We start from the raw sequence: 72,089 nt of genomic DNA on the forward strand, positions 1-72,089 counted from the left end.
TCGTACTTTTTAACTTTTTGACTGATATTAAAAATGGATTCGAAAAAGAATTTTTTTTTTTTAAAAAAAAGACAATGATTGAAAAAACGGACATGGATTTTGGGCTTCAATGTCGGTTTAAAACCGACATTAAAGGGCTTTAACGTCAGTTGACAAATGACATTAAAGGACTTTAATTTCAGTTGCAACCGACATTAAAGACAGTATTATTAAAGCCCTTTAATGCCGGTTGTCTTTAATGTCGGTTTTAAACCGGCATTAAACACCCTTAAACCGACATAGACAACTGACATTAAAGGGCTTTAATAACACTATCTTTAATATCGGTTTAAAACCGACATTAAAGCCTAGAATTCTTGTAGTGATTCTGTGGTGCCTTGGTCTAGCTGACTTTGGTTTTGAGATAATATTCCCAAATGCTTTTTCATTACCTAGTTTGTTGTTTTGACACATGATTGTATTAGTAAGTGGATGTCTTGGATCCTTAGTGTCTGTGATCTTTTGCACCCGTAGAGTTGAGTCTCGAGATCATTTTTTCTTTGTCTTCCCTCTTAGCTAGACAATCTAGGGGATATACTCTTGTGGGGAGGTGTAATTTTTTCTAATTGTAACTAAATCTTCAATTTTTTCTTTGTATAAGGGAGATCGAAGCAAAACAAAATAGCTATTGAACAATGTCTTTGGTTTACTAAAGATGCCGACATCGTTTTTAGCTTGGTGGAAACAAAATACTTTTCCTAAAGATTAGAAATATGGAACGAAATAAATATTGGAAAGCTTGTTATAATCTTCTCTTGTATAGGGATCATCTATAAAGCGAGTCAATTTGAATGCATTTAGATGGAAAGGCTGACATATATGTTATGGGTGGCATTTTTTTTTGTTTACATCTTACATTTAGGAATTTATCCATCTTCCATAAAGAATTTGAATGAAACTAAAGCTTCACGTTCGGTTTTGAATTAGAGACGTTCAAAATGATGAATCAGTATCGACTTAGCTCAACTAGATTTGTCATATTGATGTAGCTAATTCTTTACATTGTCGCTTTTCTTATCATATTGGGTGAGAGAACATCATTTATGTCCATGGTCCATCGGGCTACCATACGACCTTCCTAGATGGTTAGTCAAATTATAAGTTCTAATGTTTTTCTATATTGTTCTAAGTGGCTTGAGGCTTCTATTCAAGAGTTTCATGATTGGTGGTTCTTCTCCTTGGGACCTATTTCTTTGAATTTTGTTGTGTAAGTTTTCCTTTTATGTATTTCGTTATTTTCTTTGGCCTTATTTTTTAACCCTTTTAGGTGTTATGATTGTGCCTTGATCTAAAGTTGTGAGGTCACTTTATCTTTATTGTAATTTCATACCTTAAAAATATTTGAAAATATCAATTCTTATAACCAACCTATCCTTTCTTTTAAAATTCAATAAACATTATCTTAAAAAAGGAACAGAAGAGTATGAATATTCAATCTCTCTCCCATATTAATTCAACAATGTCGGATGTAGGAAATTCTGTCACATAATTTTTCTTTTTCTTTTTCTTTTTTTTTTGAAAAAACAACAATAATTAATTTTTTTTTTTTTAAAAAACAAAAGTTAAAATCAACTACAACCTCATAAGTGTTCAAGGGAATCGATAAAAAATAGGTGTGTTCAAATGACCCAACGACTAAAAAATTTAGACTACCCAATTCAAACTGCAAGGATTAGATTGAGTTAGTTTTATTATTGAGTTGGATTGCAATATTTTTATTTTTGTCAAATTGAGTTTGGGTCTGAGATTGAATAATTTTTTTTTTCATATGACTCAACCTAACTCGAATTACATTTATATTTATATTTATCTTTGTTTAATGTTTTTCTTTTAGGATTTTTGTAATGTTTGTCTTAATGTTTAAACCTCGTAATAGATATCTTAAATATTTGATATTTAACATTTGAATTCTATAAAATTTTAGTTATTAATCATGTGCGCTAGATAAACTTAGTATTTTAATTAACAAAGTAATAATAATAATAAACCAACAACCAATATCCCAACCCAATAAGAATTTTAATGTTTGGATTAGGTTAGATTGGAAATTTTATTCGAATCTTTTGGATAGCAGTAGTCAAACCGACCTATCCAAAAATTCCATGGATCCAATCTAACCTATAAACACCCGAATAAAAATCTGCCATTAAACATAGCATTTAACCTAAAATGGAAAATACAATTAAGACGGCCGAGAAAGTTAATCATATCCAAGTTTTAAGGAATATTGAATAATTAAAGATTACTGCAGTCGTAGTAGGGGAAGAGGTCAATGGGAGTTGTATTTATGAATGATTATGTTTGTACTACATTTTGGAGACACTAATTTAAAGCTCCCACTATCTTTTTTCTTCCAAGAAACAAGACACATCCCCTCATCGTTGGATTTTATTTATTTTTCTAAGGTTAAGTTACGAGTTATTTTTCCCTCTCCTACAATAATAAAAGGTTAAGATTCCAATTTAGATGGAGAGATAACATCTATAATCTGTATTTAAACTTTGAACTAGAAAAAAATATTTAGTACATGTTTAAATTTTAATTTTTTTTTTTTGTCAAATAGAACTTTGCATTTTCGTCCACATATCGATATTGTTGGAGTTGTTGCCCTAAATTTCGTGGTCTTGCAGTTTGTAAATTGTATTTGTACAAACATATTATTTATTTAATAAAATAAATGTTATTTTATTTGACATTTAGTTGCATTAACACAAAATCAATAAACTAAGATCCAAGGTTATTTGATATAGTTTAAGCATGTATGTGGAGACATACAGGTGAATCATGTTTAAGTAATAATCTAAGCAGTAGTAGATGGATAATGCTACGTACCTTATGCTAGCATTATTCATGGATAATGCTTTGTATAAATATATTATTTATTTAATAAAATAAGTGTTATTTTATTTGACATTTAGTTGCATTAACCCAAAATCAATAAACTAAGGTCGAAGATTATTTGATATAGTTTAAGCATGTATGTGAAGATATACAGGTGGACCATGTTTAAGTAATAACCTGAGCAATCTGTAGTAGATGGATAATGCTGGGTATCTTATCCTAGTGACACTACGGATACGACTCGTTTTGTAATTCTTACAATTGTTGTAAAGTGTTACAAATGATATGATCCTGATCACTTCATGTAGAGATATGTGAACGGGGGTATCCTATACAAAGAGTTTGTATAAGATCAGACCACAAAATGAATAGTCTCTCTTTATAACATCATTGCTAGAAGAGACTTACATTTCACCAGGATGACCGTAAGTGACTTGACCTTAATCTTAAGTGAGTTGCAAACTTCTATCTATGAGAGTGATCCTTTGATCTGCATGGGTGAGAGTTGCCAGATTCGCCGACTCAATATGCACACCATTTTGAGGATTCGTCTGATTAGGGACTGGGAACACAGGTACACAAGAAGGAATTCACTATTTCCTGATTCTTAGGATAAGTAGATAAATTACTCCCTTAAGGACTAATTTTGGGTCTTGAACAATGTTACACCACACCCTCTTCTGGCCTAAGAGGGGTTCAATTATAGTTGGACTAATACTAATTGTTCATTAAAGGGATCAGTGGTATTTAAGAAATTAGATGTAACTACAGGGGTAAAACGATAAATTTTGACCCAATTGTACTTAGGAGAAATTTGTGAAGGGTCAATGTACTATTAATTGTGTTGGGATTGGTGTCCTAATTCTCCTGGTGGTCTCGTAGATTGTAAATATTTTGTACACACATTGTTATTAATAAAATAAGTGTTATTTACTCAAATCCAATAAACTAAGATCCTTGGTTATTTCATGTAACTTAAGCATGTATGTGAGACATACAAGTGGATCATGCCTTAAGTAATAACCTAAATGGTCTGTAGTATAAGGATAAATGAGGGATACCTTATCCTGGTGACACTACGGATATGACCCGCTTTGTAGATGATACAAGTGTTGTAAAATGCTATAAATGGTCTGATTCTTACCATTCATGTGGAGTCATACGAGTGAGGGTATCCTATACAAAGAGTTTGTATAAGACCGGACCACGAAATGATTAGTTTCTTTATATAACGCCGTTGATAATTGAGACTTACATTTCACTAAAATGACCTTAGGTGACGTGACCTTAATCCTGAGTGAGTTGGGAACTCCTGCCTATGAGGGTGGTCCTTTGATTAGTATGAGTGAGAGTGGCCAGATTGCCAACTTAACAAGCCTACCTTTTTGGGGATTCGTCTGATTGGGGAGTTAGGAACTCAACTACGCAAGACGAAATTCACTCCTTCCCTGAAGTAGGGGTAAGTAGATAAATTGCTCCCTTAAAGGCCGATTTCGGGTTTTGAACATAGTAGCCACACCCTCTCTTTGGAAGAGAGGACTTAGTCATAGTAGGACTATGACTTATTGTTCATTAATGGAATCAGTGTTACTTAAGGAGTTAAATGTAACTAAAGCGGCAAAACGGTAAATTGGCCTAGGTGTACTTACGAGCGATTTGTGAAGGATTAACGCACTATTGAATGGTTATATGGACACAGAAATATATCTGTAGTGAGAAGAGTGCAGCTGTCAGTCTTTAGTAGAGTGTTTGACAGTTAACGGATGGTGGATCTCATGACTAAAAAGTCTAGTTAGTTATTCACGTACCGTTGGAGCTTCAAGCTACAGGTCCATAAGGTCCCTTTGGTAGCTCAATGGATTCAAGTTGAGAATTAGTTTTTGGGTTAATTTGAGGTGTTCAGATTAACAAGAGAGAATTTGATTATATATGATATAATTAAATTGGTTCAATTATATGTATAATTGATTTGATGTATTAGATACATTAATTGGAGGAATTGATATAAATATGATTTACATTAAATAAAGGAGAAAAAACTATAGTTTAAATATTACATATGATGTGATATTAAAACTATAGGTTATAAATATAATATGATAAGTTAATTATTATATTTATTTATAATAAAAACAATTATGAGATAATTGTTTAGTTGGTTATTTTCTCCATTAACCGTACAAGTGGGAGGTTAATTTCAATTTTGAATAACTGAAGGATAAAATGAAAAGAGTTCTCATTTAATGGACGATCACTTCATTATTTTCATTACTAATCGTTTACTCACGAGATACTACGATAGCCCTCAGCAAGAGACTAAACGACCGTGTAAGCGAGATTTGCTAAACGATCGTGTAAGTGAGATACTAAGTGATCAAGCGAGATTTGCTAAACGATCGTGTAAATGATTTAGCAAAAGACTAAATGATCGGCTAGACAATTTCTCACGTGAGCGAGATTTACTAAACGATCAAGTACTCTAAGTCTATGCAATATACATAACCTTTCTCCCACTTACTTGATCGTGTAATTCGATCGTTGTCTTCCTCATTCCCTCTACCAAATTCACATAGAGCCCACACCTCTTGGATTCTCAATTCGAGAATACCAAGGTTGCTAAGTGGTAGTGTCAAATGGTTCTTGTTCGAGGAGCAAACTGTTCATGATCTGAACAACAACGGGAGATTGGCTAGACGATGTGACAACAATGAGAGGTTGCAGTTCAAATGAGAGCGAGATATTGTTGTGTAATTGTTCATGAGAGCGAGATATTTTCAGAAGAAGAGTTCTTCAAAGGTATGTCTCTCAATCCCTTTTGTATTTTATTAAGAAAGCATGCTGTAATTTTCTTGAATATGCATAACTGTTTTGTATGTTTTGTGAATGCATTTATTCTTGCACAATGGGCTTGGAAAGATCTTGCTTCCGCTCATGGAGATCTCTGTTTAGATTTCCTTCAAATTGGTTATACCCAATGGATACAGAAATATATCTACAATGCGAAGAGCGCAATTGTGGGTCTTTAGTGGAGTAACCAAAAGGTTGATTAATTTAATTAAAGGGTTTAATTAATTAATCTCGTATCATTGGAGCATCAATTTGTAGGTCCACAAGGTTCCTTTTTTAGTTCAATAAGGATTAATGAGAATCAAATTAATTTTTAATTAATTTGAATTGTTCAAATTAATTAAAGAGAATTAATTGTATGTGATACAATTAATATAATGTATGTAATACATTATAATATAAAATTTTAATGAGAGAAAAAAATATTTTATTAGGATTCAAATATTAATTACATGAATATTATTTATATAAAAACTATAAGTTAAAATTAATATTAATATGATTCATATTAATACTATAGTTTATGAGAGAATAATAATCTATAGGTTATATTATATGTGATATAATAAAGTATAGGTTATATATTATATGAAATATAATATATGGTTACATTTAATTATATTAATGTTATATAATTAAATAAACAATTTTGAATTTTGAAAGGTGGTTATTTTATTAAGTGGGAAATTATTTCCCCATCTCTCTCATATACGTAATGTGGCAGAGGAAGAAGGAAGGAAGAAGGATGATTTTATTTTTAACGTGAAAAATTGGTTTCACTGATTACTCTCCCTCTCAACTCAATCTTCTTTATCTTCTCTGCAATTTTCTCTCAAAGAAAACACAACTCTCCCTTCACCAAAATTAATGCACAGAAACCTACAACTCTCTTTGATTCTCACCTTGAGAATAACAAGGAAGACATTGTGTGGTGTCCCTGTTACTGTGTTGTTATGTTCGTGGTGCTGAGAATGGGAGAAATGTCAGATCTATTCGTGTTTCTCAGAGGGGAGGCGAGAAGATGGCTCTTCAAGGGTATGTGTATCATGATCCCTTCTCCTCTCTGTAATTACAGTAGAAGTATACTTAGGGACTATTTTATTGTTTATCCTATTTTCGTCCTCTGTAATTTTAAGTTTCTGTAAAATGAAATCGAGACATAAGGCCTTCGATTACTTCTGCTTCAAGATTTCCATCCCTTCAATTGATATCAGAGTCAAGTCGTGTCTCTGATTTTTGTTTTCTTACTTGAATTTAGAGTCTTGGTGGATTTTTATTCTGCATTGTGAATATATAATGGTTTTGCACTTGGATGTTTAAAAAATTGGCATAGATTTACTACTTTAAATGAGTTTAAAGTTGCAGGGGCCTGGTGTTTTGGGCATTTAAATTTTGCTTTCGAGTTTATAATTCCGTGTCAATCAATTTGCAAGTGTTGCAGAAGCGTTTGATGGCATTTGAAGCAAATTCGGGCTAAGACTGAAGCAGAAAATTGCTTTTGTGTTAGAACGTAATGGGCAATGTAATTATGTTGCCATTTACGCTGGAACACAGAAGGCTAAGTGTAGTTACGCTCCCTCAAGGGTAATGTTACACTGCGACAACTATTAGCCTAGTGTAATTATTCTCCCGATAGCATAACGTTACGCTCCGAGGACATACACGCGTGCCAGGCAACTCAAGATTGTACGTTCAAGCGACAATTGAAGCAATTTTTGCTTGTTTTCTGAAACTTTGTAATATTAATGATTTTATTATGTATTTTAATTAAATGAATTAATATAAGGGTTATATTAATTTAATTAATTTTTTAGGATGCCAATCTTTTGGTCTAATATTACTGTTTATTATTTATACATATGATGTATGATTTAATTTATTATAATGTATAATTTATGTCATATATTATAAAAATCACACCATAGGATAAACATGAATTCATCCATTATTTTTAATATAAGTGTTATATTATATGGTTGCATCTTTTTATTAAGCATACTCATGCGTCATATTTAATACAATTGTCATATTATATGATTGCATGCATATATAACATGTCCATGCATTATTTTATATTATAATTGTTATAAAATATAGTTTGGATAATGGATAAATGTTATAGTTTTCATTACCTTATAATATATATATGTTATGTACTTATGTAATGAAAATGGAGATGCATGAAGCATGACATTACTTTAGAAACATAATTGTGATTTTTTATTAAGTATGTCATTAGATGCATGACATAGGTTTCAATTGTTTCATTAACTTTATAATTGTTATGAGTCTAATGAAATTAGAATTAAAATCTTTAATCAAGAGTTGCATGCAAACATAGGTTCAATTAATTTTAAATGGTTTAGAATTCACCTAGACCTATGTTAATAATATTTCTAATATGATTAGAAATAGGTTTAATCGTTAACTTCCTTTTAAGATGATTAAATTGGATTAAATAAAAGATTAAATTTATAACATACTTGTTTATAAGGGACCTTTGTCTAAGGAAATTTTTATCTAAGGTTGGGGTATTCAAATTGACAGAAATGGAACACCTTTACCTGGGAGTTGACCTGGAAGGTGAATTAAATAAATATGTTATAAGCATGCAATAAATGATTAGTTTTATTAAAGTATTTAATAAACAAGAATCATTATTGTTAAACTATCCAATATAAGAGTTATATTGGGCAAATTTAACAATCACTTTGTTAAATTATTAGCCGGATTTTTCTAAGTTAATAAACCCTAAGTTTAAAATACTCAGTGGGAGGAAAATGATGTATATGATATATCAATTTCCTTTCACATTTCTTCCTAAAAATTTCACACCATGAGATTTATGCTCGGCCTTGAGACACCTTTGCTTGTGTCCCCCAATGGATGGTGTTTGCATAGATTAATACCAAGGTGAATGAAGGGAGTGTTTATAGTAAGTAGGAGAAGGATGAGTGTCAACACATCCCACGATCTCCTTCATTGCTTTGTTGTAAAGTTTCATGCTCGGTGTCGAGGCATCTTTGCTTGTGTCCCCCTACGGATGACATTTGCATGAAATTTTATAAAAAAAATCCAAAAATGGATAGGATTACTTTAATTTTTACCTCAATCAATTTTTCCCTACGGTTGGCTCATTGGGTGGAACTCTATAGTCTAAAATGAAGGGTTACACATACAAGAAATTGTTAAGTAAGTTAATGATTTCTGGACCGAATAATGGCGATTAATCATTATAGAGATAAGAATTATTCTGGTATAATGGTTGGATGAAATTTTCTCAATTTAGTGAAGGGGTTACTCACCACCCTACGGTGATATTTATCCTGACTCACTGAAACATCATTGCAAAATAGATGTCACATAGGGTATATTAGATTTTTACTAAAATTTGATTGGTTTTTCATGGGCAATGCTTTAATTGAAGGATCTCATATCTAAGAGTTCCATGAGCACGTTCGGATCACTCTGATCTCACCATGATCGAAATACACATGATACATTCATACGAACAGTTATACAAACAAACACTAATTATCAGCATGCTAAGAATAAGATAAATAACAAGGGAGAGAGTTCCATATTAGTTTAAGACAGTCTTCACACTTCAGAACTCCAACGCAGTAGAAACCTCCACGTGATCTACCAACGCCCAGCAGAAGCGTCGACTGCAGCAGCGCGAACAACCGCGAACTCACGACCGCAACGAGGACGACACCGCCACTAAAGAGCCCTGGGTATTCTCGGAGTGAAAACCCAAAGGGTGGTCTTTGATGAATTTGGTAGAGGAAGGAGGAATCACGAATCGTGTAGGCGATAAGCAAGTGGGAAGGAAAAAGGCGCTATCGCATAGCACGCTGCTTATCGTTTAGGAGAACCTACACGATCTTGTAGGATTTACTGAACGATCGTTTAGGAAAAGGTATACGATCCTTTAGTAAAATCGGCACACTATACGATCGTTTAGAGAAGTTATGCAATCGTGTAGGCGACAGTATGTGATCGTTTAGGCGTGAGGTAGACGATCGTTTTGGCGCGAGATGAGCTATCGTATAGTCTCTCGATTATCTTAATCAATCGTTTACGAAACACCAGTGCACTATCTTTTTTTCTCTTCGAGCGATTGACGAATGGGGCAAAAATGAAAACATTTTTTATTTTAATTCATTGGTTACAATAACCGACTTAGCCTTACTAACCCACGTCCAAACGTGAATTTTGGATTAATTACCATATAATTAACCAACTAATTAATTAATAAATATAATCATATTATATTTTTATCCTATAGTTTGATATCACATATCTACTATAGTATTTTCTCCTCTACTTGATATAAATCATATTTATATCTAATTTCCTCCAAAATAATGTATCTCATACATTTAGCCAATTATATCATATATAATTAACCGGTCCAATTATATCATATATAATCAAACTTCTTCTTTTCAATTTGAACATTTCAAATTAACCCAAACACTGATTCTTGACTTTATCCAAGCTACCCAGGGACCTAATGGACCTGTGGCTCGAAGCTCCAACGGTTCGTGAATAGCTGACTAAACTCTTTAGCCACGAGATCCACCATCTGTTAACTGTCAGGCATTCCACTAAAGACCAACAGTTGAACTCTTCTTACCACAGATATATTTTTGTGTCCATTGAATATAACCAATCATGAGTACGATGACCCTTCACATATGCTCGTAAGTACAACTAGGCCAAATTACCGTTATGCCCCTGTAGTTACATCTCACTCCTTAAGTACCATTGATTCCTCTAATGAACAATACAACATAGTCCAACTATGTGTGAGCACCTCTCAGGCCAAGAGAAGATATGTGGCGCCACATCCTTCAAGCCCCAGAATCAGCCCTTAAGGGAGCTATCTATCTACTTACCCCTGCCTTGGGGAAGGAGTGAATTCCATCTTTTGTAGTTGAGTTCCTAACTCCCAAATCAGACGAATCCCCAAAGTGGTAGGTTTGAATTGGCGAACTGGCCACTCGCACCCATACAAATCAAAGGACCGCCCTCAATGGCAGGAGTTCCCAACTCACTCAGGATTGAGATCATGTTACTTATGGTCATCCTAGTGAAGTGAAGTTTCTGTCATGAACAGTGTTATATAACGAGACGTCAACACTTCGTGGTCAGGTCTTATACAAACTCTTTGTATAGGACGCCCCCGCTCACATATCCCCAACATGAATGATCAGGATCAGACCATCTGTGACAAGTCACAACACTTATGACCATTCCATAAAGCGGGCCTCATCTATAGCATTACCAGGATAAGGTTTTCCTCCTATATCCATATACTACAGACCATTTTAGTTATCACTCAAGACATGATCCACTTGTATGTCATCACATACATGCTTGAGTCACATACAGATAACTAGGGATTTTATGTTTATTGGTTTGTGGTAAAGCAAATAAAATAAGTAACTGAGCAAAATACAAGATGTGAAGTAAATATCATATATTAACAACACAAGCATTTGTACAAACTGTTTACAAACTACAGGACACGAGACTTTAGGGCATCAACCCCAACAATAATAACTAATATAAGTAATTTGTATGTTTTTAGCAATCTTCAATTATGACTACCACTATATTAAACTTGTTAAGTGTATACAAACTGAATGGTGACAATTACACGAGTTGGAAAAATACTATAAATACTATGCTGATAATCGATGACCTAATGTTCGTTCTTGTTGAGGAATATTCTCAAGTACCCACTACCAGAGCATCTCAAAATTTTCGAGATGCATATGATAGTTGGGTCAAGGAAAACGAAAAAGCCCAAGCGTACATTTTGGCTAGCTTATCTGAAGTAATGACCAAGAAGCAAGAAACCATGGTCACTGCATATGAGATCATGGATTCGTTGAAAGAGATGTTTGGACAACCATCCACACAACTCCAACATAACGCTCTAAAATACATCTTCAATGCCCGTATGAAAGAAGGAGCCTCTATTCGAGAACATATCCTCAACATAATGGACCATTTTAACGTGGCTGAGATGAGTAGGTCTGTCATCGACGAAGCCAGTTAGGTTAGCTTCATTTTGGAGACTCTAACTGAGAGTTTCCTCTAGTTTCATAGTAACGTTGTTATGAACAAGCTAGACTACAACTTGACCACCCTCTTTAATGAATTACAAGCTTATCAGTCCTTGATGAAAGTCAACGAGTAGAAGGGAGAGGCAAATGTTTAACAAATAGAGTACGAGGACATATAGTATAAAAATAAAAGCTAAATGACAAGGTTGGTCTCTAAACTTTTAATGACAAATTTGAGAGTTATTATAAAATAGTTAAAATCACTTTTGTTATTTTCAAAATTACTAATAAATTATTTTTAATCATTATAATAAATTTTAATACTACGAAACATCCGATTAAAAGTGTAAAATTAAGTATATATTGAATTGATTTTGAGTGACTAAAAATGTGTTTTATACTGATTTTAAACATTAGAAAAGTGATTTTAACCATTTTAAAACCATTTCCAAGTCCTAAACCATGCATTAAGTTTATGTATAATATAGATTCATGAACTTTTAAAAGTTTATAATCGGTACCGTCTTGTGTTAAATAGGCCTTTGAGTATTTAAAATATCTCTAAACTTTCAATTGTCTAATAATAAGTCATTCAACTTTAATTTTTGTGTTTAGTAAATTGTTGGTTGATTGACTTTTTTTTTCAAAAAAAAAAAAGAAGGAAGGAAGAAAGAAAGAAAAAGTACAAATCTATTCTATATAAAATTGAATATTTAGATACCTATTAGACATAAAATTCAATCTCATTTTCAATATATTCAAAAAATGTTAAACATGTCAGAGATCTATCAAAACCAAAATTTAAAGTCTATGAATCTAACATTTAAGGTTTAAAATGTCGCTATCGATGTAAATATCGATGTCTTGATTTTACAAAAATTTTGATGGAAATATAAGTAAAATATCAATCTATGAACAATTATCATCTTCTTTTTCCCCTGCTTTTTTCAATTTGATTGTTTTGCGTAAAGCTATTGTTGATTCCAATCCATTTCTAATGAGTTCACATTAGAGACGAATGTTATGTTAACCTTGGGAGCAACCGACTTACAAAATCCCTATTGAAGTCATGTCGAGAATTTACTTTCAAGACAGTGGTTGATAAATGTCAAAAATTGTTAATTTTCACTATTTATTTTACTACGTTTCTCTTGCAAAAGCACCACTTCCTATATTATTTTGACCGTGAAATGGCTTAAAATGAGTAGAATGAGTAAACGGATGTCATTTAACTACTTTAAGTGAGTTTTGACTGCTTTAAACCTAATTCATAAACATGTACAGAGGTTTTGATTGTTTTTGCAAAAACAACATGTTGCATCGCATCGTGCCCTAGGTTTGGTCAAATTGTGCCCATTCATTCAAACTTGTTGGTTTTTCTGTCTTTAGCTAATTTCAGCTCCGAAACTACTCGAGAACATTCAAGACATTAATTTCGGCCATTCCTCGTCTACCTTAGCCTATATAAAGAGATAGATGCTTTATAATTCAACAATCTCCACTCCTAAGAAGAAATCTCACAACTTATATTTAGAAAATTTTCAAGAATGAGAGTTCTTTTGAAGAAGATTAGCCTTTAGGTCCTGAAATTTTAGGATGTGGTTCCTCACACAAGACACAGATGTCACACAAGACGTCCTAGTAAAGGCAAGAAAACAACAAAGTAACAGAGCGTGAATCAAGAATAAGCACACAGGAATTGATAATCCAGTTCAGTGATAAATATCTACATTTGGGGGTCGGTGTGCCTAGGAAAGATAATGTACTAATATATAAAAGTTAAATAATTACAATGTTGTACTTATCTGTAAATAATGATGATTATAGCGACACACGTAGAACCTAACTTAGCTAATCACCTATGTTCCTCCTAGATATGAGACTCCCTCTCATTCAGACTTAGGCTCCTCCTAAGTATGTGAATATTAGTGATGTAATACTTGGGATCCCCTTAACTGTGTGAGACTCTTCACTACAAGAAATTATGCTTTCGCCGACGGAAAAAAGTGTCGAAAAAAATTCCAAAAAAGCGTCGAAAAAGCCTTTCCTAATGCTTTTTTGACTATTGGTAAAGTTGTTGGGAAAGCCTCGTCTAGAAAACCCTATCCTGTTGGAAAAAAGTTCCTTTGTCAGGAAAAATTGATCTCACAATGCTTGAAATTAGGAGGAGATATGTCGATCCAAAATGGGAGCGTTGGAAAAGGTCACCTTTCTCGATGCCAAAAATTGGTTTATTGGTGATAGATAAATACCCTATGCCGACGCCATTTCTTTGGCATCAGCAAAGGATTGGATATGTTTTGCAGGCACACTAGTTATGCCTCATTTTTTTTTTTAGAAGAGAAAAGCAACTAGTATAATTCTCTTTTCTTTTTTTTCCCACACACAAGGCTGCTATTTTCTCACTATCTAGTTTTACTCGTAGGCATTTAAAGTTGCTCCAAGCCAATAGGGGCCCTTTCGAGATGACAACAAAAATACGAGATGGATAATCCATTTTTAAGACTTTAAAGGATTTAAAACAGAAAAATTTTCAACCTAGGTTCATTTTACATGGTTTTCATGAATTGTTTTTTTATAAAAAAAACTCAAAATTGTGAAAATTACTACTTTTTAAGAACAAATAACCCATTGAGTTCTTCCTCAAATTGTCATTGAAAGGAAACGTCAAATAGAACAAACAAACATTTAAGCATTCATCATGACGGAATCAAGACAACAATTCATATTTTCAATCAAATATCAAATCACACGAAGCATGCTTCGCCCACCCCCAACTTAAGAGATGCAATGTCCTCAATGTATATTCAGGTTTTAACTCATGCTAAGGATAAAAAGAAAGGGGGTAAAAGGGAACATAAAAACTTCCCTGAATTTTTGGGCACAAGCATGATCAATTGAAAGCATTCCTCCACGAGCAAGATTTGTGATTCTACTAAGAAGAAAAGTAAATGAAAGAAAAAGGAAAATGAAAGAAACAAAACAAAACAAAAAAAAAAAAAAAAAAAGAAAAAAAAGGAAATGAAATTCAAACTCTTGGTTGCCTCCAGATAGCACAACATATAACGTCTTTTGCTCGACACCTAGTGATGTGGGCTCAAGTGATAGAGGGTGGAGTCAACATGAAGCTTGAGCAAACATTGTTGACTTTTCCTTCATTGAAAATTTTAAAGCGGTGCCTGTTCACTTTAAATTCCTTCTCCGTCTCCAAATTCCTAATCTCTACTGCACCATAAGGAAACAAGTTAATAACCTCAAAGGGACCAAGCAATTTAAATTTCAATTTACTGGGCATAAGTGATAGTTTTGAATTGTAGAGAAGCACTTTCCGTCCAACTCGAAATTCCTTCCTCAAAAGACCTTTATCATGTATTAATTTAGACTTTTCCTTCTACACTCTTGAGTTCTCATAGGCTTCCAAGTGTAGTTCCTCCAATTCTTGTAGTTCCAATAGTCTCTCCTTACCGGCTTGAGCTAGGTTCATATTACATTGCTTGATAGCCCAATATGCTCTATGCTCAATTTCGATTGGTAGATGACACGCCTTGCCGTAGACAAGCTTAAAGGTGTTGTTCCAATAGAAGTTTTAAATGTAATTCTTTAGGCCCAAAGAGCATCGTCAAGGTGCGTGCTCCAATATTTTCTGGTTGGATTGACAGTCTTTTCCAGGATACTTTTGACCTCACGATTCGATATTTCAGCATGTTCGTTCGTTTGAGGGTGGTATGGAGTGGTAACCCGATGGTAAACTTCATAATTCCTCATGAGCGCCTCGATGGTCCGATTGCAAAAATGAGTACTCTGATCACTAATTATAGCTTGTGGTATGCCAAACCGAGAAGAGTTGTCAACTCTTAAGAAACTTGAAACCACGACAACATTGTTAGTCCTTGTGGGGATTCCTTCAACCCACTTCAAATCATAATCAACTGCCAAAAGAATATATAGGAAACCATATGAAGAAAGAAAGGGGCCCATGGAATCCATACCCCACACATAAAAAATTTCACACACAAGGATAGAATTTAATGGCAACTCATTCCTCCTAGACAAAGATCCATCTCTCACAGGATGCGAACAGAGAATTCCAAATCAACCCACTATCCAAAACTTTCCCAGCAGTTCTCCGAGGACTAAAATGCCCGCCACAATCCATCTCATGACAGAATGTAAGCACAGATCCAAACTTTTCATTTGGGACACATCTCCTAATGATTTAGTCAGAACAAATCTTCCAAAGGTGTGGTGGGTCCCAAACAAAATACTTTGAATCACTCCTTAATTTGGCCTTCCTAGAACTAGGCATGTCGTAAAGGAAATTACCAGTAACCACGAAATTCACCATGTCAGCATACCATGGAGTGGGTGTGGCAATCTGGAATAAGAACTCATCTGGAAAATCCTCTCGTAAGGGCACAGGGTCCTCTTCTTGTACTATCCTGCTCAAATGGTTAGCTACCAAGTTTTTTGCTCTCTTCCTGTCCTTGATAGTCAAATTGAATTCCTGAAGGAAGAGCATCTAACGCACAAGTCGGAACTTTAACTCTTTCTTGGTCATTAGGTACCTGAGAGCAGAGTGATCAATAAAGATAGTAACAAGAAAACTAAGAATGTAATAATGGAATTTATCTAAAGCAAAAAAGATAGCTAGAAATTCTTTCTCAATCGTGGTGTAATTAATCTGGATACGATTTAGGGTCCTTGATGCAAAGCATATGACGTGACTCTTCTTGTCGGCCCTTTGTCCTAGTACTGCTCCCACTGCTAAATTGCTAGCATCGCACATGATCTCGAACAGTACGTCCCATCTAAGAGGTTGCAAAATTTGGGTGGTGCTCAGCTTCTCCTTTAAAGTGTCAAAGGCCTCCTGACACTTCTCGTCAAAATCAAATGGAACATCCTTCTGAAGTAATGTTGATAGCGATATTGTCAACTTCGAAAAATCGTTGATGAAACGTCTGTAGAAACCTGTGCTACCAAGAAAAGAATGAATCTCCCAAACACATGTAGGATATGGGAGGTTAGCAATAATATCTATCTTACCTTTGTCTACCTCAATTCCCCTTGCAGAAACTAGATATCCTAAAACAATCCCATGAGAAGCCATAAAATGACATTTTTCATAATTCAATACCAGGTTAACCTCAATGCATCGTCTCAATACTAAGCTAAGATTATGCAAGCAATCTTCAAAAGACTATTCGTAAACTGTAAAATCATCCATAAACACCTCTATGCACTTTTCTATAAAATTGAAAAATCTACTCATCATACACCTTTGGAACGTACGTGGGATGTTGCAAAGCCCAAATGGCATCCTCCTGAAGGCATATGTACCGTAAGAAAACAGAAAAATAGTTTCCCGATGAGCCGTTCCACCATTTGATCCATAAAAGGTATAGGAAAGTGGTCTTTCTTGGTTACCTCGTTGAGCTTTCGGAAATCGATGCACACTCTTCACTTGTTTTATACACACATCGGTATCATCTCACCCTTATCATTCTCCACAATTGTCATGCTAGTCTTTTTGGGGACAACATGGATAGGACTTACCCATTTACTATTAGGAACTGGGTAAAAAATTCTAGCTTCATTGAGCTTGATAATTTCTTTGAGAACGACATCTTTCAAGTTGGGGTTGAGCCTTCTGAGGGGTTGGACTGTGGGCTTGGCTTCATCTGCTAGAGTTATCCTATGCATGCAAAGGGAAGTGTTCACTCCCTTGAGATCATTTAGAGTCCACCCAATAGCCTCCTTGTAAGTTTTCAAAGTTTCAACTAAGGATTTCTCTTGGGCAGACGTCAACTCCCTAGAGATTATGACTGGAAGGGTGTTCCCTTCTCCCAGGTATACATATTTCAAATGGCCAGGGAGAGCCTTTAGCTCAGTCCCTTATACCTGCAGATCAAGAATATCGAAGTCAGAAGAAGGTTCCTCTAAATTACTAACATCAACAACAGAAAGAAATAAATCATGGGAATCATGTGAATCCAGATCAATGCATGGAGCAATCAACATATCAGAATTATTGTGACACCCCACCCCAGATTACCCTCTTAACCTGGATGGAATGGTGATTGCAGCAATAATTAACCTTTTTACTGGCAGTTACTGCCTAACTAACCTCTTAACTTTTACTCAAACCCTGAATACATGCATATCATCACTATACCAACATATTAACTCGGAACTTAACACATTTACATTACAGGGTTTCGCAACATTGTTCATACATGAATATTACAACTTATGAGCCCCATCTAGTATACTAGTCACTAGACAGACACATGTGTACTAACTAACATAGGTCTTTAATTACGCTTCTTTCAACTTGTTTCTTTGAGTGGTAGAACAGCAGCAGAATAGTCTTTTGGGAACTGACCACTACCTGAAAGAAAAATTGAAAACGTGAGCTAGAAGCCCAGTGAGTGACTTAATAAAACATAAATCTCATGCTTAAACTGAAAGCTTGAAAACATATTACTCGAACTAAAATATACCAAGCAAACGTGTACATAAAACCTTTACAACCATTGTATCTGAAACCTAAATCTTAATTGAGACCCCTAGTTCGATCTCTTCATACTGAACTATGGCTAGGAGGGACCCCTACGTCAATCTCTTTAAAAATATATCGATGGGCATCTCAAGCAACCTCCTCTAAACACTAACATTGAGAATGTCACACCCCGCCCTAGATCACCCTCTTAGTCTAGAGAAGGGCATGACTGCAGTAGTTATCAATCCTTAGGCTGACACTTACTGCCTAAAAACTCTTGCGGAATAACTCTGATACCAAATACAAATTATATACAACGGGATGGCTGTAGGCCTACAATTTATTAACTTAGAAACTTAATATGTTTAGAGTATTTTAACATTATATTTACAAGTCCCAAAACCCACAAACCCTAGTCCCTATATGAACAATAGTAACATGTGTACAATATTAACAGTAACCACTTAGCAAACGGTTACAAGTCTTTTGGTCCTTTAGTGGCAGATCAGATACTGAGCTGTCTTCAGAGGATTTGACCGCTACTTGTGGGGGGAAAAATAAAAACATTTGAAAACGGGGTGTGCTTATGCCCAGTGAGTGACCGAGAAAACATAGTAAATTCTCATGCATGATTTCAGTAATGAGTTTTTAACTAAAACATAAACTTTTACAGTACTTGTACTGCAACATAAACGTTTTCCAAGCGTAAAACATGTAAAGCTATTTTAAACATAAAACAATAAAAGCATTTCTCAAATCAAAGTACTTTATAACTGGTAAAATAATCCCAACACCATCTGCTAGTCCAGAGAGAACCCTTTTGCTCAATCTCTGACTTTATTCACCTGTGGCCACATTAGGTACTACTGCTCAGATACCTTCTCCTTGTACTTCAGTATCGAGCTACTAGGATACCTTCTTCAATGTACTCCAGTATCCCATTGGCTTGGTACCTTCTCAAACGTACTTCAGTACCAATAGATACCTTCTCTTTGTACTTCAGTATCTAGTTGGGTGGATGCTTTCTCCTTGTACTTTGGCATCGCATTTTACCAAAATTATTTATAAACAACTTTTCTCTTTAAAGCATGTACAATATAACACATATACAACATGACTTTAAAGATGATAACGCATGATGGATAAAATCAATACATATACATATGTAAATGGTTTTTCAACAATATGCTTGCGTTTAAATCACAATTCAAACTTGCTTGGAAATCATTTTATAAAACTAGTAGGCTGACTTCACCTTGGTTCAATGTGTTCTTCCCAAACGCATCCAAATACATCGCCCAGAAGCTTGCTCGGCCGTTCAATGCATAGGCAAGGCATGGGCGTGACATTCGAATCGGACAAAGCAAGGCTAACGCATAGGCGCTCTTGCTCTTTCTGCTCTCGACGTGTCGCTCTTTCCACTCTTGGCAGTGTCGCTCTCTCCCACTTTTTTGCTAGTCACGCTCTCTCCACTCTCGCTCTCTCCCCCCTTCTCGCTCAAAATCTCGCTCTCTTCACTCAAGCTCTCTCCAGCAATCTCGCTGGTCTTGCTCTCTCCAATCTCGCTCTCTCTTGCTCTCTCCAGCTTTCTCGCTGGTCTTGCTCTCTCCAATCTCACTCTTTCTCTCGCTCAAAATCTTGCTCTCAATGATCTCGCTCTCAACGATCTCGCTGATCTCACTCTCACTGATCTCACTCTTAGCTACTGTGAACATTGTTTGTCTCTGTGCAATTTCTACACGATTGTGCCACTAGTCATTTGCCTTCCAGTGCTTTGTGCACAACACGCATTTCACATAAATTTTCCATACTTAGCCAATTTTTCCCAAATTTTCCAAACTTAATTTTCATATTTTTCTTTTTCAAATCCCCATTCCTTATCACCATTCCACACTAACTTTCTCATCAACCTACTTATTATTCAAATTTCATTACAATTTTACCAATTAAAGCTCAACTTAAATTATTCAAGGAAAATCTACTTAACACTTAGAAATTTCCCTCCCCTTAACTTAGGATTTAACTTTCACTTAGTTAATTCCTTTTATCACTTGCTTAAGTAAGGAAAATAGAAATTCGGATTTCACAGAGAACTACTCTTAAACGCCATTAAACATCATTATTCCTTAGTTGAGAATGAGCATGCCTCGCTCTAGCTCCCAATGTCTGTTATTAGCCATGAGACCCACGTTTCGGCCTCTCTTTGCTGGTTTATGGCCTAGGAGACCCATACTTCGGCCTCTCCTTCAAAACTACCCACGTGTACGTTGGAGGTTTCTATGTACCGTCAACATCTTAGGTACATTTATTCAGATACATTTCTTACCTTTAGTACTCCTCTTCATTATGTTTAGGAATATCAACGCATGTACTTTAGCAGTCTTAGGTATATAAAAATAGCACATCAAGCTTAGTTTTTACCCTAACGCATGCTTCATACTTTATAAAATAAGTTGGCTTAAATTGTGTTGAACTAGCTTATAAAAACTATTAGCATGCGTTAGATATGGAAAACATACTTGGAAAAGTCATACATTAGTAACATCATGCGTTGATAAACATTCATAAACATTAGCAATTCCAAACTATCCTTCTAACCTGGGAGAAGATATGAATGCCTTTATCCCTAGTTGAGAGTGAACTATTAGATCTAACCCTCAATGTCAACCTTAGTTGGGGAGAACCCTTTTGCTCAATCCCTCGACGTCGTATCACCTACGTGCACGTGGTTATAACTGAGTACCGTCATACCTTAGGTACTTGACTAGGATACCTTCTCATTGTTCTTCAGTATCCGTCATATTACTAGCCATAAACATTTAGTTGAAAGGATACCTTCTCATTGTCTTTCAGTATCCATCATATAACTAGTCATAAACATTTAATATATCTTCTTACTTCCATTTTCTACCCTTCCTAAGACATGGCTTTATTTAGCTCATTAGAAGACATCACATTACTTACTCTTACTTGAAGTAATTAGGGTTCGGATTTTACAATTATTATCATCATCATGCAACAAAATATCATCTATAACATCATCCGCCTCAATCAAACACAAGGACAAATATTCTTTAGGGAATTTCATGGCATCGTATATGTTAAAAGAAACAACTTCCCCCATCAAATTCTACAGATAGACAGCCTTTGTTTACATCTATTTTTGTTTTGGCAATTCTCATGAAGGGCCTACCTAACAGAATTATAGAAGATGAAGGTGCAAAGTTTTATCCACTTTTAATATATAAATCAACTAGGAAAATCAAGTCCTTAACTTGCAACAGTACATCCTCAACAATCTTTAAGGGTTAGATATAAGATCTATCAGCTAGTTGGATGCATACAGTATTTTTTTGTAAATCATTCAATTTTAAACCCTTATAAACATGATAGGGCATGACACTAAAAGAGGCTCCTAGATCTAGCATGGCATGACGGAAGACTCTATTACCAATAATGCAGGGCGAAGTGAACGTACCTGGATCTCGACATTTTTCAGGAACATTATGTTTTAGGAGAACATACCTGGATCTCGACATTTTTCAGGAACATTACTTACAACAGTACATCCTCTCGATCAACTCTTCATCCCTATGTTCTTGTTTTTTCTTGCTAGCCTACTAGGAAACATAGCTTTAGGAATATAAGGTTCAACAGAAGGTGAAGAAAGAGTACTTACCTTGGGGGTAGATGGTTGTGCTTCAGATTCACCCTCATTGTTCTCAGCTTTTTTGTTGGACTTACCAGATGGAGATAGGTTGTCTGATGGAGGCTCCTTACCACTTCTTAGTGTGATGGCACTAACGTTGGCGTGGTCTAGTTGGGCAGGTAACTTCCCCGAACCCTTGTTCTCTATTCGACTCACTACAGTAGCTAACTGTGTGACTTGAGTCCCTAGATTAGCCATGCTCGCCCTGGTTTCTTGCGGATAAGCCTTTGTGTTCTGGGATAGCTAAAGAGAGTCCTTTTGCAACTGTTGAATTGTAGAAGATTTGACAATGTCTTTTAAGGATATACCTAAGGAAGATGACGATGGTTGATTGGAATGATTAGAATTGTCATGCCCGTATTCTTTGCCTCGACCATCCCATTTAAGGTTACGGTGATCACGCCAGCTTGAATTGTATACTGGACTATAAGGGTTGTAGTTCCTTTGGTAATCCCCAACCGTGTTCACTTATGCTTGAGGACATGCTTCATAGGTGTGTCCTACTATTCTGGAGGCTCTACAAGCCTTGCCTTGAGTGACTCCTCCTTGGGTCAACTTTTTCACAAGAGAAGTTAAGTTAGAAATTTGAGCCTTTAATTCTTTAACCTCAAAATTACCAGTTAAATCAAATTCAGTGGATCTGGTGCCAGAATTCTGGTTGTTCTCAGCCATGTGTGATACCAATTCTTGGGTCTCCTTAGGTGTCTTGTCTGCAAGAGCACTTCCGGCTGCTGAGTCAATTGAGTTCCTGTCATGGGTAAGCAAACCACTATCTGGTTAGAAATCTGGTGGTGGGAGAAATTAGCACATAAGCTTTTATATCGTTCCCAATATTCAGAAAAAGACTTACCCACAAACTGTTTTTGTCACACCTCACCCCAGGTCACCCTCTTAGCCTAGAGAAGGGCGTGACTGTAGCAGTTATCAACCCTTAGGCTGACACTTACTGCCTAAAAACACTTGCGGAATAACTCATTAATATAACTAATACCTTTAATTCCCTTAAATAATTTGAATCATTCAAATTATTCCAAAAAAGAATTATTCCTTATTTTATCCTTAATGAGCTAGCAAGGAGACTTTATGGACCTACAAATTAGATGCTCCAATGATACGAGATTAATTAATTAAACTCTTTAATCAAATTTAAAAATATTCAACAACCGTTGGTGACCCCAATAAAGACCAAAAGCTGCACTCTTTGCACTGTAGATATATTTCTTTGTCCATGGATATAACCAATCAACAGTAAGTTGACCCTTCACAAATTGCTCGTAGCTACAGTTGAATCGAATTACCGTTTTACCCCTGTAGGTACATCTAACTCCTTAAGTACCACTGATCCCTCTAATGAACAATTTGTTATAGTCCAACTATTAACTAGACCTCTCTCAGGCCAATGAGAGGTGAGGCGACTCATTGTTCAAGACTTGGAATCAACCCTTAAAGGAACAATTCATTTACTTACCTTAATATAGGAAATGAGTAAATTTCATCTTATGTAGTTGAGTAGACTCCCTACTCAGACATATCCCAAAATGATAGGCTTATTGAGTAGGCAAATTTGGCAACTCTCACCCATATAGATCAAAGGATTGCCCTTATAGCCTCATAGACAGAAGTTCACAACTCATTCAAAATTAAGGTCAAGTTACCTATGGTCATCTCATGGTAGCGCAAGCACACGCGCCAAAATATAATATTGTATAACGGTCAAGAGACGGAGTATCATCCTCTGAGAAATTGGTTTGACTCTTTTAGCTATTCGAAGATTATTCTAATTTTATTTAGGGGACTGGCTTGTGATGAGAACCTAACTAATCTAATCCTAAAAAGCAAGAAAAAATAAAACTGGGGTGAAACTAGACAAAGACACATTCTAGGGTATGATTTCGTTAAACGGATTAAGTAAATTAATTATTTTGACCTTAGATTTATTCATATCAATTATAGATCTAGGAGTCTTTTATCTAGGTATCCTCTCTCGAGCTCAACCCTTTTTAATGACTAACCATCAATTCAAATCTCTTCTATAGCTTGACTAGACACAACATTAAGTTCCTCCATCAACAATCTCTATTAATCTTCTATCACTCTCGTGCATACTAGATTAACAGTTTAACATGCTAGATCCAACTTAACACCTTCTCTCTCGAGACAGAAATTAAGTAAAGAACATTCAATTAGTGATCAGTTAATTAAAAGCATTAAGAAAAAACATACTAAATTAATTATGCATAAATTCAATTCAAGAAGCAAAAAATTCAGTTTTCACAATCCATAAAACTAAATCAACACCCTAGAAATAAAAATCAGTCACTCATGGTTACAACACAAACATAGACCATTCATGACTCTCGTGCTCGAATCCGAAATTGCAACCCAACGATCTCTTCAAATCTCTGATCCTTGAAAGCACTACAATACCGCTTCTGTCTAGAATTATACTCCCCAGGGAGGCCTCACCAAAATATTGCTTTATGCTATCAAAATAGCCTTTAAAGTGCCTTCATTGGCCTCCTTGAATCAATTCGACCACAAACTGCTTATATAGACAGTAGTCGCAGCGTTGCAACACTCCAATGTAGCATTACAACACTGACGGTAATTTCATCTGTAGCATGGATCACTAGTCGTAGCGTCGCAACGTTGCAGTCGTAGCATCATAACGTTGCAAATAGCGTTGCGATGCTGCCCTGTTTCCAGATTGTCTTTGCCTTGCAACGTTGCGAGGCAATGTTGCAATGCTTGTTCAACGCTACCCTGCCTCCGATTTTCGCATTTTCTTTCCTTTTTCTCCATGGATCAATACTCTAGGTAAAAAATTTGACCTTCTTGGGGGTATTTTGATCATTAATCTTTCAAAATTGCTTGTTCTCATCCAATTGCTTGATTTCCTACGATTAAACAATAAAAGCATTAAAGATCTCAAATTAAGCATAAAACTAACTAAATTCTTAGCCCAGAAAATGTACTTTTGGGATGCGTTTCACCACCCCAAACTTAGAACTTTGCTAGTCCCGACCAAAGAAAGAATAATACTATAATTAAATTTATACAAGCATGCAAATGACTCAAAACTTCATCATTCAGAATAAGCATATTAGATCCATTTGTAGAAACTTTCATGCACATTCCAACATTAAAAGATTTCAAGGCCAAATCTCATCATTTCCCACGTATGTGTGTGCAAGTCCCATTAATTCAAAATACAAGAACTAAAGTTAGGTTCAAGAGATCTTCTCTAGTTTTCCCTCTACTCTGGCTCATGCACCAATCATCAAGCATCCACACATCTAAGAAAGTAATATGTCCACTAAGGTGCCTTGTTTTTATATTTTTTTAACAACCAAAAGGGCCCTAAACTTGCATCATTTTACCTAGGGGCACTAACTTTCATACATCCACTGTAGGGAACCATACCTAGTAAATTCCCAGCTGTCCTAACTGATCACAGCAATGACAACTCTTTTTACCCATCCATGCATACACATTACAAATTTAAAATAATAAAAAGATATTTCTTTTAAGCACATGAGTATATATTCTCTTTTTTTTTTCTCAAAGGCAACAATAATATTCTTTTGTTTTCCTCTTATTCTAACATTACAAACCATCACGCACATTAACCCTCTAACCGGTGGGACCTTTCGAGTTGACAACCAAATACACTACACTTAATCCTCCTTTTAGTTAAAGTTTCTAAATTAAAGTGACTACGTGCTCATGCTATGGGAGACTCAAAGAGGGACTTAAAGATAATTTAATTCAAGAGTATGTCATCCTATTTCCACAACAGCTCATCTAACATGCAAATTTAGAATAACTCATAGGTAATAATAATCACTACATCCTCAGCAAATTTCACAATTTAAGCACCAGATCCTCTTTTTAATTCAAATTTTTTTTTTTAAAATTTTCCTTAAAGTTCAGCCACTCAAAACAATCAATCAATAATCATGCATAAGAAATTTTTTCTAAATAACATGCATAGCAGGATAAAAACACAAGACAAGCAACAGTATGCAGTATGTCCCCAACCCCAAACTTAGAAACATGCATTGTCCTTAATGCAATAAAATAAACATAGGGAATGAGCGAAACTGGCCTAATTAATGAAGTAATCTACGTGTGTTAGGTTTGCAAACCATTCTTTAATTTGAGGGCTCCTGTAAAACCTGGACCAGAAAAAGATAAGAGTCCAAACCATGAGTGTTGAATTACAAATAAAAATAATAGAATAAACTAAAATAATAAAAAGAAAATAAAAGCTTGGGTTGTCTCCCAAGAAGCGCTGTGTTTAACATCCAAGCCAGACGACATGGGAGATTGTCCGTCAAGGTACATAGAAATTCTCCCATTTTTCAGGTCCCTTCTTGCTTGAATCAATTTAGCCTAAAAAGTCTTGTGGGCTTTCCATCTTTTCCACGGTACCTGAAAGAAGAAAATTATTTTTGGTATTTTTAATTTTTGAAAAATAAAAAGACTAAAAATTAAAAGTAGACTCAAACTGACACAACTCGTAAGAATATGAGAGAGAAAGATCAATGGCAAAAGGACTCTCAAGTGATGGAACATAAGGCTCTTCAACCTTAACCTTAATCACTTGAACTTCCTTATCTAAATTGAGCACATATTCTCTCTCAATCTCACAAACCAGCTCTTGATATGACTCTAACGTTTTCAACTCATCCCCATCATTAGAATCTACAATTACGGACCTCCCTACCTTAATGGCATTGGAAATATTCTTCTCATACAAGGCTCTAAATGCGTCAACCATTAGACTAAGTTGATCTCTTAAACATTTTAGGGCTGCCTCATTCTTTATCAATTGAGCTTCTATCCTATCCAACCTCCTCCTCTCTTCCATACAAAATCTCCTAAATTGGTACTCTAAGATAGACTCTTTTAACTGGTCCTCTAAAGAAGGTTTCTCCTCTACTAGGGGTGGATAAACATAAAAACTCCTATAGTCATGGGATGGGTAACTGATGGGATATGAGTATGGGTTGAAAGACATTGGTGGTGGTGTTGAACCTAGATTAGGTTGGTAAAACCTATAAAGCCACCCAACATTATGATAAGACATGATAAAGCAAACACCACAAGCAATCACACAAGAGAAGACTTAAATAAAAAAAAATTAAAACAAAATAAAATTAAAAAAATAATCTACACCATAAATTAAAATAAGTCAAATCTTTTAAATATTAAAAGAAATCAAAGCACGATTCCCCAACAACGGCATGAAAAACTTGATGGTAGCACAAGCGCACGCGTCAAATTTTAATATAGTAAAACGGTCAAGAAACCAAGTATCGTCTTCTGAGGAATTGATTTGACTTTTTTAGCTATTTAGAGATTTTTCCATTTTATTTAGGGGATCAGACTGTGATGAGAACCTAACTAATCTAATCCTAAAAAGTAAAAAAAGATAAAACTGGGGTGAAACTAGACAAAGACACATTCTAAGGTATGATTTTGTTAAATGATTAACCAAATTAATTATTTTGACCTTAGATTGATTCATGAAAATTATAGATCTAGGAGTCTTTTATCCAAGTATCCTCTCTCGAGCTCAACCTTTTCTAATGACTAACCATCGACTCAAATCTCTTCTATCGCTTGACTAGACACAACATTAAGTTCCTCTATCAACAATCTCTATTAATCTCTTAACACTCTCGTGCATACTCATTAACAGTTTAACATGCTAGATCCAATTCAACACCTTCTCTCTCGAGACATACATTAAGTAAAGAAAATTCAATTAGAGATCAGTTAATCAAAACCATTAAGAACAAACATGCTAAAATAATTATGCATAAATTCAATCCAAGAAGCAACTAATTCTGTTTTCACAATCCATAAAACTAAATCAATACCCTAGAAACACAAATCGGTCACTCATGGTTACAACACAAACATAGACCATTCATGAGGTTTCCAAACATAAATGACAAAAAATAAGAGGGAAGAAAGTAAGTCGTGTTTTTTACTCTCGTCCTCGAATCCAGAATTGCAACCCAATCTTCTCTTCAAATCTTCGATCCTTTGAAGCCCCATGATGCCGCTTCTGTCAAGAACTACACTCCCTAGGGAGGCCTCGCCAAAATATTTCTTTATGCACTTAAAATAGCCTTAAAAGTACCTCCATTGGCTTCGTCGAATCAGTTCAATCACAAACTGCTTATATAGGCAACAGCCGCAGCGTTGCAACGCTCCAATGTAGCACTGCAATGCTGATGGTAATTTCATCCAAGTGCGCATCACTAGTCATAGCGTCGCAACGCTGCAAGCAGCGGTGCGACGCTGCCCTGTTTCCAGATTGTCTCTGCCTTGCAGCATTGCGGGGTAGCATTGCAACGCTTGTTCAATGCTGCCGTTCCTCTTATTTCCGCATTTTCTTTCCTTTTTCTCCATGGATCAATACTCTAGGTCAAAACTTTGACCTTCTTAGGGGTGTTTTGGTCATTAATCTTCCAAAGTTGCTTGTTCTCATCCAATTGCTCGATTTCCTATAATTAAACAATAAAAGCATCAAAGTTCTCAAATTAAGCATAAAACTAACTAAATTCTAAGCCTAGAAAATGCACTTTTTTGATGTGTTTCATCATCCTAGTGAAATGTTAATCTCTTTAAGTAATGGTGTTATAAAGAGAGACTAATCATTTCACGGTCCAGTGTTATTCAAACTCTTTTTATAGGATATCCCCACTCACATGTCTCTACATGAACGACTAGGATCATATTGTTTGTAACACTTTACAACTATTGTAATAATTATGAATTACGTCGTATCCGTAGTGTCACAAGGATAAGGTACCTAACCTTATCCATATACTACAGACCACTTAGGGTATTACTTAAACATGATCTACCTGACATACATGTTTAAGTTACATAAAATAATCTTAGATCTTAGTTTATTGGATTGGGTTAATGCCAACTACATGTCGAATAAAATAACATCTTTATTTTATGAAATAAATAATTCGTATATAAAATTTACAAACTATAAAACCGAAGAGATTTAAGACATCAACCCCAACAATCTCCTACTTATCCTAAAGCTAGTGAGGTGCACAACACAAAGCGTAAAACAAAGTAAAGTACACATACAATAGACGAGGGTATACATTATGCCTAATAATGTCTTCCACCTGCCTTAGACAAGATGATGCATGTCCCATGGACCCATACACTCTAGTAAGGGTGTAAGGGACCGAACCGAACCGATTTGGTTTGGGTCGGGTCGATTAGATTGTTATTTATAATTTGACTTGAACCAAATCAAACCAATATGGTTTAGTTTGGTTTAGTGGTTTGATTGATCCGATATATTAGGGTTTCTTTTCCTAATTCTCAAGCATTCAACAAACGTACGTAGCCTCAACTCATGCTTCTTCAACGTCTCGTCTCATATTAAGTCGTGCTTCTTTTGTCCGCTGCCACTTCTTCCATTCGCCACCGTCTCTTCCGTTGGTTGCCTCTTCTGTCCGCCGCTCGCCACAACACTTTGTCCGCCATCTCTTCCCTCTGTGACTTTCCACAACAGTTCTTCAATCGTCGTCTCTTTCGACGCTATCCCAGCCCCAAGTACCTTCCTTCCTTTCTTCTCAATGCTTCTTTAATTCTTTGTCCTTTTTAATTTTTATGTTGTTGGGTTATTTTGAAATTTGGATTGTTGTGATTTTTTTTTGCTCTAACTGGACTTTTCAGTCTACTTTGATTTTTTAGACTCTCCAATGGCATTTAGAGGAGAATCTAAAACATGGTTTCATATATGATATTTCCACTGTCCTAGTTGTTTTTATGTGATATTTCCACCGTCCTAGTTGTTTTTATGTCTTTTCTATTACTCTAGAAGTTTTTGAATGGCCACTTTTCAAGTTTATTGTTTTATTCTAGTTGTTCATATGTGATATTTTTTTAGTTTTACTCTCATTTGTTTCAATTTAGTTCATGGTTTCGTCTTATTTTTTTTTCACCACCAACCTATAACCATAAGAAACTCAAAAGTATAATGATTACAGTAGGTTGGATTAGAAACTTTACTATTTTAGACATTTTGGTCTTATAGCTTTATTAGTCTATAGGCATATATAAATGTATACATTTGGTCTAAAATGTTAAAGTTATAACTTAAATTGTAAATGAAAGTCGATGTGATTGATCTTAATTACTGTGGTATGATTAACATATGATTATCTCTAAACTTAGTTGTACGTTTAATTTTATTTTCTATAGGATGACTTCATCACTTGCAAATGAGATTTCAAAACAAAGTCATTTTAGTCCTATAAAATTGTTAGGCAAAAGAAAACCTATTAACTAACTTCATCAGTATGAAAATATTTTATTAAAGTAGAAGGATGTGATTCGAAAAATCCTAAGACTACTTATATCTATCGTGGGGCCACATATGCTTGTGATTCCAAGAACAGGTACTACAAATATAAAAAGACATTTAGAGAAATGTAAGAAAAATACTAATGAGTCAGAAGATTATGTTGAGGGAGAGGGAAATTCTGAAAGTAGTTTGATAGCTACATCCTTCACTTAAGGAAACTGTAGAACAATGCTCGCTTATATGGTCATATGGATGAAATTCCATTTAAGTTTGTAGAAAGTGAATAATTTCATAAATTTTGTCAGGCATTAAATCCAAAGTTTATAATCCATCAAGGGTGACTGTTGCAAAAGAATTGTTTTCAAATGTACCTTGTGGAGAAAAAAAAAGTTAAAGAGTGCATTAAGTCGAAGTGGCCAAAGAGTTTGTATAACAACTAATACATGGACTTCCGTACAAAATATTAATTACATGGTTATAATGGCTCATTTCATTGATGATGATTGGAATTTGCACAAAAGAATTTTGAACTTGTTTCAAATAACTAATCATAAAGGAGATACGATAGGTAGAGCAATTAAAAAGTGCTTAAAAGTTGGGTATTGATAGGCCTTTTTCCATAATGGTTGATAATGCGAGTTCAAATGATGTAGCTATTGCATATTTGGTTAAAAAGTTTAGAGGCAAAAATGAGTTAGTATTCGATGGTGAATTTATTTATGTTAGATATTGTGCTTATATCCTTAACTTAATTGTTAGTGACACTTTAAATGATTTGCACATGTCTATCATTTGAATTAGAAATGATTCAAATTATGTTAGATCATCTCCTGACAAACTGCAAATATTTAAAGATTTTGCCAAAGAAGATAAGATTTCAACAAAAAATTATCTTACAATGGATGTTCCAACATAATGGAATTCAACTTTCACCATGTTGGATGGAGTGATTAAGTGCCAAAAGACATTTGTGAGATTAGAGGAGCATGACCCAAGTTACTTACCAAAAGATAATATTCCTACTGTTGAAGATTGGGATAATACTAAAGTATTTGTAAAGTTTCTATAAACTTTCTCAGAGGTGTTAAAGTTTTCTACATCTATGCCTATGACTTCAAACATATTATTTTTTTCATGAACTGTGTTTGATCTAAGAAATGATTCGTGAATACTCATTGTATGAGAATGAACCATTGAGTCAGATGGCATTAAATATGCGGCAAAATTCAACAAGTATTAGGGTATAACTACAAGTGAATTATTGCTTCAATGGATTTTTGGCAGAAGAAAGTGCAAAAAAAAAAAAAAAATAGACGAATAAGGTTGAAGAAGTATTTCAATGCCAAAAGAGCAATATCGACAATCATCCACACATAATGAAGGACCTAACTTCTAAAGTCAGAGTGATATACCTTCTATCTCATCTAGTGGATCAAGTGGAGCTGATCTTATAAGGTACGTACTGCCATCCATAGTAGATTTAAACAAAGTAATAATAAAGATCCAGATGATAGTAAAACAGAGGTGGCTTGTTATCTAGATGAGCTTGTATAGAAGATGAAAATTTAGATCTGTTAAATTGGTGGAAGTTGAATTCTTCTCGATTTAAGATTATTAGTCAAGTAGCCAGGGATATCTATAGTATTACTATATTTACTATGCCATATGAATCAACCTTTAACATTGTAGGATGGGTGTTAGATTCTTTTCGATGTTCATTAACTCCTCAAACTGCAGAGACACTCATTTGTGCTCAAAATTGGCTTCAATCTCTAAACCTTTGGATGATATAAGTGAAGAAATAGATGGAGCTAAAGAAATGGCGAAGGTAATATATACTGTTATCGTAATGGCTACAACTTTTTTTATTTCCTTATTTGGTAATTCACATTTAATAAGGTAATTGTTTTTCATTTTGATCTAGAATTCATAAACATACTAAAGAAGATTGAAGCTGCCTTTGAGAATTTTAATTATGATTCTATGGTTTGAAGTTTTTATTTTTAAATCTTATTTACATATGTTTTTTTTTTTAATTTACATTAAATATAAACTAGTTAAGTATTGAATCTTTTTTTTATATATATATATTTATATACATAATATCTTGAAGTATGATGATGGAATTAGAGTACTTGATGAAGATAAAGTACTTGATGAAGGGTTTTGAGAAACTTTGTTTTCATTTTACAAGATTTGTATTTCTTTTCTTTCAATTTGTGTTGTTTGTTTTTGTGTTCTGATTTGCAAGTGCAGGTGGAGTTTTGGATTTTGTTTGTTGCTGACCATTTTGGGATATATATATAGAATTATATATGAAATTGATGTGCTTCATGGGTAGAAAAAGAAAGGATTTAGAATTGTAATCTTGTCATGTATGTTTGTCTTCAGCAACAGGTTTACAAGCATTTTTATTTTGTTTGCTCGTTTGTTGGATGTAAGATGTAAATCAAGAAAGAATAGACATTTTGTGACAGGTCCCTTGAAATCGACTTGTGATAGTCTTCGAAGTTCATTTTGATAAAAAGTTGTTCAAAGTTTAATAATAATAACAGCTAAAAAACAAAGTCCCTTACGTTCCAAGTTCATCCTGATAAAAAAAAAAAAAAAAAAAAAAAAAGAAGAAGAAGAGAGAGAAAAAGAAAAAGGCCTAACTCAACCCCACTCAATCTAGGCCAAACCTAACTCGAGTGGAGTTGGGTCAGTTTCTGTTCGTACAGAACCAGTCCAATTTGAGTCGGGTTAGTTTTTTACCCAAATACATCGCTACTCTATAGGTGACCCTAAACAACTTTAGTCATGAGAGCATTTGCAAATGGATCAGCAACATTGTACTCTGAAGCGATCTTTGTGACGATCACGTCTCATCGATGCACAATATCCCGGATGAGATGATATTTGCACTCAATATGTTGTCCTTTGTTTTGGCTATAGGCTCCATGGAATTGTCACAACACCAGTATTATCACAATAAAGGGTGATGAGCTTTGACATGCTATGAACTTCCAAGTATATCAAAAACTTTTAGAGCCATACAATCTCCTTGACAACTTCACAAGTAGCTACATACTCTACCTCCATGGTAAAGTCAACAATGTAGTCTTATTTATGCTACACCATACTACAACTCCTCCTTTAAGAGTGAACATTGATCCTGTGCATTTCTTAGAATCCCTATCAGTCTGAAAACCAAAGTCAATGTATCCTACAAGATCAAATATTTAACCCCATACAAAAGCATGTAATCCCTCATTCTCCAAAGATACTTGAGCAGGCTTAACTGTTATCCAGTGATCAAATTCTTGATAGGACTGATATCTACTGACAATTCCTACTGCATAACAAATGTGAAGCCTTATATACAACATGGCATACATGAGGCGATCTACAACCAATGCATAGGAAACCCATCTCATTTCTTCAACGTCTTCAGGAGTCTTAGGACACTATTCTTAGAAAATACAATTTAATGCCTGAAAAGTAATAAACCCCTGTTGGAATTGCACATGGAATACCTTAGAAGCATCTTGTTGACATACGATGCCCGAGACAAGGCCAACATTTTTTTCGTACGATCCCTGATGATCTAGATCCATAGAACAAATTGTGCCTCACCCAAATCTTACATTTGGAATTGGGCAACTAACAATTCCTTTACATTTGTCAGCAGATCTACATCATTCCCAATGAGTAGGATATCATCCATATACAACACAAAGAAAGCCACTAAACTGTTGATTATTTTCTTGTGGATATAAGGTAAAGGAACTGTGAGGTCCATTGTGGAAGCAGAGATCGGTCATAATTCCCAATTTTCATAGAAACATAAAATATAGAGAATAATTATGCAATTCAACAAAAATTATAGCATGTAATAGATGAAAATAATTATGGTTAAAGAATCCTTACCTTTGAATAAGCATTTTTTACGTAATCCCTCTTCTTCACGAACTATCACGAAAAAGAAACCATAATGGCCACCACAATAAAAATTTCCTCCGGATTCTCTATAAAGAATGAGAATCACAGAAGGTGTGGGCTCTGTGTTTCTTTTGGGAAGAAAAAGAGAGTTTGATAGAGAAATTTTTCTTCTGTCAGTACTAGGAGAATACCAAAGAAATTTCTATAAAAAAACATCTTGTGAAGAAGATGAAGATCTTAAGGAAAAACTACCCCCACTTCCCCACACATTATTCCAATGGTACTTGAATAATTAATTAAACTCATTTAATTAAATTATTCAACATCCATTAACTGTCAGTCACTCCATTAAAGACTGATAGCCGCACTCTTTGGACTGTAGATATATTCTATGTCCATTGGATATAACCAGTCAATAGTGCGGTGGCCATTCACATATTGCTTGTAAATACAGTTGGGCCCAAATTACCATTTTGCCCTTGTAGTTACATCTAACCCCTTAAGGACCACTGATCCCTCTAATGAATAATAAGCCATAGTTCAACTATGACCAAACCTTTCTCGGCCAAGAGAGGGTGTGGGGTCACATTTTTCATGCAACGAAATCAACCCTTAAAGGAGTAATTTTTCTACTTACCTCGACATTAGGGAATGAGTGAATTCTGTCTTGTGTAGTTGTGTTAGCTCCCCAATCAGATGAATCCCCAAAATGGTAGACTTTTTGAGTCGGCAATATGGCCACTCTCATCCATACAAATCAAAGGATCGCCTTCATAGACAATAGTTCACAACTCACTTGGGATTTAAGTCATGTCACTTATGGTTATCCTTGTCAAATGTAAGTCTCTATTATTAACGATGTTATATAACGAGACTATTCATTTTGTAGTTTGGTATTATATAATCTCCTCTGTATAGAATACCCCCGCTCACATGTCTCTATATAAATGATCAGGATATTATCCTTTTTAACACTTTACAAGAATTGTAACATCTACAAAGCGGGTCGCATTCGTAGTGTCACCGGGATAAGGTATCTAGTCTTATCCATCTACTACCGACCATTTAGGCTATCACTTAAACATGATCGACTTGTATATCTCTACATACATGTTTAAGCTACAAAAGATAACCTTTGATGTTTGTCTATTATCACAATAAAGGGTGATGGCCTTAGACATGTTCGGAACCATTTATAGATCAGTCAAAAATTTTCTGAGCTACACAACTTTTTTAGTAGCTTCATAAGCCGCAATGTACTCAACCTCCAAAGTGGAATCGGTAATGTACCCCTGCTTAGTGCTTCTCCAAACTATTGCCCCTCCATTAAGAGTGAACACTGATCCTGATGTAGATTTCCTAAAATCCTTATCAGTTTGGAAATCAGAGTCCGTGTATCTTGTAAGGATGAAATCCTTAGAACCATATACGAGCATGTAGTCTCTTGTTTTTCATAGATACTTAAGGATGTTTTTTAATGGCATTTCAGTGATCATATTCTGGATTAAATTGATATCTACCGATTATCCCCACTGCATAGTAGATGTCAGGTCTAATATAGAACATTGCATACATCAGGCTACCAACAACCAATGCATAGGGGATCCATCTCATTTCCTCAACCTCTTGAGGTGTCTTAGGACATTGTTCCTTAGACAAAATAACTCCATGTCTAAAAGGGAGTAAACCTCTCTTAGAGTCCTATATAAAAAACTTGACAAGCATCTTGTCATTGTATGATGTCTAAGATAGGGCCAACATTTTGTTCTTTAGATCTCTAAAGATCTGAATGCCTATAACAAATTGCGCCTCTCCCAAATCTTTCATTTGGAATTGGGTTGCTAGCCAAATCTTAATTTCAGTCAGCATGCTTACATCATTCCCAATGAGTAGGATATAATCTACATACAATACAAGAAAAGCTACTAAATTGTTGATGATTTTCTTGTAAACACAATGCTCATCCACATTTTGATCAAAGCCATAAGATTTGATCACAGTATCAAATCTTATATTCCAAGATCGAGAAGCTTGCTTCAATCTATTAATGAACCTATTAAGCTTGCAAATATTTTTCTCTTGACCTCTGGTTATGAATCCCTCAAGTTTCTCCATATAAATGGTCTCCTCAAGATTTTCATTCATAAAAGCAGTATTGACGTCTATTTGCCAAATCCCATAATCATAATATGAGGCAATGGATAGGTGTATCCGGATAAACTTCAACATGGCAACATGTGAGAAATTCTCCTTATAGTCGACTCCCTTAATTTAGGTATAACCCTTTTCCACAAGTCTAGCATTAAAGGTTTGCACATTCCTATCAACACCTCGTTTTCTCTTGTAGATCCATTTTCAAACTATAGGTTTTACCCCATTAAGTTTATCTACAAGATCCCAAACTGAATGAAGTACATAGACTTCATTTCGAGGTTCATAGCTTTGATCCATTCATCTTTGTCAACATCTTCCACTGACTTCTTATAAGACAATGGATCTTTAACATCTCTGTTAGCTACAATAACTAAGGTTTTTGTTAAACCCATGTAACAAATAGGCAAGTTCACAACCCTCCCACTATGTTGAGGCTCCCTCAACACTTAAGGTGGATGTGGCTTACTAGATGAACCAACTTCGAAAACTCTTGTTGAGGTGTTGGACTCTTCAACAACTCTTGTCCAAGATTCAGTAGTTTCACTGAAAAACTCATTAAATACAATTTTACTGTGGGGCTTATGCTCTATTATGTGATCCTTTTCTAAGAAGGTAGCATTTGTTGACACAAACACCTTATTATCCTTAGGATCATAGAAGTAACGACTTCTCATTCCTTTAGGGCAACCTACAAATAGGCACAATGTCAAACGAGGTTCTAATTTCTTAGGATTTGTCTCAAGCATATGTGCTAGGGAACCCAGATCCTGAAATGATGTAAACTACTTTACGACCATTCCATAATTCCAAAGGTGTTCTAGTAACACTCTTGGAAAGAACACCATTCAAAATGTAAGATGCATTCTGTACTGCATAACCCTAAAACAAGTCACGTAAGGAAGCATAACTCATCATAGACCGAACCATGTCTAACAGGGTTCGATTTCTCCTTTCTAATACACCATTCTACTGAGGTGTAGCAGTTACTGAAAGTTGGGATACAATTTAATGCTCTGTCAAATGTCTTGGAATTTTAAATCCAAATTCTCTCTACCTCGATTAGATCGAAATATTTTAGTCGTTTTATTTAATGCATTTTCAACCTCAACCTTGTACTCCTTGAACTTTTCAAGGGCTTCATACTCATGTTTTATTAAATAGACATACCCATACCTAGAATAATCATTAGTAAAAGTGATGAAATACTCAAACCCTCTTCTTACCTTAACATTCATCAGACCACAGAGGTTGAATGTACAAGTTTTAAGGGTTCTTTGGTCCTATGACCTTTTCTATGAAAAGATCTTTTTGTCATTTTTTCTTCAAGGCATGACTCATATATAGATAAAGAATTATCTTCTAACTCGCTTAGAAGTCCATTCTTGACCAGTCTCTCAATCCTATTGAGATTTATGTGTCCTAACCTTAGGTGCCAAATATGGGTATTTTCCTTAGGGAGAAATTTTAAGTCTTTTATTCTGAGTTATCGCAGTTTTAAACAATTCAGTATTAAGGACAACTTTAGTTGCTAACGATCTTAGCATATAAAGATTGTCTTCCAGTTTAGCATAACAAAGTTTTATACAATTCTTAGAAATAAAAGTTTTATTTAAAGAAAAATGTACAGAGTAATGTTGTTCAATTAAACACTTTATAGAAATTAAGTTCCTCTTTAAATCAGGAACTAAATATACATTGTCTAACAAAATATAAATTTTCAATAAAATAAGACGAAGTCCTCCCACTGCCCTAATTGAGACGATGTGCCCAGTTCTAACAAGCATTGTTCCTCCTTAAATTAGGACTACATATACATTGTCCAACAAAATACAAATCTTCTGTAAAATAACCCGAAGTCCTCCCACTTCCTTAGCTGAGACGACGTGCCCAGTTTCAACAAGTATTATCATCTCCCTAGCCTTAATTGCCGCCAGGAACTAATTCATTGAAATGAAGAACAAATATGGTTAGTGGCACCTGAATCTAATATATAGGTTGAATCATCATTCTCCACTAAACCAGTCTCCAAAAGAAGTAAATCACATTTACCTTTTTTGGTCTTCTTCTTTTCTTCTAAGTATTTGGGAAAATTCCTCAAGTGTCCCTTGTGGTTGCAATGAAAACAGATTCCCTTTGCAGCCTTGGCTTTCTTACCCTTCTGAGCAGTGGCTGGTGGGTTAGCTTTCCTCTTTCCACCTTTCTTCTTCTTCCACTTCTTCGTGCCAGAGGAAGAAGGCATAGAGATAGTTCTCGAGGTCGAACCTCTGAAGAACTTTTTAGAGAACATGTTCTCGTACAAATGTCCCTTCTTGCATATAGGCATTGAAGATGAATTTAAAAGTGTCATGCTTGAGTTGTGCAAACGGTTGTCCGAACATCCTCCGCAAGGACTCCATGATCTCACAAGTGAGCATGGGCTCATGCTTCTTGGCTAAGACTTTAGAAAGGCTTGCCAAGATATATGCTCGGGCCTTTCCATTTGCCTACACCCAACGCTTGTATGCCTCTTAAACATTTCGAGCAACATTTGGAGTTGGTACTAGAGGAAATTCCTCCACCAGGATAAATCTCAGGTCATCGATGATTAGAACTGTGTTAATCATGTTTTTCCAGGTGATGTAATTTTCACTTGTTAACTTATCGACGACAAACATGTTTAACTTTGTGGAAGTAATTTTCTAAAATCTACTAAAACATACAATTTATTTTTATTAGTATTCAAGCATTTCTCATTTGAAAAACAATTCAAATTTAGCAAAATAACGCAAAATAACTTAATGCACTCTATGTGACATCTATTTTGTAATGATGTTTCAGTGAAGCAAGATAAAAGTCACCATAGGGTGATCAGGTACCCTTCATTGAAATGAGATCGTCTCAACCAATATACAAAACAACTCCTTGTTACTCTAAATATCAATCACCATTGTTCGGTCTAGAAACTGTTAACTAACTTAAGATTTTCTTGTAAGTTTAACCCCTTATCTTAGATTTAAGAGTTCTGCCCCAATGAGCCAATCGTAGGGAAAAATGATTGGGGCAAAAATTAAAGCAATCCTATCTATTTTTGTAGTTTGGGTAAAGAGTCATGCAAATGCCATCCATAGGGGGATGCAATCAAAGGTGCCTCGAGGTCAAGCATGAAAATTTACTACAAACTAATGAGAGAAGCCATGGGATGTGTTCACACATGTTCTGCTCCCACATACTATAAACACTCTCTCCATTAACTTTGATATTGACCTATACAAACACCGCCCGTAGGGGACATAAGTAAAGGTGCCTTGAGGCTGAGTATAGATCTCACAGTGTAAACTTTGAGGGAGAAACGTGAAAAAGAAAAATTAAGTAGCACCCATTTTCCTCACACTGAATGTTTTACCTAGGGTTAGTTTAACTTAGAAAAATACGGCTAATTATTGATTAAGTGATTGTTTAAATTTGCCAAAAAGTAACACTTACTTTGGATAGTTAAACAACTTTGATTAATGTTCATTATTAAACATTTTAATAAACTTTAATCAACAATTGCATGCATGTAGCAGATCTATCTAATTCACTTTTCCAAGTCAGTTCCAAGGTAGGAGTGTTTCATTTCCATCAACTTAAATACCCCAACTTAGTTAGAACTAGCCTTCGACAAAGGGTCCCTTATAGATACATTTGCTACAAATTTAATCTTTTAATTAAAACTAATTTAATCCTATTAAACTAATTAAAATATTAAACTAATTTCTAATCTCATTAGAAATATTGTGATGTTAGGTCTATGTGAATCATATTTTAAAACTATTTTTAAAAAATGATTTTAACCTAAGTTTGCTTGCAACTTTGAATTATTGATTTTAATTTATAATTTCATTTATTTATAATAATTATAAAGTAAATGAAATAAATTAAAACCATACTTTGTATAAATGACATATTTAATTAAATTATAACAACTATAAGGTTATCTAAAGTAGTGTCTGCATCATGCAATTCTCATTTCATTACTAAACATACATAACACTGAAATACTAAAGTAATGAAATAATTAATAACATACATATATCCATACATCCAAATTATATATTATAACCCTTATAATATAAATGATGCATGGCTATGTTATTAATGTATGCAAGCATATAATATAACACTTATATTATATGATGCATGGTCATACTATAAAATTAAATCATGCAACTATATATTATAACATTTATAATATAAATAATGCATGAATAATGCATAACCTATGGTGGGATTTTACTATATGACATACATTATGACAATATAAATAAAAATAAATCATACATCAAATGCATAATTTAAAGAAAAATTTATGGACTGGGATTGGACTCCTAAACCATTGATTAAATTAATATAAAATCTATATTAATTTAATTAATCAAGAACTAACTATTACAAAAAAAATAGTCAAACTGGTTCAAAACAGGTGAATCGAGACTTAAACCGTATGAACTGAACAATCCAGCACCCAAACTGCCCACGAACCGCTCGAACCAAACGAACTGGACGCAAACCAATTGAACAACAAACCGAATCGTGCGCGAACCAAAAAAAAAACTTTCCATCTCGAAGCGTTGCAACATTGTGACCTAGCGTTGCAATGCTACGGATAAGTTTTCCATTTCGCCTTATCGCAACGTTGCAACGTTAGGGCACACCGTTGCAACACTACTGTATAGTAGTCAATGTACAGACGTGAAATCTTTCAATTATTCTCGGATTTCGGCCTCAGTTTCTCCAGAAAAACTCTGAGAAATTCACGAACGACTCAAGACAAACAAATTATAGACTCTATCACAATTTATGCCAAAAAACAAAGGGTTCTTACAAACCAATTTGTAAAATAAAGCGATAAGTCTAACAGACCAATCTTAAAACATCCATAAATTGTAAAGCATTCACTCCATACATTCATTAATATGAATAAAATACATAATGCAAAATCCCACCATTTTTGCAAATTTAATTCTGGAAAATTAAATTGGGACCAAGAACCACTGCTCTGATACCAATTGAAGGAATTGTGAGGTCCATGCAGAAGCAAGGATCGGTCTCAATTTCTATTTTCACAGAAACATAAAATTACAGAGAACAATTATGCAATTCAACAAAAATTACAGCATGCAATAGATGAAAAGAATTAGGGTTAGAAAGTGCTTACCCTTGAAGAACTATTCTTCACGTAATTCCTCTTCTTGCTGATTTATCACGAACAAGAAAACACAATGGCAACCAGCACAAGAATTTCCTCTATATTCTCTATAGAGGATGACAATCACAGGAGGTGTGGGCTCTATATTTCTTTTGGGAAAAGGGAGAGAGATTAAGAGAGAAAATTTTCTTCTATAAGTCCTAGAAGAATACCAGAGAGACTTCTATAAAAAAAAGTCTCCTGTTAAGAAGATGAAGATCTTGTGGAAAAACTACCCTAACTTCCACACACGTTATTCCACTAGAGAGAAAAGAGGGGGAGGGAGTTGTACTCTCTCCCATATTAATTTCAAAAATTAATATAAAATTCAAAATCATTTAATAAAACAATTTAACAAATTATTTTAATAAAATATTATATATGTGTGTGTGATAACCATCTTATCATATAATATATATTAAACTATATATTATATCAAATATAACACATAACCTATAATTTTAATATTGTATCAAATACAATATAACCTATAGTTTTATTTCTCTCAATAATGCATGATATTTAATATAAATCATATTTATAGTAAATTTAATTATATGAATTTCATCCATATAATTAATATTTGAATCATATTCAAATACTTAATTCCTCTCAAAATAAACTTTATTCTATAATGTATCAAATACATTTTTTTTTTAATTATATCACATATAATTAATTCCCTCAATTAATTTGAACAATTCATATTAATCCAAAATTAATTCTCAATAATCCCTACTGAGTTATAAAGGAGACCTTATGGAGTTGTAGATTGAAGCTCCAATAGGACTTGAATAATTAATTAAACTCCTTTAATTACATTAATTAATTATTCATCATTCATTAATTGTTAGTCACTCCACTAAAGATCGATAGCTGCCCTTTGTTGGGTTGTATGTCCTCAAACTCGCAATTTGTAAATTTAAACATATTATATTTTGAATAAAGATGTTATTGAAGATATAAATTGCACTTGTAAAAGCTTAAATCCAATAAACTTAAGATCCATACCTATTATATGAACTACTTGGACTTTATGTAGAGACATAAAGATAATGGACCAAGTTATAGTAAATAGCCAAAACGATCTATAGTATATGAATAAGGTTGGGTACCTTATTCTGGAAACACTATTAGGTGTGGCTCACTTTGTATTTAGTACAAACGATGTGATCCTGAATCATTCATGTGGAGACATATGAGTGGAGGCATCTTATACAATAAGTTTGTGTAAGACCGAACCAAAAAGCAAGTCATTATTACTTTATAACGTTGTTTACTGTTTAAGACCAACTATTGCAAAGTGATGACCCAGGTATTTTGACCTTAATCCTAAGCTAACTATGAATGCCTGTTTATTCGGGATTATTCTTAGATTTTCATGGGCGAGGGTTGGCTCAACAGCGCTGGCACAATAAGCCTCCCATTTCAGAGGTAAGAGTGGGCAGATAGTTGGGGATATAGAGTGCAAGAAGGAATTCACTCCGACCTACATTTAGGGATACTAGAGAGGTTGTTCTCTTAAATATTGATTCCAAGTCTTGAACATAGGGGCCCCACCCTCTCTCACTGGCTCGAGAGGAATTCAGTTTGGTGATTGGATCACAAACCAATTGTTCATTAGAAGATTAATGGAACTTAAGGAGTAAGATGTAATTTCGAGGGTGAAACAACATTTTGATCCAGACATTATTACGAACAACGTGTGAAGGGTCGACTTACTAATTATGGTTAAATCAAGTGGACAGAAATATATCTATAGTGAGGAGGTGTAACTACTAGGCTTTAGTTGAGTGATCTGGTAATTAACAAATGTTGATTAATTCAATTTAAAGAGTTTAGCCAATTAATCTCAAATCGTTGGAGCTCATGATCTGTAGGTTCATTAGGTCCCCCTACTAGCTCACAAATGGAATAAAACTTAGAATAGAGTGATGAGTTAATTTGAAAGGTTCAAATTTAAATTAAGACAATAATTGAATTAAAAAAAATTGAGAATTGAACAATATTTAAATTTGATTTAAATATTTGATTTCATGAATAGAGATTCATGATTATGGAATCGGTGTTTAATTAATTTAATATTTGATATTAAACTAATTTTATTAATTAAATAGTTTAATTAATTATTTAGAATTAATTTTATTAAAATTAAGTATTAGAATTAATTTTAGTTAAAATTAATTATACAAATTTTTCCATTTTCTAACATTTGATTTCATATTAATTAAAAATCAATTAAATTGAAATTAGGATTTTAATTTCAAAAGTTGATTTTTATATTAAACAAAACAAATGGGAAAATAAATTGAGTGAGTTTTTCCCACTTTCAAACTCACAATTCCACTTCAATCTTGAAGTAAGGGCTGTCCATTTTAGGTGCAATCTGATTGTATGATGATAGGCGAACAAAATCAGCTTCATGCTATAGAGTTTCAGGCCATGCAATCAGATTTCGAAAGTTAAAATTATTGAAGAAGTGATTCTTCATTCTTCAACTGAAAAACCAGAAAATTCTCCTCTCAAAATTCCCAAAATCTCAACTCATTTTATTTTCCAAGCCAGTCTAAGGTCCTAGAGAATAACAAGGAAGATCAAGTGGTGGTATACAACCATTAGGAGTGGAGATTCAAGCTCAATTTTGAAGAATTTGAAGTCTTCAAAGGTATGTTTTCTGAAACCTTCTTTTTACTTATGAACATGTTATATTAGATACTAAAACTGATGAATTAGATGCTTAATGATCCTGATTTCTTTTGCTAGTTGCATGCTAAAACCAACACACTCTTCATACTACATATATATTTCTATGTCCATTGGATATAACCAGTCAACAGTGCAATGGTCCTTTACAAATTGCTCGTAAGTAAAGTTTAGCCAAAATTACCGTTTTGTCCCTATTATTACATCTAACTCCTTAAGAACCACTGATCCCTCTAATGAACAATAAGTCATAGTCCAACTATGACCAAACTCTTTTCGGCCAAGAGAGAGTGTGGTGCCACATTGATCAAGCCTTGAAATTAGTCCTTAAGAGAGCAATTTATCTGCTTGCCTCGATCTTAGGGAAGGAGTGAATTTTGTCTTGTGTAGTATTGTTCTCAGCTCCCCAATTAGACGAATCTTCAAAATGGTAGGTTTATTAAGTTGGTGATATGACCACTCTTACCAATACAAAGCAAAGGATCGCCTTCATAGGTAGGATTTCACAACTCACTCAGGATTCAGGTCATGTCACCTATGGTCATCCTGGTGAAATGTAAGTCTTTATTATTAACAGTGTTATATAATGAGACTATTCATTTTGTAGTCTAGTCTTATACAAATTCTTTTGTATAGAATCCACCCCCTTTCATGTCTCTACATGAATGATCAAAATCATATTATTTTTAGCACTTTACAATAATTGTAATATCTACAAAGAGGATGGTAATTGTAGTATCGCCAGGATAAGGTATCCAGTCTTATTCATCTACTGTAGATCATTTAGGTTATCACTTAAATATGATCTACCTGTATGTCTCTAGCTACATGTTTAAGCTACGAAAAAATAACCTTGGATGTTTAATTTATTAGTTTTATGGGTTAATGCTCATAAATGTCGAATAAAAATATCTCATATTTTATTAAATAAATAAATCATCTGTACATTACAATTACAAACTACAGGAACCACGAGATTTAGGGCATCAACCTCAACACAAAGTTCATCAACATTTTGGTCAAAGCCATAAGACTTGATTGTAGTATCAAATCTTATATTCCAAGATCGATATTCTTGTTTTAATCCAGAAATGTATCGATTAAGCTTGCAAACCATTTGTTCTAGACCTTGTTTAATGAATCTTTTTGGTTATTGCATGTAAATAGTCTCCTCAAGATTATCATTTAGAAAGGTAGTCTTGACGTTCATTTGTCATATTTCATAGTCATAATATGTAGAAATGGATAAGGGAATCATAATAGACTTAAGCATGACAACAGGTAAAAAAGTTTCTCCATACTCCACTCCCTCAACCTAGGTATAACCTTTTACCACAAGTCTAGCTTTAAAGATTTGCACCTTACCATTTACACCTTTTTTTTCTCTTGTAGATCCATTTACAAGCTATAGGATTCACTCTAAAGGTTGATCTACAAGATCCCAAACAAAATTGGTACACAGACTCCATTTCAAGAACCATAACCTTAACCTATTCATCCTTGTCTACATCATTCATTGTTTGGTTATAGGTCAATGAATCCTCAACGTTATCATCTGATATGATGGCTAGGGTTTCTGTTAAAGCCATATAGCAAGTAGGCTGGTTTGAAACCCTCCCACTACGTTGAGGCATCCTCAACTCTTAAGGTGGATGTGTTTGATTAGATGAAACAACATCAACAATTCTTTTTGATATACTACCCTTTCAACAACTCTTGTTGAGGTTTCATTAGTTTCATTGGAAAACTCATTGAACACGATTTTATTGTGCGTTTATGTTCCCTGATGTGGTCATCTTTCAAAAAGGTAACATTTGTCGACACAAATACTTTATTTTCTTTAGGATCAAAGAAGTAACCATCTCTCGTGTCCTTAGGATAACCTATAAATAGACATAATTTCGAATGTAGTTCCAATTTCTTTGCATTTGCCTCAAGCACGTGTACTAAACAATCCGAAATCCTAAAATGTCATCAACTACCTTTTCAAACTCTCCATGATTCCAAAGGATTTTAAAAACACTTTTGGATGGAACATTGTTCAAAATATAAGTTTCAGTCACTACTACATAACCCCAAAACGAATCAGGTAATTGAGCATAACTCATCATAGACCGAACTATGTCCAACAAAGTCCTATTTCTCTTTTTTGATACACCAATTTGCAGATGTGTATCAGGTACTTAGAGTTGGGATGTGATTCCATGTTCTATCATATAATTTTAGAATCTTAAATCTATATACTTTCCACCTCGATATGATCAAAGTTTAAATAGTTTTATCTGACAAATTCTCAACTTCAGTCTTACACTCCTTAACTCTAGAGTTTTGTCTAATGAATCAGCCAAAGGAAAAAATCAATTGGGGCAAAAACTAAAGTGATCCTATCCATTTATGGAGTTTGAGATCAATTTCATGCAAACACTTTTTTAAAGGGGAACACAAGCAAATGGTGCCACGAGGCCGAGCATGAATATCACTAAAACTAATGAAAGAGGCCCTGTGATATATTGATTGAAGAGAAAACTAATGAAGGTTCGCACAGCGGAAAGCATGAATTGTCCCAATTTTCGTTTTTCTAGAAAATTTAGAATTACAGAACAAAAAAGAAAGAAGGATTATGCATTAAGAATAACATTACAACATGCTTTTTTAATTAGAAAGGGAGGAAACAAATTTACCTTTGAAGAACCGATTTCTTCATGTATTCCCTCAAACGGACCATGATCCGAATTCCTAATAGGGATACCACCAAACGGAGCCTCCTGTATTCTCCTTAGTGTTTGAGAATTACAGGAGGTGTGGGCTCTGCCTTTGGTTTGGAAGAGGGAAGGAGATGTAGAGGAAAAGAGTTTTTTTTTTCCTTCTCTGTAAACCTTTTCAAGAGAGAACCAATTCCCAGAGAGAATTGTTGAAGAATATGAATGAAAAACCATTCATTCTTCCACAACCCACACTTTGAAAAATTAAATTAATATATATATATATATATATAATAACTACTTTATTATATATATGTACACTATATGTTATATCAAATATAACATATAGCCTATAGTTTTATATTGCATCAAATACAACATAACCTACAGTTTTATTTTCTTTCAATAATACATGACATTTAATATAAATCACATTTATATTAAATTCACTTATATGAATTTCATCCATATAATTGATATTTGGATCATATCCAAATATTTAATTCCTCTCAACTTATTTATGGTATTTAATATAAATCATATTTATCTTAAATTTAATTACATGATTCTCATTCATATAATTCGTATTTGAATCATATTCAAATTCCTCTCATATTACCTTATATTATAATATATCAAATACATTATATTAATTATATCACATATATAATTAATTTAATTAATTCCCTCAATTAATTTGAGCACTTCAAATTAAATTAAAATTAATTCTCAATCAAATCCTTGTTGAGCTATAGAGGGGACCTAATGGACTGGTAGATTGAAGTTCCAACGATACTTGGATAATTAATTAAACTCTGTCAGTTATTCCACTAAAGTCCGATAGTTGTACTCTTCGCAATACAGATAAATTTCTATGTTCATTGGATATAACCAATCAACACTGCGGCGACCTTTCCCAAATTGCTCGTAAGTACAGCTGTGCCAAAATTACTATTTTTCTCTTAGAGTTACATCTAACTCCTTAAGTACCACTAATTCTTCTAATGAACAATAAGTCATAGTCCAACTATGACCAATTCCCTCTAAGGCCAGGAGAGGGTGTGACCACTATGTTCAAGCCTTGGAAGCAGCCCTTAAGGGAACAATTTATCTACTTGTCCTAATATCGGGGAAGGAGTGAATTTTGTCTTGTGTAGCTGAATTCCCAACTCTTCAATAAGACGAATCCCCAAAATGATAGGCATATTGAGTTAGCAATCTAGCCACTCTTACTCATATAAATCAAAGGACCGCCTTCATGAGTAGGAGCTCACAACTCACTCAGGATTCAGGTCTAGTGAAATATAAGTCTTTACATTATTAACGGCGTTATATAATGAGACTAACTATTTCGTGGTCTAGAATTATACAAACTCTTTATATAGGATATCCTCACTCACATGTCTCTATATGAATGATCAGGATCAGATCATTTGTAGCACTTTACAATACTTGTAACATCTACAAAGCGAGTCGTATCCGTAGTGTCACTAGAATAAGGTACCCAGCCTTATCCATCTATTACAAACCGTTTAGGTTATTATTTAAAAAAGATCCACCTGTATGTCTCTACATATTTTTTTAAATTACATAAAATAACCTAGGATCTTTAGTTTATTGGATTGATTGTATGCTTATAAAATAACAATTATTTTATTAATAACAACTTGTTTATACAATGTTTACAAACTACGAGAATACAAGAGATTTAGGACATCAATCCCAACATTGACACACGTCCCTCCCGCTTACCATAAACACTTTCTCCATTCACTTTGATATCGACCTATACAAACATCTTCTCAAGGGGGACACAAGCAAAACAGTGTCATGAGACTGAGCATAAATCTCATGGTGTGAACTTTTAGAGAGAATGTGAAAAGAAATCGACATATCATATATATTTTTTTCCTCCAACTAAGTGTTTTAAACATAGGGTTTATTATTTAGGTAATCTAGTTTAATAATTTATCTTAGTCCAATGTAAAATTTGCCCAATATAACACTTATATTGGATAGTTTAACAATATATGATTACAATTTATTAAAATACTTTAATAAATTTAATCATGTATTGCATGCGTATAAAATATTTGTCTAATTAACCTTCTAAGCCGGTTCTCAGGTAAGGGTGTTCCGTTTTTGTCAGCTTAAATACCCCAATCCTTTGACATAATATTCCTTAGACAAAGGTCCCTTATAGACAACTATATTATAAATTTAATCTTTTTATTGCATTTATTTTAATCTTATTAAAACAAATATAAAAGATTAACCTATTTCTAATCATATTAGAAATATTTTTACATAATTCTAGGTGAATTAATTTTAAGCCATTTAAAATAAACTAAGACCTATGTTTACATGTAATGTAACTCTAGATTAGAGAATTTAATCTATTTCAATAAACTTTAACTTTTATAGATTAATGAATTAGTAAAACTTGTAACATACATCTAATGACATTAATTAAATATAACAATTGTATTTACTAAATAATGTCATGCTAAATGCAATTCTATTTTCATCATATAATATAACATTTATACTAAATAAGATGCATGTGTATGCTTATAAGATCATGTAACTATATAATATAACACTTACATTAAAATTGATGCATGATTAATGTTTATCATAAGGTGGGATTTTAAAACTATATGGCATATATTATGCAACATATAATATTTAACCATACATAAAAAGCATAAATTAAATAAATAACAAAATAGATCGAATTTTACACCTCTAAGAATTAATTAAATCAATATAATTAAATTATACAAATTTAAATAATTTAAATAATAAAATACAAATTAAATAAAAAAACTGAAGCAAACTACTCCTACCAATAATCGAACCCACAGTCTAGCAAATGTATGGACATGCATGCCCCAACATCGAGCATAGCTACGCTGGCTTTTTGTTATTGTAGCGTAATGCTATGCTGCCTAAACATTGCTATGCTAGGCATCAGCGTTGCAACGCTACCACCTAGTATCGCAACTATGGCCTTTTTGTGCCGCAGCATAAAGTACAACGTCCTAACGTTGTGTCTTACGCTCTAGCTATCACATCCCACCCCAGATTACCCTCTAAACCTGGATAGAATGGTGGCTGTAGCAGTTACCAACCCTTTTGCTGGCACTTACCGCCTAACCATCCTGTTAACCTTTACTCAGACCCTGAATACATACATATCATCAATATACCAACATATTAACTTGGAACTTAGCACATTTATATTACAGGGTTTCGCAACATTGTTCATACATGAATATTACAACTTAGTGAGACCTATCTAGTATATTAGTCACTAGACAGACACATGTGTACTAACTAACATAGGTCTTAATTACACTTCCTTCAACCTGTTTCTTTGATTGGCAGAGCAGCAGCAGAATAGTCTTTTGGGAACTGACCGCTACCTGAAAAAAAAACATTTGAAAATGTGAGCGAGAAACCCAATGAGTGACTTAATAAAAATATAAATCTCGTGCTCAAAACCGGAAGCTTGAAACCATAATACTAAAATTAAAGTATATCAAGCAAACGTGTACATAAAACCTTTAAACCACCATTAAACATCATTATTCCTTAGTTGAGAACGAGCATACATCGCTCTAGCTCCCAACGTCTGTTACCGGCCAAGAGACCCATACTTCGGCCTCTCTTTGCTGGTATATAGCCTACGAAACCCATACTTCGGCCTTTCATTCGAAACTACCTACGGCATTAGATATGGAAAACATACCTAGAAAACTCATACATTAGTAACATCAGTTGATAATCTCATAAGCATTAGCAATTCCAAACTATCCTTCTAGCCTAGGAGAAGATATGACTGCCCTTATCCTTAGTTGAGAGTGAACTATTAGATCTAACCTTCAATGTCAACCTTGGTCGGGGAGAACCCTTTTGCTCAATCCCTCGACGTCGTATTACCTACGTGCATGTGGTTATAACTGAGTACCGTCATACCTTAGGTACTTGACTAGGATACCTTCTCATTGTCCTTTAGTATCCGTCATATAACTAGTCATAAACATTTAGTTGAAAGGATACCTTCTCATTGTTCTTCAGTATCCATCATAAATATTTAGTTGAACACTAAGGCTTAGTGTTCAAATCATCATACTAGTTCACCCATCATACTGGTTCATCATAAAAAAGGAGTTACTTAAACATACTAATAGTATTTGCAAAAGATAACATATCTAAATCATGTCGATTCCATGGAAAACATGCTTTACTTAACATGAGAAACAGTTTCACAAATATGTTGCTTGGCAATCCATTTAAATACTTAGCATGAGAAATATCTTCAAGAAATCATAATTTCTAAATCATTAAAACAGTAAGTCATCACATAGTCACTTAAAGTTCGTTGGCCTCTTAACGGGTTATACACATCTCCTAGCTCTTCTTGATTTGAAAGGACATAATTCCTATTTAAACTACTCAGAATTCTTAGCAAAATACCTCAAATAGTTCATTTACTAAATGAACTTTCATCAACAAGGACAACTTTGCTAGTGAGATCATCCTTATGAGCGAGATCAGCGAGATCCTCATGAGCAAGATTAAGCTTTTCCTGGCAACTGTCATCCTAGCGATAATAACCTTACCAGCGAGATTTAGCCCAATTTCTATCGAGATTCCTTTCTAGAGTGAGATCCTCAACACAAAATTAGCAAGATTTCCTTCATTAGTGAGATCCTCAACACAAAATTAGCGAGATTTACTTCATTAGCGAGATCCTCTTTCTCCATATGAGCTATTTGCTTGTTCTTCCCAAGCAGCTGTCTGCTTATGCACAGCTTCTCTGTTACAATTTCAAAAATTCATAACTCAAACTCCAGCCTTCTTTTGAAGAAACTTCCTTCTATAAACATGTTTAGAATTGATTAGCAACCTTACCTTAAAATTTCAACTCAAAATTCTTCGTCGTTTAATCTGGAGATTCAAAACTTCATCATTGGTACCAATTCAAGCAGCTGCCTGCTTGTTCAACAATTTCCAGTTCAAATTTCAAAATTATATAACTCGATTTCCAGGCCTCATCTTAAAAAGTTTCATTCTACAAGGTTGTTTATAACTGAGTTAACAATATTTTCTCAAATTTTTAGCTCAAAACGCTTCGTAATTCTTCCTGGAGCTTCAATTCTTCACTGATGGCCTAGATTCACACGAGAAACGAACCCTTCGTCTTTATTTTGCCCTCCGGCCTTATTCCGACGAGTTTTCCTTCCAGCAACCTATCCACAGAAAATAGATACATAGAGCTTTTGAATGCCACTAGAATACACAAATATCCTAAGTAGTTTGTCCAAACCAACCCAATGAACTCGACCTTCTTACTTATATTACCGCCCAAAATCCAGCATGAACTCTCCTTGTGCCACCTGGCCCACTATTGGTGATGAAGGGCTAGGATTTAGAAAATTTCTTTTTGCTAACTTCACTCACAATATTACTTCAGTACCATACCTCATTAGATGGCATGGTCTCATTCATATGCTTATTATGCATTCCATCATCAAGCATGACCTTCCTTAGCCTAGCCGAGTTTTGTTCTACTTTTACACTTAGCTACCTAAGAGCCTATTTCTTCTTGCTTACATCTTCTACCTAAGACATGGCTTCATTTAGCTCATTAGAAGACATCACATTACTTACTCTTACTTGAAGTAATTAGGGTTCGAGTTTTACAAATTCTTCTCCCCTAAAAGAAATTTCGTCCTCGAAATTTGCTCGAACCTACTTATAACTTAGACTTTGACAACATCCTTTGGTTGTAAATTTACCACCTTCCTCCTTTCTTTGTACTATAACATTTCCCAACTACGACTTACCATACTGTATACATAAGGTTTTCTTAACTGTACTAGTTTCTAGCTCAGTTACAATTCAAACTTCGAGCTATTACCTGGAACATCAGTAGATCTAGACCTTTTCCTTTTTATCTTCTGCTGACCATTTTGTTCCTTACTTTTATTCTCAATGTACCCTGGTACATTTCGAGCTCACTATTGCTCATCTTTTCCCTCCTCTTAGCATTAATCTGACTAGGACTTCCTCTAGATTACACCATTTTCTTTGAACTCACTAGAATAAACGTCACATTTGCCACTAACCTCTGAGCAAACCTGCTATACATTCTATTCCTAGTGAAAAGTCTATGTTTACCTATATGACTTTCGACTTCCATTCAGGTACTAGTAATGTATTGAGTAATCATGTTGGCCTCTGCCCTTCAGGTTTCACTTGTTGACAAAACAAACATCACATAGCACTTTTCTTATTTTGCTAGACTGTGCCTTAGTCTATTAGTCTAGAGTGGCCATTTTGCTCATTCCTTATCATTCTTTACTGCGTTACTACTTAACTGGGAAGGAACTCCTCTTGCTCTCTTCCTATAATCATAACTTGCATTCCTAGTTGAGAGAGAATCTTTACTCAATCTCTTAACATCAATTCATGGCTAGAATGGAGTGTTTCGACATTTCAATCACAACTTTTCCCTTAATTGTACAATTCTAGTTCAAGTACCATCGTACCTTAGGTACTACTGCTTAAATACCTTCTTCGTGTACCTCAGTATCAAGCTGCTCGGATACCTTCTCCATGTACTTTAGTATCGAGCTATTCAATTCTAAGACTAAGCTTCAGTACCTTCTCCATGTACTTCAGTACTGAGCCACTCATACTCAACTTGCATATTCTTATTTCTCAATGACTTAGCTGCCTAAAACATTCTTATTAACGCATCTTCATGGTCATTGTAAAACATAGCATAAATACAACATTAATGTGAGGTGTGTTGCTTGGTAACTATTTGAGAACAATTGTTATAAATAGCTTTCAATAAACATACATTGCTAAACATTTATAAGCTTTAGCAATTTACTTAAAACATTTAAAGCATCTAGAGTCATTCCCTCCTGCTGCTGGAACCATATGACCAAGAAATACAACCTGGTCTCACCAGAAATCACATTTGCTGAACGTGGCATACAACTGTTTCTTTCACAGTGTCTACAAAAATCTCCTCAAATGATTCCCGTGATCTTTCTTACTGCTTGAATACACCAATATATGTCAGCAAGGTGACACATTGGATCTCTTGTAACCCTTATTTATTAATTCCTATAACTGAACTTTCAAATCCTTAAGTTCTTCTGGCACCATCCTTTATGGTACCTGAAAAATAGGTGTTGTATCTGGAATTAAATCGATAGCACACTCAACTTCCTTGTCAGATTGTAAATCTGATAACTTTTTAGGGAAAACATATAAAAACTCTTGTACAACTGGTACATCCCCAGGTTTCAACTTCTCGTCCTACGAAACCGTCACATGGGCTAAATAGGCTTCACATCTTTTACTTAGTAGCTTCCTAGCCTTCACTGCTATTATTAGGCTATCTGGAATATTCCTTTGCTTCCTACAAATACTGTCTCTTGCCTACCAAATCTCTCGAACATTATCTATCCTTAAAACAATTCATACGGTCGTAACATTTATTCGGAAAATTCATGCTCTAGAGTGACATCAATTCTAAGAAATCTAATGGAATCACTTCATGACTATACTTATCAACAACTACTCCAGAGCCTGTAAAACTCTTATACTATTACAACCTCTCTATAGCATAATAATAACTACTTAGGGACATGCTCTCTACAATCTTTCCTACAAACAGTGCAACATATTAGATAACAATAAAGGTATAACACCATAGGCAACTAGTTCATAAATATACTGATACATAAAGTTACTTCACCATTCACAACATTAGGTAACTTCTCTGCCTCCTGGTAGGACACTTTGTAAAAACCTGCCCTGCCGTTGAGATCGTCCTGCTTTCTTTCTCGTTTTTCTTCTCTTGAATCCCTTCCTCGGCTCCTAAGCCACTAGGCTTATCTATCGTCTGTAAAGCCATTCCGTGTTCTATCTGAACTCCTCAACCTAGTAGGGGCATTCCTTCTTGAAATGTCCTGCCTGTCCGTACTGGAAACATACGTTTTTCCCTTAATAACATGTCCCTTGATGATGCTTACCACAATTCGTGCATAAGGGTTTCTGACCTGAACTAGTTACCAGCTCGGTAGGATGCCAAATCCTTAATCTATCACCCATACTAACCACAAGTCTTGGCTTCTTCCTTCCTACACTATGCTGACTTATAGCTCTCTGTCCTTTATCAATTCCTATTAGGTCATTCTCAATACCGTATTTCCATTCCGAATCCGCCAGAATGGATTCAAAACTTTCTGCCAACCTCTTGGCGTTCTTGTTAAATATTCTGTCCTCTAACTAAGGATCTGTTCTGTTTGCGGAATCCTCGACTCCCCGTCAGAAGTCATTTCCTGATTTACTGGGTCTTTACCTCTCCATTCACTAACATTTGAATTCCCTTGAATCTCGGAACTTCTTAAAGGTAGGGTCAGGGTTCCCATTGTCTGTCTGCCTGCTTTGCTTGACACTTTTACTTGACATCTTCCTCTTACTTAGGTAGTACACATGCTAAGGACACAAGACTCAGACTTATATATAAACTTTTCTTCTCTCTTCCCAAAATCTTTTGCTCTAATACCAACTTGTCACATCCTATCCCAGATTACCCTCTAAACCTGGATAGAATGATGACTGCAGCAGTTACCAACCCTTTTATTGGTACTTACCGCCTAACTATCCTGTTAACCTTTACTTAAACCCTGAATACATACATATCATCAATATACCAACATATTAACTCGGAACTTAACACATTTACATTACAAGGTTTCGCAACATTGTTCATACATGAATATTACAACTTAGTGAGCCCCATCTAGTATATTAGTCACTAGACAGACACATGTGTACTAACTAACATAGGTCTTTAATTACGCTTCCTTCAACCTATTCCTTTGAGTGGCAGAGCAGCATCAGAATAGTCTTTTGGGAACTGACTGCTACCTAAAAGAAAACATTTGAAAACATGAGCTAGAAGCCCAATGAGTAACTTAATAAAAATATGAATCTCATGCTCAAAACTGGAAGCTTAAAACCATAATACTGAAATTAAAGTATACCAAGCAAACGTGTACATAAAACCTTTAAACCACCATTAAACATCATTATTCTTTAGTTGAGAATGAGCATACATCGCTCTAGCTCCCAATGTCTGTTACCGGCCAAGAGACCCATACTTTGGCCTCTCTTTGCTGGTATATAGCCTACGAGACCCATACTTCGGCCTTTCATTCGAAACTACCTACGGCACATGGAGTTTTCTATGTACCGTCAACACCTTAGGTACATTTATTCAAATACCTTCTTAACCTTCAGTATCCGGCTCACTTAAGCTATTAAGTTCTCGAATACAGCTGAAAAAACTCTTTAGGATACCTTCCCTACCTTTAGTATCCCTTTTCATTATGTTTAGGAATACCAACGCATGTACTTTGAAAATCTTAGGTATTTAAAACATAGTACATCAAGCTTCATTCAACCTTAGATTTAACCCTAACACATGCTTCATACTTTGTAAAATAAGTTGACTTAAATCATGTTGAACTAGCTTGTAAAAACTGTTAGCATGCATTAGATATGGAAAACATACCTGGAAAACTCATACATTAGTAACATCATGCATTGATAAACATTCATAAGCATTAGCAATTCCAAACTATCCTTCTAGCCTAGGAGAAGATATGACTGCCCTTATCCTTAGTTGAGAGTGAACTATTAGATCTAACCCTTAATGTTAACCTTGGTCGGGGAGAACCCTTTTGCTCAATCCCCCGACGTCGTATTACCTACGTGCATGTGGTTATAACTGAGTACCGTCATACCTTAGGTACTTGACTAGGATACCTTCTCATTGTCCTTCAGTATCTTAGGATACCTTCTTATTGTCCTTCAGTATCCGTCATATAACTAGTCATAAATATTTAGTTGAAAGGATACCTTCTCATTGTCCTTCAGTATCTGTCATAAACATTTAGTTGAACACTAAGGCTTAGTGCTCAAATCATCATGCTAGTTCATCCATCATACTAGTTCATCATAAAAATGGAGTTACTTAAACATACTGATAGTATTTGGACAAGATAACATATTTAAATCATTTCAATTCCATGGAAAATATACTTTACTTAACATGAGAAACAGTTTCACAAATATGTTGCTTGGCAATCCATTTAAACACTTGGCATGGGAAATATCTTCAAGAAATCATAGTTTCTAAATCATTAAAATAGTAAGTCATCACATAGTCACTCACAGTTCATTGGCCTCTTAACGGGTTATACACCTCTCCTAGCTCTTCTTGGCCTGGAAGGACATTATTCCTGGTTAAACTACTCAGAATTCTTAGCAAAATACCTCAAATAGTTCATTTACTAAAGGAACTTTCATCAACAAAGACTACTTTACTAGCGAGATCCTCCTCATGAGTGAGATCAGCGAGATTCTCCTCATGAATGAGATCAGCGAGATCCTCATGAGCGAGATCAAGCTTTTCTTGGCAACTGTCATCCTAGCGATACTAACCTTACCAGTGAAATTCAGCCCAATTTCTAGCAAGATTTCTTTCTAGAGCGAGATCCTCATCACAAAATTAGCAAGATTTCCTTCATTAGCGAGATCCTTAGCACAAAATTAGGGAGATTTCCTTCATTGGTGAGTTCCTCTTTCTCCATATGAGCTGTTTGCTTGTTCTTCCCAAGCAGCCTGCTTATGCACAACTTCTCCATTACAACTTCAAAAATTCATAACTCAAAATCTAGCCTTCTTTTGAAGAAACTTCCTTCTACAAACATGTTTATAATTGAGTTAGCAATATTGCTTTAAAATTTCAACTCCAAATTGCTCGTCGTTTAATCTGGAGATTCAAAATTTCATCATTGGCCCAAATTCAAGCAGCTACCTGCTTGTTCAACAATTTCTAGTTCAAAATTATAAAACTCTATTTCCAGGCCTTATCTTAAAACGTTTCATTCTACAAGGTTGTTTATAACTGAGTTAACAATATTTTCTCAATTTTTTAGCTTAAAATGCTTCGTAATTCGTCCTGGAGCTTCAATTCTTCACTGATGGCCTAGATTCACCCGAGAAACGAACCCTTCGTCTTTATTTTGCCCTCCGGCCTTATTCCGACGAGTTTTCCTTCCAGCAACCCATCCACAGAAAATAGAGACACAGAGCTTTCGAATACCACTAGAAATACACAAATAGTCTAAGTAGTTTGTCCAAACTGACCCAATGAACTCAACCTTCTTGCTTATATTACCGCCCAAAATCCAACATGAACTCTCCTTGTGCCACCTGGCCCACTATTGGTGATGAAGGGCTAGGATTTAGCAAATTTCCTTTTGCTAACTTCATTCACAATATTACTTCAGCACCATACCTCATTAGATGACATGGTCTCATTCATATGCTTATTATGCATTCCATCATCAAACATGACCTTCCTTAGCCTAACCGAGTTTTGTCCTACTTTTACACTTAGCTACCTAAAAGCCTATTTCTTCATGCTTACATCTTCTACCCTTCCTAAGACATGACTTCATTTAGCTCATTAGAAGACATCATATTACTTACTCTTACTTGAAGTAATTAGGGTTCGAGTTTTACACTAGCATAGAATGTTGTGCTTTACTTTGTTCTTTGTCTAAATTTCTCTGTTTTTTATCTCCTCCCTCAGCAACTCTTGCGAAACAAGGATAGGGAGTTATAGAGTTGATAGCAAAATTAAAAATACCCAAAACAATGGGTCATTGTGTTGGATTTTATGTCCTAAAACTCATGGTTTGTAAACAATAAGCTCATTCTGTAAACCAAAAAAGTTGTTGTTGAAGTTTGATTCAATAAAGTTGTATTGAATATATGAATTACTTATTTTGTTTTAGAAATAAATTCAATAAACTAAAAGATCCATTACTATTACATGAGTACATGAACTTTATGTGGAGACATACGAGTGGATTAGGTTCAAGTAAGCAGTCTAAATGATCTATAGTATATGAATAAGGTTGGGTGCCTTACTCTGCTAACACTATTAGATGCGACCCACTCTGTAGTTGTTATAAGGAGTTGTAAAGTGCTACAGAAGAAGTGATCCTGATTCGTACATGTAATGACATGAGGAGTGGGGGCGTCTTGTATAATGAGATTGCGCAAGATTAGACCACGAAATAAGTCACTTTTACTTTGTAACATTGTTTACTGTTTAAGACTGATTATTTCAAAACGATGACCTAGGTAACTTGACTTCTATCATGAGCTAACTATGAACTCCTATTTATTCGGGATTATCCTTAGATTTTCATAGGTGAGGGTTGGTTCAACAGCACTGACTCAATAAACCTCCCATTTCAGGGGTAAGACCGAGTAGATAGTTGAGGACATAGGGTGCAAGATGGAATTCACTCTACTCGCTTTTAGGGATAGTAGAGAGGGTTTTCCCTTAAGTGCTGACTCCGAGTCTTGAACACAGGGCCCCACCATCTCATTGGCCCGAGAGGGACTCAGTTTGATGAGCAGATCACAAACCAATTATTCATTAGAGGATCAGTGGAACTTAAGGATCAAGAGGTAATCTCGGGTATAAAACAACATTTTGACCCAACTGTTATTACGAACAACCTGTGAAGGGTTAACTTAATAATCATGGTTATATCGAGTAGACACAATATATCTACAATGCGGGAGTGCAACTATGGGCTTTAGTGGAGTGACCTGGTAGTTAATGAATGGAGGTTTATTCAGTGTAAAGAGTTTAGCCCGTAAATCTTTGATCGTTGGAACCCATGATCGATAGGTCCATCAAATCCCCCTACTAGCTCACAAATAAATAAGCCTTAGAATATCGTGATAAGTTAATTTGAATCATTCAAATATGAATTAAGGAAATTAGTAATTATATGATATAATTACACATGTTTAATTTTGAAATTAAATGAAGTTAGAGAATTGGTTAATATTTAAATATGATTTAAATATTAAATCCATGAATAGAGATTCATGGTGGTGGAATTAGTGTTGAATTAATTTAATATTTGATATTAAATTAATTAGAATTAATTAAATTATTTAATTAATTATTATTAATTTTATTAGAAAAATTAATTTTGTATTAATTTTTGTAAAATTAATAAAATTTTAGTTTTAATTTTAAGATTAAAAAACTTAAATTGAAATTTAATTTTGTAAATTCAAAATTAAATGGAAAATGAAGAAAATGAGAAAATCTTAAAGTGGGATTTTTCCACTTTTTCAACCTAGTAACTCAAGCTTGAGCTGGAATTCATGCATAAGATTTGTTGCTTGAAAGTCATGTAATATAAACTTTAGCTCTTAGTGGAAATGAGGCATGCAAGTAGTTGAATTTTGCTGGAAAAAAAAAGTGTTTGAAGAAGTGTTCTTCACACTGTTGAAAAACTAGTTCTTCACCTCCATTTTCCCTAATCCAAGCTTGTTTTGAGTCCCATAACTCAATATAAGGCTCCAAGAGAGTAGTAGGGAAGACCTTGTGGTGGTTCACAACAAAAAGAAAAGGAGATTGCAGCTGAAGATCATGATTCAAGAGGTACTTCAAATGTTAGTGTTGAAACTCTCTTCTTAGTTTATGAGCATGCTGAATTTGAAGTAAAAATTAATGAATTAGAATGTTTAATGATCCTATTTTTCTTCCATTACGTGTTTTTTGTATTCCAACACCTTGCACATTTTGATCACATCAAAACAGTAAATCCATGGTGCCAAAAACCGTAAACATCCATTTTGCAAAAAAACATCCAAAATATAGAACAAACCCACCTTTTCCCTGATTTTTGTTTCAAAAGAGAAAATCAAATGCACGATTTGGCTCTAATACTAATTGAAGGAATTGAATTCCTTGTAGAAGCATGTGAATGCAGTACAAGTGACATCAAATTGAAAAACAACAAAAATACAAAGAAGAACATAAAAATATGAACTACAGGATAAACAATTTAAAACAACATGCAATTTCTATAGAGAGGAAGAGGAAAAGAAGGACTTACCCTTGTAGAACACTTCAAAAAAAATTCTCTCCTTAAACTAACAATCTCTTCTCTACACGAACACAGGAACACTTCCAAAACACGAACACCAAAAGCCAAAACCACAAGACACCACCACACTGACCTTGCTATTCTCCGACAAGGAATGGAGTTGTGGGACTTCTTTAGAGGTTTTGGGAAGGAAAAGGTAAATTGCAAAGAGGTTTGTTGAAGAAATTTTAGAGAGATTTCTTGATAAAAAAAAAAATCACGTTCAACTTGAACTCCTCTTTTCTGTATTTTGAAATACATATTAAAAGGAAGAGAAATAGGGAAGGAATTTATAACTCCTACCCACGTGAATGAATAACTCCCTTAGGGAGTTATAAAATAATAATTTATTATCATATAATATAATAAACATTATGATTAATTAACTAACTTAATTAATCAAATATGCATTTTAATTGCATTAAACTGAAATTTTAACTTAATTAATCAAATATACATTTTAATTGCATTAAAATGAAATTTTCCTCTTTTAATCTATAGTTTTAATATGAATCTCATTCACATTGAATTTTAACCTATAGTATATATATGAATGTCATTCATATAAATGATATTTAAATCTTATTCAAATGTTTATCTCTCACATATCATATAGTTCTAATATAAATCGTATTTATAATTAACTACATACTATAATGTATCAATATATATTATACTTTATATTAATCACATTAATATAATTAATACCTTTAATTCTTTTAAATAATTTGAATAATTCAAATGATCCAAAAACAATTATTCCTTGTTTTCTCCTTAATGAGCTAGCAAGGGGATCTTATGGACCTACAGATTAGAAGCTCCAGTGATACGAGATTAATTAATTAAACTATTTAATTAAATTAATAAACATTGAATAACTGTCACTGACTCCATTAAAGACCGAAAGTTATACTCTTTGCACTGTAGATATATTTCTGTGTTCACAGATATAACCAATCAATAGTAAGTGGATCTTTCACAAATTGCTCGTAACTACATCTGAGTCAAATTAACGTTTAATCCCTTTAGGTACATCTAACTACTCAAGTACCACTGGTTCCTCTCATCAACAATTAGTTATAGTCCAATTATTAACTAGACTTCTCTCTTACTAGTTAGAGAATGAGGTGTCTCATTGTTCAAGACCCGGAATCAGCCCTTAAGGGAACAATTAATCTACTTACTCTAAAACCAGGAAGGAATGAATTTTATCTTCTGTAGTTGTGTTCCCTGCTCCCTACTCGAACAAATCTCCAAAATGCTAAGCTTATTAAGTCGGCGAATCTGGATACTCTCACCCATATAGATCAAAGGATCGCCGTCCTAGACAGGAGTTTACAACTTATTTAGGATTAAGGTCAAGTCACCTATGGTCATCCTAGTGAAATGTTAGTCTCTTCAAGTAACAATGTTATAAAGAGAGATTAATCATTTTGCGGTCCGATCTTATAAAAACTCTTTGTATATGATACATTTACTCACATATTTATATATAAATGATTATCGTTTGTAACATATTACAACTACAGTAAAAGTTACGAAATAGGCCTTATCTGTAGTGTCACCAAGATAAGGTACACAATCTTATCCATATACTATAGATAATTGAAGTTATTAATTAAACATGATCCACTTATATGTCAACCACATACGTATTTAAGTTACATAGAATAACCTTGGATCTTAGTTTATTGGATTGGATTAATGCAAACTAAATGTCGAATAAAACAACATCTTATTTTATTAGATAAATAATTCGTATACAAAATTTACAAACTACGAAACCCACGAGATTTAGGACATCAACCCCAACACAATACACATAAGGTCAACCAGTAGTATTGTATGACACATTATTTGATTCTAGGTTTGTCAACATCAAACAAATATTTTGCTACAATATACTAATCCTAAATTTTAGGGTTCAGACAATCAATTAGCTCAAGTCCAAATATTGTTACATTATACTCTTTACTTTGGATTGAAAGATACTTCTCTTTTATCCTTACTTCATTATGATATAAAAATAATAATTAGCACAAATGAGAACAATATGTGTACGAATACAAAACTTATAAAAATAAATAAATAAAAGTATGACTTATTCGAGCTCTAATCTTAAATTATAGCTTTTTCACATCTTTAACTTTTATGAGCAGTTGAATATATGATAGCAAATTTCACATCTTCATCTTTTGAAGACAGTTAAAACTGTCATCTCAAGCCATTTCATTTTGTTTTTTTTTTTTCAATTTTTATAATGATGTTATCTATTTTATATATAAAATTTAATTAATTTTAAGAGGGTTGGGAAGCATAAACAACCACTTATATCATTTTGCATAATAATAATGGTAAATAAATAAACAAATAAACAAAATTAGTCAACATAAACATAGTTTAATTAATTATATATAATTTGTACTATCGATTTCGATGTGAGAAAATTGATTCTCTTCCCCCACACATTATTAAAAAAATTAAAAAACTAACTTATTGTTACTAAATGGGCATTTTCTATTTTTTTTCTTAATAATTTCAAACTATAAATTTAACATGTTGTACTCTACACCATAAAAAACATATTCTATTCTAATTTCAACTTTTCTTATTCTTTTCACAAACTGATCATCAATATACATTAGTCATTTTTCATTATATTCCCTAAGCTATTTGGATGGATTTTCATATGAAATATGGTTATTCATATTATATATATATAATGCTTGCATACTTGTATGCAACTATTAATAATACCTAATAAGACTAATCTTTATCTTCAAATCATAATTCAATTGGATTAAATTTGTACTATCCATCAGAAATATTGTAGGAAATAATAATAAAAAAAAAAGACTAGTTTTTTACCGGATTTTACTTTATTATTTCATATATACAAAACACATCTCCCTTTCTTGTCTTTGGTACCTACCATTATTTTGCAATTTCTCTTAATTTCAAACCAGATTGCAATTAAAAAATTTTGTAGTAAAAAAAAAAAAACTATTCTTTTACTACAACTCTTAGAATGGGGATTAAACCTTTTACTTCTAAAGATAAGGGTCAGGTTAATTATCATTGAGTTAAGCTGATTTTGATAATATATATATATATTTTAAAATCTTGGAGGTTGTTTATTTTTGAAAAAAATTTCAATTCATCCCATATCGAAATCCTTTTTATTACAAAACCAACTAGTTTAAGGGTATATTTGGTTTAACTTTGTTTGATTTTGAAAAATAAAATTATTTTGAAAAAGCTAGAATTTTTGCCAACCACTTAAAACACTTTGAATCGAAAATAATTTTTGAGAGTTTGGTCATTAATCTCTCCCTTATTTGTATAATACATAAAAGTAACAAAGTATTCACTAGACATCTACCTCATTTTCACTATGATTGTCGTTGGTTACCACCACCCTCCATCGGCCACCTCCAACGACCACCAGTGGCAACCTAATTCAATAGCCGCCTCTCTGATGACCACCTTCAGTAGTCATTCTTGGTGGCCAACTCTAGCGGTCACCTTCAATGACTAACTTAGGCTACCAAGTCTCACGGCCACCACCAGTGACATGTCGATAACCACCACTAGTGACCAACTTGAACAATCACCACCACCTTCATCAGACATCTTTGACCACCACCATTAACTCTTGCAGCAACCACCTTCAATGACCAATTCCAGCAACCCCTTTGGCAATCAATTGTAATAATAACCACATCTAACAGCCAGCTCTAGCAACCAATACTATTGACCTCTGCATCAATTATCTCCATGACCTATTTGTAACAACTAATTCTAATGACCAATGAAAGTGTTTTTAAATTATTAGTTCATAGTATTTAAGTGTCTGTCATTTATATTAATTTGACATTAATAGAAACAGTTTTAGTATATAACAAACCAAATAAATTTGTATATAAAATCACTTTTGAGAAAGTGTAATCAACCACATGAGTAATTTTATTTTAAACCAATTTTGTTAAAAGTCTTTTAACAAAGGAAAATTATTTCAAATGGTAAAATTATTGAAAATATTTACAAGATATAATAAAATTTTAGAACTATCAATGATAGACGTTGATAGATACTGATAGACTTCTATCAGTGTCTATTAGTGTCTATCAGCGTCTATCATTGATAGTCTAATTTTTTTTATATATATTTTGTAAATCTTTGGTTCATTTTTCTATATTTGAAAAAAAAAAAAACCCTTTAACAAAAATGATCTTTTGGAAAACACTTTTTTCCCTAGTCTATTCAAACGTCCTAAAATAATCTTGAACTCGACCAAGAAAATATACTATAGTGATAACTCGACTAACAAATTTTATTATTGTAATAATTACAATTTATTAATCGTGTTGGTTGAAACTCTCTTCCTATAATTAATTAATTAATTAATTATATTCAAGCAATTAATTTGGGTGGAAAAAAAAAACAAGTGGACCACAGACAAGATTGGCCACTTTTGTAAGAGATTGTCCACAAGGGTGTACATGTTTTTCCAAAACAAAAAAGAATACAAGTTGCATTTTGTAGAAAAAGAAATTGGTAGATTGCTTTCCAATAAATCTTAGAAACATTTTTTCCCTAATGGTAGGAAGCATCTTTTTGACTTCAAATATATCTTCAAAAGATTTTAACAAATCTTCCAAATAAATATTATATTACTATTTTCTAAGATCCATGGAATAAAAAGTTAAATCTCAATACCCAAAAATTTTCACGGCCTCGACTTTAAGTCGATAGAAATATTCATAGACAAAAATTTGTAAAAATTATCTGAATTAGCACAAATATCTCACATGTTTACATAAATTTAAAATTTTTTAGTATAAGTGATATTTTGTGGACATTTTATTCATGTTTCATTGATTTTTCTATTATATATATAATGAAAATGTTGATTCATACTTTTAACAATGAAAATGTCAACACATCAACGAGAATTAAAATAACCTTATTGATAATATAAATAGAAATAAATAGTAAAATATGTTCACACGATCATAATAAACCACATGAAACAAATCAAATCATGTCAAATCCTCTCTCCCTCCTTAATGATTTTAAATTGCTTTCCACACAATCTTGCATTAAACTAATTTCTAAAGAAGCACTTTTTGTGTTATTACTTGAAAGGGTCAATGCAAAAAGAAAAAGGGCAATGGGTGGTTAAAGAAAAAAAGGTGAAAAACAAAGGAGAGCCAATGAAAAAGAATTATGTGATAGAATCTGCCACTAAGGAAACAGTAATAATAGCAAAATGGCAGGTGAGTTAGGTAAAAGGGAAGGGAAACTAATCAACTTCTTGGCGGTTGATCAAGACAAAGTTTAAGTAGTTAGGTGTGTGCAGTCAAAGATGTTGGAAGTGAATAAAACAATTGCTCTATAACTTTAATCATGAGGTGTTTTTGGCCATGAAATAGTAGGACCAACTTTTTATTTTTTAATTTTATTATGAACTTAAATGGATCGATAACTTCGTTCGTTCGTAGGTATAATGAAGAATGTAGCTGAAGATTCTTTTCACGTGAAAGAACATCAAGAAATTAAGAGACTATTTCTTTCCTCAATATTGCATGCTCTTCTTATTGAGTTTTGGCAAAATATTAGAAATGCAATTGTTCTTGTGGACTCCGAGCACTTTAGAAAGAATATATGCCTTTAGTTTCAAATCGTTCAAATTAGAAACACTTTAAATTAAATTCTCTTTTGTATTCTCCTGTTTGAGAGTGAGATTAAAGAGTGTGAGTAACATAAAAGTTTTGAGAGAGTGTTCTTATAATTGAGATCGGAGATTTAATTAGTTTGTATGATTGTAACCATTTTTTCACAAAGTATATTTTTTTTAGTGAGTTGTGTGGTTCTGTTGTTTTTCTACTTAATTCTGTTGTAGAAGTGGGAGTCGGGAGATGTTTCTCAATACTTCTCGATCCTTAGTTTTCTTTATCTTAGTGACCGTTGATTTGCAAAGTTTAGTGCGGGAAACAAGTCGATAATTTAAAGCATGACAAGATTTACATTATGGGGAAAATTCTTCTATTTAGCAATGAGTAAGTCCTTAATTTGTTCGGAGGGAAAGAAAAAGGTCAAATAAAAGAAGGGAAAAGGTCAATTAAAGGATGGAAAAGGTCAAGAAATTTAGCAATGATTTGTGTCATTTCTTGCTATCAATGTCGGCAAGAAAGAGTGATTTTTATCTTTTGCATAATTACTGTCCTGCTTGGTTTTTTAGCTTAGGAATTTCAAAATAATTTTTTTTTTTTTTTTTTTTTTTTTAAAAGATGAATTTGAATGGAATTTATAATTAATTTGTAAAAGAGTAACTTCACTACTACGAAGTGGTTTCTTGAAGTTGTTCCCGTGACTTATGGCAATATTCTTCGAATTTAGGACATAAAAAGACATGCTTTGATAAATTTTGAAGGAACCGGGTAGAATTGATAGTGAGCATAATTCAATAGAAAATAGCACAATATTCTTTCAATCAAAGGTTTAATTTTCTATCTTTATCGTTCTTGTATTAATTAAAAAGAAATTAATAAGTTAAAAATTAAAAAAGGATCGTCGAACCATCAACTTTTGAAATAGTAATTATTGTCTTATATGATATAAAATTTTTAAGTTCAATAGTAATCTTTTTGAGTTAGTTACAAATATAACAATCAGACTCAAAGTATTTATAGATATAACACAATGCAAAAGAATTTATAAATATAACAAAATTTAGATTCAGTTCTTGAAGTGTATTAGTGATAAACTATACATTAATAGAAATCTATCAGTAATAGAAATTACTATCAACAAATTTTGCTTTGTATGTAACTTAAAAGAAATGTTGTTATGACTAAATTATTAAACTTAAAAGTGCTACCTAAATTAGGCCTAATACTTGGACTTGGTTTAGTGTTTCTTTTCAAAAATATCTAAGATAACTAGGTGACGAGAATGAAGAACTTTAAGTCCATTCTATCCTCAAGATATATGTTTAACCATCCAAACTTAAAATTGATTTTAAAAATAAAAATAAAATAATTTCTTTTTGTTCCCTCATCCTTCACCATTTGCTAATATCTTTATTTTAAAAAACAAAATCTCCAATCAAATTTTCTAAGTTTAATCTTCTAATTTCTAAATCTCCAAATTTAGTTATTTTTAATTATTTTTAGTTAGATCTCAATCAGAAATCTCATTTGCTAGGCTATTTTTCATTCAGCAAAGATTGAACAACTCTCTAACAATTTATCGACAGTCTCTAATTTGGGCAATGAGTTCCGAGGTAGAATTCTCTTCCTCTGAATAAAAAGAATGTAATAGGTTTTTTATAAAAATAAAAATCTTAAAATAATAATAATAAAAGGTTGTTTTCAAATAAAAAAAATGAATCAATTTATTTACAAATATAACAAAATGTTATTATCTATCAGTGACAGATCGTGAAAGATTGCAATAGACACTTATGTCTATCATCCATTGATTGATGTCTACCATATTCTATCACGATCTATGACTGATAGGTAATGACATGTTGTTATACTTGTAAAATATTTTCAGCAGTTTTACTATTTAAAACAATTATTTAATATTAAAAAAATCACATATTTATTCTAAAATACAACAAATCAAACTTAAATTCACAAAGAATGTTTCTTTTAAAATAAAATAAAGAATTATGCAAAAAAAAAAAAAAAGAATATTTTCCATAAGTAACACGCCTAACAAATTAATTTCATAAGACTTTCTTTCCTTAAATTTATTTTTTTTCTTTAAAAAGTTTTTTTCAATTTGTTTAAAAATAAATAAACCAAATAAAAACTGTTTTTATGAAGAATCTGTTTCTTTTTCAAAATAATAATAATAATAATAAATTTACAAAAGATTTTAGATGACTAAACTAAAAATCTTTAAAAAAAAATGATGGAAATTACGGGCTCAAGATGTTGATTTTGCTAATATTCTTGAGGTGATAATTTATTTTGAAATGTCAAATTACATTAAACAAAAAAATTTAAATGATTTTTTGGTCATTCATAATTATTATTTATTATCTATTTCAGTGGTGATCAATAGAACATGAGACCTCTAACAATAAATAAAAAATAAAAAATAAAGTAAAAATCTTTATTATTTACAAACACCGTTTTCTTTAGATAAACACGATAAAAAAATATGTTCTTTGAATGAGTGTTGTGGGGTGTTAATACCTTTCCTACACACAAAAGCCCTTAAACCATTTATCCAGTCATGCCCTCTAAATCAAGGCTTGTGATGACTTTATTTTCCTCCTCCTTGGAACAAAGTTTGTAAACCCTCGAGTCTTGCTAAAGGCAAAACAAGCCAAACTTCGATATTAAGGTTAAAGAGGACTAAGTATAAGTTAATATTCTAAGGAGAAAGCTTGAGGATGATTAAAGGAGGATGATGCGTTGTGAATGTGATGAAATAATGGTGTATATTGCGATGGTGGTTTATGCATTGCACATGCAAATTTTCCTAGTAAAACCCAAGTATAAATCTTACTAGGTTTCTTGGTAAGTCCAGGGTCGAACGCAGGGACTACTGAAATACTATGCGTTGGTAAATTTTGATTCCTTTGCGGTGACAAAAACAAATAAGTGGTTGATGTGTTGTTTTAAGTATAGATCCTAGGCGGCAGAATTGAATAAAGAGTTGATGACAGTAAAAGTTACAATGAGTATGTGGGGAATGGGTTGAGAGGGGATTTAGCTAACACTTCCTAAGATTGCGTTCAAGTTATGCGATCATGCTACATACACACAACAACATGTCATCTCTCAATGCAAATGTCGTAGTTCCTAATTCTAGGAAGCATGCGATGTATACGATAATGTCGATAGGACTTATATCTAAGCCTCTATTCTTGTCTCTGCGATGATGAATGACACACACATACACAAGATGACCGCATACTATCATATCCTATTTCTAGGATGCATGCGATGCATAATAGCAAACAGAACTTATGTCTAAGTTTCTATCTCTTGCTTATGCGGTTCTAATCTGACTCTCTCAAGCCTAGATTTTAACCCGACTCTCTCAAGTCTAGGTTCTTTCTTTAGACTACTCTCTCAAGTATCTCTAAAGGGTGAAAGACGCATACATAAGACAAGATGATTGTATAAAGTGAAGATCTTAAGTCATGCTAGCTAAGTACTTCTCAACCCATTCGGAAATTTAGCTACTCATGCGAAATGTGAAGAGATTAAACAGATGTTGAGATGCAAATTCCATTTTATAAATAAAGTCATAATACAAAACAACAATGGAAAGTAGGGATAAGAAGCCCGGTAGCAATGTCTTGCTTCCCAAGGATTTTACACTGTCTTTTTACTCTACTCTGTTCAGAAGAATATACTTGCTTTCACAAGTGTCGGCCCTCTCTCCTTTTTCAGCGTTTCCCAGCAGTCTCTCGAGCTAACTAAGAATGATCTCTCGGCGTCTTCTTCTCTTCGCTCGACTCTTCCTCTAGTATATGAACAACTACAGACTAACGGTTAACTAATTGTACATTATATTTTCTATGTATATGGCGAACTGTGTAGAATTCGAACTCGATAGTGGCCTTTGGTATTTATAGAGTTCAAGGTGAAGAAGTTTTTCTCTCAAATGATTGCAATGATGGGCGGTCATTAATTCTTCTGTCTGATACACCGATTAATGGTCACCGAAAAGTTGAATGTACTTGCTACAGTGTGTCATAAACGGCTTGTCAACTAAATTCGGATTCGACCGTCATCAGCTTTCCGTCCCATCATGATTTATTATGCTTTCACCTTGATGTGTCGTCTTTATGCGGCCACCTTCTTGAGCAAATCTTCGCGAGCGCATTCGCATAGCTTTGCGGTAGCAATCTTTTAATGCGCGTGGTTGCCAAATTCCTTGGATCATAATTTGCTTTGCGCCAATGCATTTTCATGTACAAAATAAGTAAATTAGCTGCTTTAATGCAATGGGTGCATGCGATCGCAATATTCTCAACTAAATGCTTTTGGACACGATTTTGCATATTTTTACCATCGTATTCCCACATTGTTTTATATCTTTGTGTTGTAATAAAGTGCATTTCTGCTCGTTATCAAAGGAGGAAACCACTTTAGTGTTGAGAAAGAAACTCTTGGGTGCTAAAAATAAAATGTGAATAAGCTTGGTTAAGGAGAGCAAAATTGGTCAAGGATGGGAGCCATGCGCTGAAGGTTTTGATGAGGTGTGCGGTGGCCTAAGTATTTTGAGGATAGTGAGCGCAAGTTGGACGTTGTGGAAAGTAAGGGCACAACTAAGGGTTGGCCAAGGGTGAGGAGGCCCTTGCATTGAAGCAATGTGTTAGCCAAGTCCATGTTCAGATTAGAAGGGGAAGTGAACACGTGTGGCCAAGGGCAAGGCGTTCTTAGGCAAAGAGGCTTGTGCATGCGTTGATGTGTGTTGGCTAGACGAGGTGTGTGTGGAGTAAGGCTATGCGTCGACCTTGAGGTTAGGCATTGGCCACAAGAGGATCGTTGAAGCAATGCACTGGCCGACTGGAGGAAGTGTCCAAGTAAGACTATGCGGCCAAGAAAAGGGTTATACGTCTAAGTGAGGCTAGGCGTTGAGTGAGGTATACGGCCAAGAAGAGGTGGCATGCGTTGAGTTGAGTAAGCTTAGGGAGCAAGGTTGGGTTGATAGCAAATTGAGGCAGTGGCTAAACCAAGTGAAGTCTTGGCTAAACCAAGGATGAGGTGGACGTATGGTAGGGCATGCAAAGGTGGGAATGACACCTCAAAAGAAGGCTATGCGTTGGCCTATGTAAGATCGAGACACTTATGTAACATGTAAGGAGGAGGGGTCAAGGGAGATGCATTGACACATACATGCTGAAGACAACTGGGCATACAAGGTTGGCGAGGTGTCAAGCACTTATGATTTTAAGACTACTATAAATAGGGTGTCTAGGGGGATG

General features: G+C 33.9%; 1 protein-coding gene, 1 long non-coding RNA gene and 1 pseudogene across 5 annotated transcripts; all 3 read left to right on the forward strand.

Annotated features, from left to right (window-relative positions):
- Positions 1–11,422: 11,422 nt before the first annotated feature.
- Positions 11,423–11,800, forward strand: LOC150034505 (uncharacterized). The gene has a single exon (XM_090316761.1). It carries the CDS (start codon positions 11,423–11,425, stop codon positions 11,798–11,800), a length of 378 nt encoding a protein of 125 aa, XP_090172887.1.
- A 17,585-nt stretch (positions 11,801–29,385) lies between these two features.
- On the forward strand, positions 29,386–32,898 carry LOC150034506 (uncharacterized). 4 transcript variants are annotated; one of them, XR_016531109.1, is made up of 4 exons: positions 29,386–29,617; positions 31,656–31,826; positions 32,061–32,199; positions 32,628–32,898. It is a non-coding gene; the product is annotated as an uncharacterized LOC150034506 (long non-coding RNA). The 4 variants fall into 4 exon arrangements; XR_016531108.1 differs by having other exon boundaries at positions 32,109–32,199; XR_016531106.1 differs by lacking the exon at positions 32,628–32,898 and having other exon boundaries at positions 32,109–32,403.
- LOC150034507 (zinc finger BED domain-containing protein RICESLEEPER 2-like) lies at positions 30,703–31,648 on the forward strand (annotated as a pseudogene).
- Positions 32,899–72,089: the final 39,191 nt, after the last annotated feature.

Source organism: Benincasa hispida, chromosome 8 (genome assembly GCF_027475165.1).
Source record: "Benincasa hispida cultivar pf3 chromosome 8, pf3_genome.v1.1, whole genome shotgun sequence".
NCBI classification, from domain to species: Eukaryota; Viridiplantae; Streptophyta; class Magnoliopsida; order Cucurbitales; family Cucurbitaceae; genus Benincasa; species Benincasa hispida.

Bases quoted from the DNA above. Each gene is read 5' to 3' on its own strand.
- LOC150034505 (XM_090316761.1), top strand. From the start codon at position 11,423: ATGCTGATAATCGATGACCTAATGTTCGTTCTTGTTGAGGAATATTCT.